The sequence below is a fragment of the Vulpes vulpes genome, chromosome 6, assembly GCF_048418805.1.
Source record: "Vulpes vulpes isolate BD-2025 chromosome 6, VulVul3, whole genome shotgun sequence".
NCBI lineage: Eukaryota > Metazoa > Chordata > Mammalia > Carnivora > Canidae > Vulpes > Vulpes vulpes.
In genome coordinates this window covers 124,175,258-124,247,346 of record NC_132785.1, presented here as the reverse complement: position 1 = coordinate 124,247,346, position 72,089 = coordinate 124,175,258, and positions in this window count along the sequence as shown.

Genomic DNA, 72,089 nt, shown 5'->3' with positions numbered 1-72,089 from the left:
TCTTAAAACTATCATATCTTTGAGACACCTGGGTGGCTCCATGGCTGAGCGTCTGCCTTCGGCTCAGGCCGTGATCCCGGAGTCCTGGGATCGAGTCCCGCATCAAGGTCCCCGCAGGGAACCTGCCTCTCCCTCTGCCTGTGTCTCTGCTCCTCTCCCTGTGTCTCTCATGAATAAATAAATAAAATCTTAAAAAAAAAGACAGAGAAACATTTCAATTAAAAAATAAATAAATAAAAATAAGACTATTGTATCTTTTATGAATCTTCATCAGACACAAGGGAGGAGGCTCCAGGAGTGGCTCAGACACACTGCAAGCAACGGGCAGTGTGGTAGAGGAGAGAGGTGGGCATGTAGGAGGTAAGCCAAGGCAAGGTGCAAACGCGCTCTAAGAATGTGACAAAGTGCTGCAAGACCAGACTTCCAGGCAGCTGTCCCCGGCGGGGACCAATTGCCATGTCCCAGAGGCCTGGAGGTGTGACTAGAGCCGGCTTGCCTGGTTGGGAATCCCTGCTGCTCCACTGAGGACCATGTTGGGGGACGCACAGAACTTCTCCATTCCTTCATCCATCCACAGCATCTGTCCCAGTAGTACGACTGCAGGGCTGAAGATAAAGCAGAAAAGTCTTCACCTGCTTCCTTCCTGGGCTCTCCATTTCTTCATCTATACCATGGCGCTATGAAAACTACAGTCCCATGAGGTGTGTTTGATTTCATGAGGATCAAACAATGAGGTCCCACGGACATGGGACATGGGTATTAGCCAAGGGCAGCCTGACACAAGCTCGATGATTTCATAACGGCCTCTTTTAAGAGTGTTGCCCCGATGATGCCTCGGTGCACCTGTGCCAATAAAGTGAGGCTAGACCTATAGAGTATGCCCCTTGCACGCACAGATGCCAAAAGACTTAGCTTTGGGTTAAAAATCCCAGCCATATATATTTTTTTAAATCTACACTTAGGCTAAGTGTGTTTGAAAAATTAACAAGAACGATATAATAGCCGTGATGGTAATAAAAATCATATAGTTACTCTTCTGAGTTCTTACTCTTTGCTTCACACTGTGCTCAGCATTTTGCACTCCCCTTTGTCTGTAATTGTCAAAATCCCATGCGGTGCATTCTGCGCTTGAATTTTACAGACAGAGAAACGGAATTTCAGAGAAACTCCGTAACGTACTGAAACTGAAACAGTCAGTCAGCAAGCACTGAGATTTAAGATATGTATTCCATGATATCTGGTTTTATTTCATTGTCTCTTTCTGCAGAATTATAATAATTACTAGCATAATAGTCTTTTATATTGATACAGCACCCGTTTTCCGTTTTCAAGATTTTCCAGGAGCCCTCATTCCACCTGGATTCTCCAACAGTCCAAGAGAGCAGATAAAATCCCATTATACAGAAGAGGCAATCAAAGAGCACAGACCAGCCCCGAGGTCTCGCGGCTCAAGCTTTGAAGATCCGAATTCAGGCTTATGGCCACTCAGCCCCCTCTTTCCCTTCACTGCCAGAAACTGATAAACCATGAAAGAAACCGATAGGGTTTTTTTTTTCTAATTAAAATATTAGTGTTTATCTTATCAGTTTATTTTAAAATTAGTTCAAAGAAATTAAAAATTTTAAACAAGCTCACCTCAACTGGGAAAACAATAGAAGAAGATAGATGGTCCCATTTTAATGAAAACCTCACACACGCTTGTGTTATCGGCAGGTGTTGATGAGATGGTTACAAGTATATTTCAAAAAAGACCGCAATGTATTTTCATATTCTCTTCCAGGTTTGCAGATAAAAACATATGCAAATCCAAAATTTAAGCCAAAGGGTAAAACTATGAAAGGCCCTAGTTGGAGAGGAAATCCTGCTGAAGTCGGAGCACTTAGGAGATAAAGGTTGGCACCCGGTCAACAGGTGCGGCCCATCTGACATGGTGACATGATCCACCTAGCTTCCTCATCTCTCTGGAGGCCCTCACCCTCCTTTCAGGGGACATGTGACGATGTCTGAACATTTGACCATTAGATTGGCATCTAGTGGGTCAGGCCAAGGATGCTGCTAAGCCACCAACAAATCACAGAACAGCCTTCCAAACTGTCACAACCTCAGGAAAAAGGAACATTTGAGTACATACTCTCCAGAAACAGGATTTGAGCAAGTAGGGCAGCTTTCTCCTCCTCCCAGGTGCAGGTTTTCCCTCTTGGTTTCGTGGATGACTGTCTGTGATCTTGTGAGCAGTACGAGGTATCCTAAATTGGATTGACACGTTTCCACTGTGGTTGACTGCCTGGCCTCCTCTAACATGGCATTTGGCCTCCTTCAGTGTCCTCTGACCAGTGCTGCTCACTCACCGGAAACCACTTCTCCATGCCTGCCTCTGTCCCCCTGCACCCACGGCTGCCTCAGTTCTCCCTGCATCATGCATACACTGCAAAACCAGAGGGAGACTCTGCTTCCTCCCTGGCCACTCAGCCAATCCCTCCTCCACCAGGACTCTCAGATGGGTCCTTTGCCCCTCCTGCACCAGCTGACTTAGGGTCTCCCCTCGGTGGGACAAATCTCCAGGACATTTACACACTGTCTTTCCCCATCTATGGGTCTGTCTCCCACACCAAACTCTGAGCTCTGTGGGAGCAGCTCTACTCAGCTGCTAGTTAGCAGGAAGCAGGCAATTCGTTATTGGGTAAATCACATACTGAATGACAAGACCATAATAAGGAGCACCAGGATTTTTCCTCCCAGAACTGGAGCACCCCAAACCCCAACCTGTGACATGGAGCCTGCAGATAGGGCGATCGGAGTCAGAGGTCCATGATGTAGCAGATGCTTGGTCCCCAAGAGGCGTGGTGCCTCAAAGCCCTTCTGTTTGAAAGCCGATGACCCAGATCACTTTGTCAAGCAGAGGGACTTTTCATACTATCTGGAACCCTCTTTTCTTCCCTCGTACCCTCACTGCAGGATAGCACCCTGGAGACCCTCACCCCTGCCTTCAATTCATGGTCCTTTCCCCCACCTGGTCTACCTCTCTGCAGTCCTCATGCAACATGCACAGAAGGTACCCCCAGGCCCAGGCCACCCTCCATCTCTGGGCTCACAGAGCCATCTCACCAGGCCCTCCAAGTAGGCTCGAGTTATCTGGAAAGTCAACATTAGCAAGCTTGAAATAGCCTGAATATGCTCTCTTGCTTTCTTGCTTTTTTTTTTTTTTTTTCATTCCACGCCTTCACATTTGCATGGAACAAGCGAAGCTTTTAGTCTCGGTGGTTCGGGCAAATGCATTAAAAAGATGAACATTTTAGTTAATGTTCTAAGAAGATTTCCAAAAGCAGTTTTGATTGTGTACTATTAGCATTAATTAATTTCCAGACTGGGACCAGCCGCTCTATTAGGGGAATGCATATTTTAATCAATTTCTCCGCGCTGCTCTGTGCTGGTTAAAGGTAGTTTGGTGGGCTTTGTCTGCTCCATCCCTTTCATTTAACTCAATACACCATAGTAAACCTCATGACTTGTGAATGCAAAGTGCAGAGGCAAAGCTGATCACCAGCCAAGGAATCACACAGGAAAGCTACTCAGAGCTAAATGACTTTCTTCTGAGATCTAATCACCAGCTTGTACACAGGAGCCTGGATAGAGCATCATAGACATGGCCAGGGACTACATTTCCCCAGCCCATAGGGCACCTTTGTGCAATTTATAAAAACGCCCTTCTCTTGAGTGACCGTCCCATGGCAAGTAAATGGCTTAAAGAACAGAGAATAGGCTTGATCCAGGGCGCTTGCACAGTACACATCCTGTACAGCTGCATGTGGCGGCCTTGGTCAGTTAACATGATTTTCATCCCTGACCTCTGATAAGATACTCACCAGGAAACCTCAATCTACCTATGCCCCATCTATGGCTTTGTGACACTGTTTGCATTGGTTTTAGTGTTTTCCAGGTGACATGTGGATATCTCTTTCCTCTCTCCCCTTGAAAATTGTAAATTCCTTGATATCCAAACCCTGCATCACATGCCACTCAGTACCCAGTACAGTTTCGCAGGCAAATGACAATTCCCCCAAGGACAAAGCCCAAATCGTTCTTCAGATGTGACATTATGTGACCTGTAGACACCATCCACTTTTCCCTTCATTCCGTCCACGTGTGTACGAGGAGGGTATAAACGTGTGTGAGGCTCTATGTATATGGGTGAACACATAATGGATATGCATTTGAGTAAGGCAGATAAGGAGGGATGTCGGAATATATATATGTGCATTTAGGCAGGCCGTGTGTTTCATATACAGGCGTTGCAGGTGCTGGTAAGTGTGCAACGTCTGTGTGCACACATATGTACGTGTGTGTAGGTTTACATGTGCATGTGCGTATAGGTGAGTGAGGACATGTTTGTGGGCTGCATGTAAGTGTGCTTACACAGATAAATGCACACGCATTGTGAATGCGCGTATGCATACATTCAAGAGGCAGTTCACTGTTTCAGGCAACTCATCACTTTCCCAGGGGAAAAGAGGAAGTACAAGGGCAGGAGAGGCACATGCTAGTTGAGTCAACTCACATTAAGAAATAGTCAAAAAAGCCCCACGCAGTAGCATCTGCTCCATCCCCTTGGTCAGAGCCGTAGCACATGACTTGTCGCAGCCAGAAGTGAAACCAGGAAAGACAAAGCAAATTACTGTTCATCTGTTAGGGTGTGAAGCTGGACCCCGTTGCTACCCCCAGATGAAATCAGGCTTCATCACAAAGGAAAAAGAGGAGAAGGGTTTTGAGTAGGCAGTGGGCGGCCCTGTCACACCTACCCTGTGTCCCATCTGATTGGACAAAATCACATGCTATGAAGAAATACACGTACCCAAGGTGCTTCCGGGGGCTCCACATTATCATTTCTCACACTGAGATTTTGATAAAGATTGGCAAGGCAAGAGTGTGAGTTTACATGCTCTGACATGGACTTGGAACACTCTGCGGTAATTTGTTTAGAAAGTGTTGCATTGGTGTCTTTTTGTGGGTGGTGTTTAATCAGTTTGCATAAATGTATTTTCTCCCTCGTACTTCTCAAGAAAAGGCATCGGCGTCCCAAGCTCATCTGCATCACTTGCTCCTTTGCGTCGGGGCCCGGAGCACTAGGAAGGGCAAACCACTCGATGGGTTCTGTGGTGGATTCTGTCCAAACCCCACAAGCCCCAAGGTCAGAGGATGAAGCGGAAAGAGAAAAAAGAGTGGGAGAAGGAGGAGAAATACCCAAAGACACCAAAATCAGGGGGAGATCTCCCTAGTGAATTGTCTCACCATTCCAGCTGCCCACACCCATGTGCTCAGCCTCCACCATCGGAGCCTATCATTCGCTTCACGAGTCCATTAGTGTTCTTAGGAGAGAGGGGGAGACAGAGAAAGTGAAGTGCAACATCTCACAGGCTTTATCTGAAATTATAAGCAAACTTAGTGCTTGGAAAGGTTACCAGATGGGTACCAAGAGACTAAACCCTCTGGCTTATTGGCAAAAAACGAAACAGCAGCAAAGCTATTTACAAAGGCACCTCCCAAAAAACAAAAAACAAAAAACATAAAACAAAAAACAAAAAAACAAAAAACAAAGGCACCTCCCACAACCACCAATGGGGATGCCTTGTGTTTTGGGTAAAACCTTCGTTGAATCTCTGAGCACCTGAATCATGAGGACCTTAGTTCATACCAGTACTGAGGTTGGCCACATGAGCTGGTCACTTACAAAGATACGATAAAGACGTCTTCCCTAGTGTAACGGTTAATGATATTTGTCAACTTGGTCTGCAGCGTCCCAGACACTTGGTCAAATGTTATTTTGGATGTTTTTGTGAGGGTGTTTTGATGAGATTAATATTGAAATTGGTGGACTTTGAGTAAGGCATATTGCTTTTCCTAACATGGGTGGGCCTCATCCAATTAGTTGAAGGCCTGAATAGAACAAGGATTGACCTCCTTAGAGAAAGAAAGAATTTGACCCCCAAATAGCCCTCAGGCTAGAAATAAAACTCTTTCCTGGGTCTCCAGTCTGCCCATCTACTCTGTAGATATTAGATTTATTAAGTCTCCACAGTAAATAATAATAATAATAATAATAATAATAATAATAATAATAAGTCTCCACAGTCACATGAACCAATTTCTTGAGATCTCTCTCTCTTTCTCCTTCTCCATATATATATGTCCTATTGGTATTGTCTTTCTGGAGAACTCCTCTGAATTTTTAATATACCAAAGACCAAAGATAGATTGGAAGCCAACTTTAATTGCCCATGGAGTAGACCATTATTGAATGCCTACCAGATACCTCAGGAAAATACAGATATTAAAGATGCAGATAATGATCTTAAAGAGTCCTCAGTCTATAGGGAAATTAGGGGGAAAAAAACCCTCAAATCTCATTACATGTGATAATGTGATATGAAGGAGGACAACAATACAAATCTACAAAAGCTTAGGAGCAGGGCGCCTGGGTGGCGCAGTCAGTCAAAGGGCCCAGCTCTTGGTTTCGGCTCAGGTCATGATCTCAGGGTCGTGAGACTGAGCCCTGAATTGGGTTCTGTTCTCAGCACAGAGTCTGCTTTAGATTCCCTCTCCTTTGTTTCTCCTCGATTTTTACCAAAACTCATTTTACAAATGAGAAAATCAAAGTTCTGGAAGCTAAAGGAAAGTGTTGGAGATCAGGTTTTAAATGCAACAGTGCCTTAACTGAATGCTTCTTTTCTTCTTCCCATGTCTGTCTCAGCTAAGACCCCACAACGCATAGCTTAAGAGCACCCCAGAAAAGCTGCAGTGGAAAGAGTCCTTGCCTCAGTCCAGAGAACTGATGACAAAACTATGATATATTGAGCACTTTCTATGGCCATATTGTCTTCTCATTATCCTACACACCTTATATCATCCCCCAATTACTCCCTATGACAGCCACCAATCCTACCCTCATCTTACAGATGAGAGAACTGGGATGCATTGGGATTTGGTTCTCATTGGCTCATAAAAGCAAGATGTGAAATCCTCAGAGACTTCATGATTTATTTGTTAAAAGCAACTAAAAATTAAAAATTAAATTATACAGGGGTGCCTGGGTGGCTCATTTCATTAAGCATCTGACTTGATTTCAGCTAGGGTCACGAGATCGAGCCCTGCAAAAGGCTTGACACTCAGCTCTGAGTCTGCTTGAGATTCTCTCCGTCTTCCTTTCCCTCTGCCACTCTCCTTGCTCGTTGTCTCTCCCTCTGTCTCTCTGTAAAATAAATAAGTAAATAAAATATTTTAAAACAAATTAAATTATACAAAGAATAAAATAAATTATATTAAAGACAAAGGCCACAAATACTCTGAACTTGATACTTAACTATTCTATATTTTACTCTTATCTATTCACTCGAGATTATTTATACCCATCGTGTCTAATGGACTGACACCACCCCTCTCCTCCCAACTGCCTCTTCAGTGACATCACATTGGGAACTTGAAACCGGCCCTATTGGGAGTATTTACACCAGAGAAATCCCCAAACATTACAAATCAGAGGATTTTTTTTTGAAAGTCAATCATGAAACAATTAGCATACCATCAAGAGAGTGACCATTCAAAGTAGGGTTCCTGGAAGAAGCATAATAGTGTCAGTAATTCAAGGAATAAAGATACCCACAGGTCACCTTAGTAGAGAGGGATTTGGGGATCCCTGGGTGGTGCAGCGGTTTAGCGCCTGCCTTTGGCCCAGGGCGCGATCCTGGAGACCCAGGATCGAATCCCACATCGGGCTCCCGGTGCATGGAGCCTGCTTCTCCGTCTGCCTATGTCTCTGCCTCTCTCTCTCTCTCTCTCTCTCTCTCTATGACTATCATAAATAAATAAAAATTCAAAAAAACATTAAAAAAAGTAGAGAGGGATTTGTTATGAAGACACACAGCAAAGCACTAATAAAATAAATATTACAGATTAAATAAAATAATAGTCATTATTCTCAATAAAGGAAAAGCATTATTTACGTATTTCAGATTTAGTGTGAACATAACCAAGATGCATTGTTGGAACTTTTTGTTATGTTCAAACCAATTATATTTCTCATTGTAGGCATTTAAAATTTATTGTTCACATCAAAGGGACAGCAATGTCTTCTCTTTTCCTGCAGGCCTTTGACACTGCAGGCCTTTGTCACCAATGAGTCCAGAGGACATAAAGCCATTGACCATACTTCCAAGTCCTTTGAGTGTTCACTGAGCAAGAGAGACACCACTTGAAATGGTGAGACCCCAGTCCTGCACACACTCAGATGGATACCAATCTTTCTACAAAACCATCGCCCCTTGCTTTTTTGGCTGCAGTTGGAATGAGTGTAGTGAGTGTTGTTGCAGTTGTTGTTGGGGTGGTGGTGGTGGTGGTGGTGGTGGTGGTGGTGGTGATGGTGACGGTGTATGAAGGACAGGCTGCACAGGGCAAGGCAGAGTAGACTGGCTCTCCCATTTGCAGGTTTTCATGTGAGGTTCCCACTTGTGGTCAAACCTATATGCTAGGCATGTTAACCTTCAGGAATTCATTTCCTACACCACTTTCCTTAGGAAAGGTTTCTTTTAATGGTTTCATAAAAGCATTTTGGCATGCACACAAGGAATGGCATGGCGCCAGTGTGTCATAGTGGGCAGAGTCTGTAATGAAAATGTCTGAGAACAAGGCTCTGGATGATGGAGCACCAGCCAATCAGCCAAGGCCAGGTCCAAGAAGAGCACATTATCATTCAACTGGATCTAGTGGAGCTACCTCCCTCGGTAATGGATTTAAAGGCAGAGGAATTCTCCTGTGTTTCAAGTTCATGCTCCCTCATCTGCCTCCCTTTCAGGAAACCACAAAAGCAAGGCAGAGGGAGGAAGCATGGAGTAATGGACAGAGCACTAGGCTGGAGTCAGGAGACCTGGCTCCCAGGACTACATTGCAGCTACTTCACTGGCAGGCACTGCCAGTTATTTATACCCATCATGTCTAATGGGGTGTCACAACCCCTCTCCTCCCAACTGCCTCTTCAGTGACATCACATTGGTAACTTGAAACCAGCCCTATTGGGAGTATTTGCACCAGCGATTATATTGACAAACATTGATTACCAGGCAGTATTATACTGCTTTCTTCTGGGCCTCAGTTTCTTCATTTGCTAAACGAGGTGATTGGACTGGAAATTTCTGAGGACATTTTCAACTCTGAAAAACATGCATAAAGGCTCATAAGTGTGCAAAGACTCTTCCTTTCCAAAGTTAAAATGTTGAGCCGAGTTCATAAATGCAAATTTTAGGAAAAGTGAGCCCAGCTCAGAACAAACCCCCTTTTACGGAGAGCGTCCCCATTTCCAATATCTGCAAGGAAGAGCCTTCCAGCATTTTTGTTTTTACCAAGTGACCAGAACCTCCTGACCACCGTTCATTGGCCCAGCCATGAACCCCTGATTTTTTTAAGTATACCGATCAGATTATCACTTCTTAGAACAGGAGTTGGATCATGTGCCCATCTCTACAGCAATCAGGTTAATGGAGGTTAAAGAAACACTCTGATTGGCTCTCACCAGATCTTCAGGCCATCCTTGGAGTCATGGTGATGGAAAATCCAAAGTCAACATCCCCAAACCACCTGGTCTAAGCAAGAGTCTTATAAAATTGGTAAGGAAAGTTATTTATAAGGAAAAACCTGAAATAGGGAGGTGAGCAACAAAACAGGAATTGATGACTTTTCTACATATTTTTATTACAAACTCAGAGCCAGAGAAGAAAGGAGTGCTGGACATTTAAGACATGTATGCAAGGGAGAACATGTAGAGACACAGGCATGAGTCTGCGAGGGAGGAAGGAACATTCATGACAGACACATCTTTGTTACCAAAACAAATGACTTAGAGAAAAGTCACATCAAGAAGGACAAACATTGAATCTCTGTTTGTCAAAGTATATACCACTAATTCACCAAATTGACTTTGTTCCTGAGAGCGGAACTACCATAGACCAACTCTTATGACTTCCACTGCCATCTTAGACATGAACCTTTCTTTGTAAATTTGACAAGACTTCTTTTGTCTCTATTTCTGAAGCATAATAATGTTCATCTTCACACCAGTGTGAATGACAGATGAGATTAAGGCAGAAGATGGAAGACAGCAATTGGCCCGTGAAACTGGAAAGCCAAGCATTGGGGTTGCAGATGGACACGGAAGTTTCCTGAGATATAAGGAATATTGTAAACAAAAGCAAGAGGTCGTAACACTCTGCATAGTCCCAAGGTAAGGGTGAGAAAATGTGGTAAGAAATGAATCCACGGAGATAATGGGTGATCCAAGTTAAGGAGTTAGACCTTACACAGCATGAAGTGACTTTTGGAATTACAAGTTGTTAGAATTGCTCCTTCACAAGATTGGAAACAAACCAAAATCCATCAAAAGGATATTGATTAAATATGTTTTTTTGATACACATACAGTGAAATACACTGCAGCCCTTAAAAATGGGGCAAATTTTATATACCAATGAAAATAGTCTCAAAGGCAGATGACTAGGTAACCAACACAAGAGGAGGAACAGTGAAACCTATGTTGTCGTTGTATTAAAAACCGTCATAACTGTATGATTGTATGTACAATAAACATGATGATTCTTGGAATCAATATAATGAATGACTGGGAGACAGGGATAAGAGAGAATTACTTTTTGCTGTCCGTACCATTTTTTTGTGCTTTTAAAATTTTTGTACCTTATATGCATATAACCATGTCAGCTAATCGCTGTGCTCAATCAATACACTGTGTGTGACTTTGTGTGTGTACGTGCGCATGTGCAAGTGTGTTTAATGCAGGTGCTAAGCCCCATCTCTAAATTCTGCTCTTGTAGGTCTGGAGTAGAGATAAGGAAACTACATTATATGGCACTCTCCCCTATGCCAGGTGATGCTGATACAAAACCACATTTTGGGATCTGCTGCTAACACTTAGGGTCCACTGAGTGTCCTGTTCTAGAGAAATTATTTCAATGGAGTGGAGAAGATAGATTGAGGAAACAAGGGAAGCTAAAGGCAGAGGAGGTAAAGAGGAGGCTGCTTATTTCCTAGCACAGGAATTGAGGGGCAAGACAAGGCCAAGCCAACAAGGTCCAAGTAAGAAGACATTATCAACAACGTTGAGAGTCCATGCAGATGTGAGAAGCCAATGGTGCTTCTGGTCAGGCCCCGTGGGTGTGATGCTCTCTTGTCCAGAAGGAACCAGCTGATGAAGGAGATAGGCTACCATCCCTGCCTCACCTCCCTGCCTCCCCTACTCTTGAGCATTCTACGTTGCAGCTATACTGAACTTAGTGCCCCTGATCCCACTGTTGCATCTCATGCCTCCACGCCCTAAGAATGCTCCATGCCTTCTACCTTCCCCTCTTTCCTGCCTGGGGAACACCTACTTATCCGTCATACCTCAGTTTGGGCACCAGACTTCCAGGAAGCTTTCCCACATCCTCCTGACATTTGGACCCTCCCCACAAGGTAGCCCATTATTACCTGGGTCTGTGTACCTGTCCATCTCTGCCACATGCTTGTAAGTTCCTGAGTGGGAACTGGGTCCTACTCATCTTACTGTCCCTATCGCCCAGCAGCAGAACCCTTGTGCAGAACAACCACTGGTTAGTAACTGCCTACCTGACTGAGTGCCTCCCTTCCCCCACCAAACACACACACACACACACACACACACACACACACACACACAAACCCTGCTGTGTGGGAGAGTGGCAGTTGAGGACATAGAAAGAGACATGTCCTCTCTTCCCTGAGAGCTGATTTTCAATCCAGGTCTCTCCGGAAGGCAGAGAGTCTCAGAGCAGTAAGCCCTCTCCCCAGAACTGGGGGTTGGGGATAGGTCAGATAAATGAAGTTCTATGGGAATCATGCTTATCTGATTGAAGCAAAGCAAAGTTTGCCACGGGATTTGGTTCTGTGTTGTGAGATAGCAGCCTTTGATGGCAAATAAAAGCAACATCAAATGGGTATTTTATAACATCTGGATACCTGGGATTAGTGTTTATATTGTAGTTTGTAGACTGGCCAAAGCGTCACCATGTGTTTTAGAAGAGTCTATTTCCTTAATATAAAATGTGTAATATCTGATTTCCTAAAGAAAATGCATATATCCAATGCACACGTTGGTAAGAAAGAGCGATAGAGAACACACACCTACAGAGTTCAATGAATCGTCATGTAGCTTCTGTCCTCATTTGTAAAGAAGAGAGTTGGGGCAGAGGTTGCATCCGGAAGTAAGGAAAGGCCTAATGAAATTCTGAGCTGCTTTAGAATCAGAGGTAAGTGTGGCTGTATCATGGCCAAAATGATATAAAACATTTAATATCATCTCTGAGCACATCGCAAGAGCTCTGAATAGGATCCCAGAATTTCACAGCTCGCTCTCCGGAAACTTGGGAGTCTGCAGACTTGGCATCCCTGAGATTCCTCCCCTTTGGGAAGAAGGAAGCTGTGGCTTCTGTCATCTGGGCTAGGAAGGAGGAAACTGCCATAGCAGTTTTTCTTCCTGAATTCCACCCCACCTGAATCTTGGAGGAATCATTTCAATGGTTGTGTCAATACAGAAACTCCGCTTCCAAGTCCTGAGGTCCCTGCCCATAAGTGGCTTTCATATCAAAAAGTAAGGGACATCAATTTACCCACTGCCTCCCCTGTTCATGGAGGTCAACTGATGGTTTTCCAAGAGACTCATAAAAATCTCAGTCCCTCTGAGGAGTGGGGAATAACAGTGTCCAGATCTTCAGAATCCTAGACATGGAGCATTTCTTGGTAATAAGATTAGCAATGGGGGAATGGCTAGCATTTGCCCAGTTCTTACTATGGGAGTGCCCTGTTCTGGGATTCCTGTTGACATTAACACATCCAGTCTTCCCATTGACCAGTTGCAGTAGATACTCCATCACCCCTACTCTAATGACGATGAGGCTCAATGACTCGTTGAGCCATTGGGAGTGGAATCATGGAGGTGAAGGGATTATAGAAAACTCAGAAAGGCCAATGAAGATGTTGTCATTACATGATATGCAAGAGATTCTCAGATCTTAGTGGACAACAAGAATTACCTAAAGAGTTTATTACAATCATCATCTCCCCGAGACTGGAAGTAAACTAATATCCAGCAAGAGGATTCTGGCTAAATAAACTTTGGCATAGCCATCCAATGGAACATTCTGTAGCTGTGAAAACGGGGATGCTCTGTTCTAATTGGTGGGGATACTTTCAAGAATGGATGGCTCATTCCTTCCAAGGGAGGAAGAAAGGAAGAAAGGAGGGTGGGAGGGATAGAGAAACAGAGGGAGGGAAAGAAGAGCGACTTAAACTCAGCTATTGGCACCCTAAAATGGACTCAGAAAGCTTTAGAGATTTTTTAAAAACTAAAATTAAGATGTCTCCAAGTTCTGAAGTCACAATATTAAATTACAAGGCAAAGACATTCACACATCCTCATGTCCATGTGTGTTTCATGGTACAAAGCACTGAAAGGGTTTCTTTAAAAAAAAAAAATCATCACTGGAATTTAAAATGTCAAATAGAGGGGTGCCTGGCTGGCTCAGTCAGTAGAGCCTGACTCGAGCTCACAGTTGTGAGTTCAAGCTCCATTCTGGGTGTGGGGATTACTTAAAAATAAAATATTTAAAAAATAAAATGTCAAACAGAAAGGTGAGCTGGTTAGAAGTGACTTAAGAAAGGGGCAGGAAGTGGAGACATGGGTTCTGTGTGACTGGGTGACCTTGAACCACTTGGCCTTTCAGAGTTGGGTTTCCCATCTGCAGAATGGGAAAAATAGTTCTTTTCATCCTCACAGGATTTTGTTGATATGAGAGCATCTCCTAAATGCCAATGGGCTCTCTAAATGCAATAGTAAGTATGTTTTACTCTCCGACTTAGCATTAAAGAGATTGCAAGCACATGGTGGAAAGAACCAGGACATCGTTCTTACCAAAGAACCAGAGCCTAGCCCAAAGTTCTGCACAGAGTGGGGCGTCAGCAAGTGCTTTTTAAAACCAGGTCCGGGGCTCTGTGTATCTCTGCGTGTGTAGACCTCACCAGATGATACAGACATGGGTAGAGATAAAGACAGATACAGACACAGAATTCAGACACAGGATGCTTACTGCCTCTTCACATTCACAGGGGCACAGCCCACTTCCCTGGCAAAGTAAGCAGCCTTAGCAGATTCCAAGCCCCATGACACTGTGATATGGGCCAGGAAATAATTTGGTCTACACACTGCCTCAAGCGATGTTTCATAGACCTAAATATGTCCAGAATTGTCCCTACTGGTCACTGCCATTGTCTGAACTCACACATCCTTGTGTAATGAATATACACAGGGCTTCAGTCAAGCTCGTCTCTAAATTCTAACTTGTGGGAAGGAAGAGTTGTCAGAAAATCCAGGGTCTTTCAAAGCCCCATGTAGACCTTGTACTTGACTCCCTTCCCAAACTGGAGCATGCATATGAACAAAATTGAATTCTGCCCATTAATTTGAAGTCATTCTGTACTGATATAACATTTCGACTCTGCCAAAACGATTTCTATTTCTGAGTAATTCTTTATTCCAAATTCTTGAAATTGGCATTCTCTCATGATACTGGGCTCCAGCCTCTGTAGAGTACTGTAGGATGCATATGTTCCTGAAACATCTTTGCTTTCTTCAGAACTTTGCAAAGAACTCCTCAGGCGCCATTCACGTCCCATTATGCTTAGGAGGTAACATCTTCTGGATCTCTTTACTTCCAATCTGATTCTGGTATTTATCATTCTTGTTTGAAGTTATTTTCATTGCTGAGGGGAAGAGAAATGTCACCTTGACCCATGCCAAGAGAAAAGTCAGAAGAATTGGAAGGCACAGAGCAAAACTCACAATGGAAATAGTGTTCTTGCAAATGTTCCACCCATGCCTTGCCCTGTAAAATAGGTAATGAATAGAGAATGTCTCAACAAAGGGGGGTTCTCACTGATGCCCCTTTGCTGCGCTTCTTTAGAAACTCAGAGAGCGTGGGCCATCTCTGACTATAGGGTAAGGACTGGGTGTGATGAGTCCTCTAGTTATTCCTAAGGGGTAGCATCTCTGGGGCTCTCCAGGACCTGGAATCCCCAGGAAGGAATTGGACAGAGACTTGACATCATGGAGATAGCAGAGTAGGGAAGAACAGAGCTTCCCTTTGGGGAAATCTTCTAAAAGCAGGGAGCCAAGAGGAGTGCTTTGGATCAACTACCTTCAGAATCATTCCTCTGTCGTATTTTCCTGGCATCCCGCTCTCCCTAGATTGGGTCATCCCATTCTTTGCTATCTCCTGAGAGCCAGGAGAACAGAAGCTCACCTCTCTGCAATAAGTCCTTTGGCTCCTCTGGTTTTCTTTTCCCTTCACTTTTCTCAGAATATATGGTTCTCTTACCCCTTCTAAATTCTTCTACTGATGCATGTGCACCAGGCTGAGTAACATGGGACTTTTCATCCAACCAGGATACTTCTGAGAATTAAGTTAGAGGATATTAATAACCATATCATGATAATAGGCATGAAAACAAGACTCTCCCAGACAAATCAGAACATCTGGTTGCCTAATGCTAGAACTTTCTTAGGTACAAGTAGCAAAAACCCAATATAAAGCATATATATATATGTATATATGTATATATACATATATATATATTAGTGATGGATAGATGGATCCAGAATGAGGCTGGATTCAGTCATATCCATATTCCATGCTATCACACCCTTTCTCTATTGTGGTTCTTCTCTCTTCTGCACTGTTGTTCAGGATCCCTCTCTCCTATTAAATGAAAATTTTCTCCATGTGTCGAAGATAGCTGCTCCACGACCCAAAAGACAAGACCTCTTCTCCTCTAGGATGCAAAAGCCTTGGAAGAATACTGATTTACCCATCTTGCATCACATGCTCACCCCTGTGACACATGCTTTAGTCAAAGGAAGGAGGCACCCTAACAGGATATCTGTGATATATTACATGCAATGAAGAATTTCAAAAATTGTACAAAAATAAATATGTGATATGGGCTTAACAAATCGGGTTTAAGGCAAAGTTCCTGAATAATGACTAAGAGAGGTAGATAAGAACTGCCAATCTGCATCCTTCAGATTCAGAAGGAGTTTTATTATCCTAATTTCCTTATTCTGGAAATGAGGACACTAAGGCCAGGAGAAGCTGATGACCTTGTGTGCAATCCCAGATGATAAATGAAGCTTCAGAGCATCAGGTGTGAACCCAAGTCTGTCTTGAAGTGAGGCTCTTACATCCTTCTCTTCCCCTGCCATACACTGCCTTGATGCTGAGACCTCACTCTTCCACACTCAAAGCTGACTTTGTTTACAAACAACAGCAACACCACCAAGACCAGCTGGGCAAAATAGGGGATCTATGGCTCACATACCCCACGTGTGGGCTGCTCAGAGGTACATGCAGAGTGGAAAAGGAGGATGCCATCAGAATCCTCTCTCTCTCCCTCCGATTCTCTCAGTAAGTTGGCTTCATGCTGCTTAGCTCTCTGTTTCCTTGGCTACCAACAACTCCTGGGCTCCAGTGCTCCCAGTTCATAGACCAGAGATCCTTCCTCCTCTTCCAACTTCCCACTTCCCAGCACTGCACCCATCCACACAGAGCTCCATCCTAAGAAATCTGTTAGCAACCATCACATTAGCCCAGCCCCTGACACATGTCCACAGACACCCAACCTGATGGCCAAGCATGAGAAGATCTATGATTGACCCAACGTAAGTCATGTGCCCACCAGTTAGCCAATTGCTGTGGCTCGAGTTAGAGTGACCCTGAAGAAGGTGGAAGCTCTAGGAGACCAACAGGGGAAAATAGAAGGAACTTACAGAGTCCGGTGACTAGTTCCCGTGGTGTTATTCGAGGTGGCTCCCAAATTGGAACGTAAATGTTTTAAAGCCATTTTGTGTATGGTCTCAGCATGTGTTTTCTCTAGATGTGTTTTTGTCCTAATTCTGAATCAATACATATTGTATTAGCTTAAACACAATGACTTCTCTTCAAGCATTCCAAAGCAGGTGGCCTGGGAGGCTGGTGTCCCATGAAGGCAGTAGCTCTAGCCTTGGGTTTTTCCAGGAGTCTTAAATTTTGCAAGAATGAGGACACATGGGTGGCTCAGTGGTTGAGCATCTGCCTTCTACTCAGGGTGTGATCCCAGAGTCCTGGAATCAAGGCCCACATCGGGCTCTCCATAGGGAGCTTGCTTCTCCCTTTGCCTCTCTCTGTGTGTCTCTCATGAATAAATAAATAAAATATATATTTTTTTAATTTTTGTAAGAATGCAAGGCCTTTGAACTTTGTCACCCCATCTGAACTTTGAATATGGTGTGTAGTAATCAAAGGAGTCTCTTGGAAACACTGGGATAGGTATTTGGAATGACAGCTCTGGTGGAAGCCTGTACTGAGCTTTAAGCAATTCATGACAGGATAATATTTCTGAAATGTGGACAACTGTTTCCCTCCCACCTGGAGACTCTCCCTCTCCCCACCCCCGCCCCCTTGGAAAAGCCACACCTTTCTTATATTCATTGCTTTGGAGGTAGAGAACATCAAAGTAGAAATAAAATGCACTGCTGTGTTCCCCCGGCTTTTGTTCATCAGCAACAACAGCAAAGATCCTCAGGGATACAAGAAGATACATAGACAAAGGTGAGTGGAGAAGTTTCAGTTTTACCCTTCTTGGTCTTCTGACCCCAGCCTCAGAGAGAAGAGAGATGTAAGGAAGAGATGAAGGTGTGGACACAGTCATCCAAAGAGCAATGGGGACCATGCCACTCACCTGCACATAGAATGGAGGCTTAGAATAGAGACAGAGGTTAGGACTGCAGACAGTAAAGGGCTTCATGGAATAACTAGGCCTTCACTGGGGGGCCTGGTCAGCCTCACAAACCCCAGCACCCAGCCAGACCACAGAAGGGTCCCCGTGAAGCTGAACGGAGCAGAAAAGGAACCCATGGAACCAAGGATAAACCCAAGGAGCTTATCCAAGACCTGAGACAGAGAAAACGCTGACAAAGGAGGAACTCTGTGCATCATCTGAGATTAACTGTGTTGCCCCAACAAATAGAAATTAACTCAAGCCTTAGGAGGCATTATGGACCGTGTCTCCACAGATCCCATGTGTGGAAATCCTAGCACCCAGCACTTCAGAATGTGACTGTATTTGGAGATGGAGTCTTTGAAGACGTAATTAAGTTTCAATGAGGTCATATGAGTGGGCCTTAATTCAATATGAATGATGTCTTTCTAAGAAGAGGAAATTTGGATTCACCCAGGCACAGAGAGAAAATGTGAGGGTGCAGAGAGAAGAAAGCCATCTTCAAAAGCAAGGAGAGAGGCATTGGAAGAAACTAACCCTGCTGACACCTTGATCTCAGAATTCCAGCCACCCAAATTGTGAAAAAATAAATGGCTGTTGTCCAAGCCACCCCATCTGTGGAACTCTACCATGGTGGCCTTCCCAGACTAATGTAGGAAGGAAAACTATAGGTGTGCTTCATGCCCATCTGGGTTTCAGGATGGAGCTTTGCACTTTCTATAAAAACAATTTTTTAAAAATGGAGGAGCGGGACACCTAGGTGGCTCAGAGGTTGAGTGTCTGCCTTTGGTCGGGAGCATGATCCTGGAGTCCTGGGATCGAGTCCCGCATCGGGCTCTCTGCAAGGAGCCTGCTTCTTTCTCTGCCTGTGTCTCTGCCTCTCTCTCTCTCTCTCTCTCTCTCTCTCATGAATAAATTTTTTAAATTTTAATAAAATTTAATTTTAAATTTTTATTAATTAATTTTAATAAATGGAAGAGCAAGAAGAGAGTAGTAAGAACAGATATCATCCACTGATCACTTAGGCTGCACCGGACCATGTGGAAGCCCTTTATTTTTGATGTCCCCTTGCTGTGAAACAAATTATCACAAACATAGTGACTCGTAACTCCCATTCATATCTCATGGTTTCTATAAATCAGAAATCTATGCACAGTGTAACCATGTTCCCTGCTTAGGGTCTCACAAGCTGAAATGTAGGTGTTGTCTGGGCTGAGGTCTCATCTGAGGCTTGGCATTCTCTTCCAACTCATGTGATGGTTGGCAAAATTTAGTTCCTGGCATCTCTGTGACTGAGGTTCTTCTTACCTTACTTTCTGACAGCTGGGGACCACACTCAGCTCGTAGTCTACTTTCAGATCCTTGCCATGGAATCCCTCCTAGGCTGTCCACAGTGTGACCACTTGCTTTCTTCAAGGCCAACAGAAGAGCATCAGCTGCTACGTAGGGTCACTGATTTCTTCACTTGATCAGGTGTGGCCCACCTAAGATGATCACCCTTTTCATTAGCTCAAAGAGAAGTGATGAGGGAACTCTATTACATTCTGCAAAATCCCTTTTGCCATAGAATGCGATATGCTGAAAGGGGTAGCATCCTCTCATATTCACCAGTCTTGTGCACTCAATAAATGAAACCACGCCCTGAGTGTATACCAGTGGAGGGGGGTGGGCATCTTGGGGACTGTGTTTGATTTCTGCCTGCAGTCAAAATGGGAAAATATGTCCCATTTCATTAATTTTCAGAGTGATTCTATAGTGAACCTTTGTGTCCCAGTTTACAATTTATAAAAATAGAAGCTTATGTTCAAGCCTCAGAAAGACTCGTAGGCCAGTTCAATCTTCTACATATTGTTGGATATCCATTACGGGCCAACCACCATGCTGGACCATGCTGGAACCCTCGACCCCCTGGGGTCTCATAATCTACTGCTGCAGGCAGCTACAAAAGTATGATGGTTAAAGTTAACTAAACAATCTCTACATGTCATGTATTTATTGGACAGAAGCAAAGAAGTTGGCATTCACTCTTTCTACCTTCCATTTTACGTGGGAGTAAACTGAAACTTTAGAGACTTTGAAGCCTGTCCTCAGGTCATCCATATGATCCGTACTCAAGAGAAGAAACCATGAATATGATATGCTGAATCTCAACACGGAACATCTTGCCCCATGTTCAGTAAGAAGTGATAGAAGGGAGGCTGGAATCAGTGCTAAAATGGAGTTGTGAAGACAACTAGAGAGTGGAGGTGGCATGTCACGAGGATCAGTAACTCTCTGAGGTCAGAAGTGGGATTGGCACTGGACCTCGGTGTACCGGTAGGAAGGACATTGACAGGCCAGGATGACAGAGGGCAGCAAGCAGGAAGCTCAGAGCAGGGAGCCCGGCTGGATGGATGGGTGTTTGGGGTGGGGAGCGTGGAGTTGCTTAAATCTGTCTATCTCACTGAGGGACAGGTTCCACTGAGTATCCTGTCCCAGCCCTAGAGCCCAGGTTGAGACCTGCTAGGGCATACCAAGACGTACAACCTGCAAAACAGATGCGTCCCACATCTGAAAATTCTTCCGGAGTAGTCTTCCTCACCATTTTGGTGCCAGCGAACATGAAAACGTCTGGAGACATTTTTTTAATTCTCACAACGGGGAAGGTGATGCCACTGGCATCTAGTGGGTAGAGACCAGGCGTGCTGCTCCGTCTGACAATGGAACACAGGCCACCTCTGCCCCCAACAAAGAAGACCCCGAATGTCAGCGGAGCCAAGGAAGACGTCCCCTGCTCTCATGAACTCATGTGTATATTTGTCAGTTGGCTGGTTCTTTGTAAATGCAAATAGTCTTTGAAAACTTCCATAGTTAAGAGTCGATCCTTGGTCTGTTTGACATAGGACTGCAGGGGTGTCTTGATCTTAAAATCAAACCCAAAATACAGGTGCCAAATCATTCTGCAAATATTCGCTGAGGGCCTGCTACGTGCCCAGCACCGTCCCAGCTGGAAAAGCAGTAAACAGACTGCAAGAGCGAGGCGTACACATGCCTCGGTGTGAGGATAAAGAGATCTGGGTCTGGAGTGACAAACACCCACCAACGTGCCATGGGCAATACGGTTCACCCAGCCTGAGTCATGCTGCCCTTGTGGGGAGGTGGCTGGAAACTAATCCGCCCTCCTGGGGCCTAATCTTTGTGGGCTCAGCGCCCATCTGGGCCCCACCCCAAGCACCCGGAGGCCCGCTGGGCCCAGCCCCACCACGCACACGGGGTGGGGGCAGGCGTGCTCTAGAACAGGCTCTCGGTGCGAGATCTGGTAGGTGCAGATCTCGACCAAACAAGAAGCAGACACGATGGAGCTCTGGACGGTGCCAGCCTGTGTGGGCAAGTCTGACCTGAAAGCTGGCAGAGCTTGCGCCCTCAGGGAGTCAGCCTGAGACAGCAATCATTTCAGGCTCCTCTTCCCCGGGTGCCCAGCCACGTTCCCACAGTCTGAGGAGGCCCCAGGTGGAGGGTGAGAGGTGCACAGGCTCAGCCCACCCCTCTCCCAGGGCTCCTTTGATGTCCCTGGGCCTTGCTCGGGGTACAGGGCTGGGCAGCCACGGGTAGGTCATACAGCCCCCCTCGGTCACTGCAAGGAGTTGGCAGCTGGGCCTCACCTGGTGGGGGAGTGATTGCAGGAGGCTCAGGCAAGCAGCTCACCAATTGTTTGATTCAGGACAAGATTTTATGGAGTCCTATTTTATGTTGGGACAGCGCCAGGTCCTAGAATATGGAGATGAACAAAATAGACACATCTCCTACTCTCATGGGGCTTATGGTCTGAGGTCTATGAGCCAGCACAACAAGCCCACAATCCCATGAAGTATCAGTTACTTGCCAGGCAATCAGTGAGGCTTCAAGGAGGAGGAGGCCTTGTGGACAGAGTGTTAAAGGGTGGTTAAGTCATATACTCCTAGAAGGACCCCAATGGGCCCTAATGCTGGGCCCACGGTAGCGTGATAGTCATGAGACATGGATGATCAGGCCACCTTGCATGCTGTGTCACCTCCCTGGCCCTCAGTAGTCGCATCTGTGAAATGGAGACAAAACACCGACAGCCACAAGGACAGTCTAGCCACCTGCCTCTGCAACCCCGGGTTCATCACGCGAACCAGGGCTACAGCAACGTGCCTTTGCCCAACCTGAAGTCCCAGAAGGATGGACACCGAGATGGGGATGCTGACTATCTACACTGAGGAAGGTGACAGTCAGAGAAGCAAGGACAGATATGTCTCCAGGCTCCCAGGACACAGGATCTTCTGCAGGAATCAGGCCGGTGACAGAGAGTGTCCTTAGGAGCAGACAAGGGCATGGTGCCTCCCGGGTTTGGTACAGACTCGTGGCCCTTGCACAGGGGCGCCAGTTGCCATGCGGGATCCGGGCTTGCTGGCTGGCCCGGCTGGCCCTCTGCCCTCTGCCTACGCCTGCCTCACCCTCCAGCCTTGCCAAACGGATGAGCCTCCCTGCAAGATATCCCAGGGCTGCGAGGGCCCAGGGAGAACAAAGAACTGAGGCCTGTGACCAGGGGAGATGCCTCTGCCTCCATCCGCACCATGGGTCCCTCTGGAACATTCGAGGACCCATAGGTTGACCTGCCCTTAATAATATAAGGATCTTAAGGAATCCACCCAGCCGACCCCCATCTGACCCTGGAAGCATCTCAGTCGCAGAGACTCAGAAATAATATTCATCTCAACATTGTTTGCCTTTGTCTTTAATGTCGATGAGGCCCAGGCCCTAGGGCAGGGGTCACCTAACTGTGGTCCGGCAGCCCAGCTCACTACCTATTTTTACAAATAAAGTTTTATTGAAACAGTCACTCACATATTTGCTTCCATATTACCCAGAGCTGCCTTCGAGGGACAAGGGCAAAGTAGAGACGTTGCCAAGGGGCTTATGGTCTTCAAAGCCCCAAATATCTGGCCCTCCACAGAGGAAGTTGGCCCATCTCTCCCCTAAAGTATATCAGATTTAATTCTTTTGTCATTTATCCATGAATTTATTCATTCAATGAACTGTCACTGCCCTTTTTCCCACCAGACTGTAAGGGATTTGAGAACAGGGACTATGTTTGTATCTTCAATGCCAGACACGCTGTCTGATACCTGATACGTCCTTTAGGAAATACTTTTTGGATGAATGAATGCCTGTGATCCATGCCTGGCCTGTGCCATCAGGGCACCTACAGTCTGGGGGCGGACACCTGCCTGGGAGCCAATCATTAAAATCAAACCTGGAGGGGGTCACGATAGACAGAACAGACTTCTTGGAGGCATGGGCTCCTGACAGAAGGGGCCACAGCTCAAGGAAGCCCATGACATCCAACATGGTCTGGAAGGATATTTAGAGCTGGAGCTTCTGATTCTAAAAATCCATGGATTCCAGAACCAGAAATCAAACAGATCCAAGCCAAGAGGCACCTGAACATTCACAGAGCCATGAGAGGGGAAGCAAATTTACTTCTTGTGCACCCTCTAGGGCACCGGCCCGTGCCAGGCAGCAGGGATGCACCCGAAGGGGCACATCGTCGCTGCTGCCATGAAGCCACATAGCTTTGGGCAGGTCCTCACTTCTCCACCGGTTGGAGGTTGATGGCCCTGCCTCCTGGGTTTGGTACCAGGACTCCGTGAGCTAATGCCTACACTTGGCACATGCAGGCCCTCAGGAGGATTCAGCTCAGAATCAGATACGTGCATTTAATGTTCACGGTTGCACAGTGGCACTCGATGCCCGTGTCTGCCCCCTTCAAACGTCCTGCACGGGCACACCCGTTCACTCCCAGGGGCCTCCTCCTCTTGGCCAGGGAGGTATAAAGGGTCACCCAAGGCACTGCGCCTGGTCGATCACCTTGAAGACGTGCCTGCCGATTGCCCCCCACCCGAAGCCGGGAAAGAAACCATCAAGTACGACAGTGTGAGACGATCTTATCTAGTGGCACCTCCATGCTGCAGATGCCAATGCCCCATGCACCACCCCTCCACCAATCAGCTGGCCTTTCTGCTTGCAAAAGAACCTCTTTTACCATCCCTTGTCTTTCTTTTCCTAAGGGAAGCATACAGGAGCGCCGGTTGCCTTCTGAGGGAAGAAAATTGCACCTGCAGCAGAAGCTGAGGCTGTCGCTCCAATTTTAATGAACAGAGACCTGGTATAAGAATCTCCGAAGCTCTCGTGTCGTCTCTCACCTCTCGTCCCTCCCTTCCCTGCTCTCTCCATTTCCCCTTACTCATTCCTTTTTCCCACCCTGCTCCCCTGCTTCCTCCCCATCTCAGCACAAAAGTTGATGGGGGCGGAGGGGGGAGTAGGAAATACAAAGTGGCAAGTACCGCAACTGCCATGAATATCTAGTGCCATATATCTTGTCAAAAAAATCAGCACGCACGTTAAAAAAGAAGAAAGCGAAGCTCGAGATTCCAAAGAATAGTCAGCTTCCCCCCATATACTCGATCACTTTTTTTTTTCCATCTAAATCTCACTATATTTCTTTTTTTAACCTCTCCTGCAGGTCTTTATATATAGGACAAACACGCACGCACACACACCTCACTTCCTCACTTCTGTCATTTAAAGTACGAAGAAACCAGCAAAGAAAAGTCTATTTTCAGCCAGTTCTCGTTAGAGTGCTTTTTGCCGCTGTGATGAAAGAAGGAGATTTCGAAGAAAGTCAAGTCACTGATGAAGATGAACGAACATTGATGACCAGCCATCTGTTCTGTCAATTAAGTCGTCCATGCATCGCATTATTTGTTCTTACGTAACTAATATTTAGGGACTGAAGAGATATATGCACAGGGTATCTACCGGAAACACTCTTGTATGGTTAAAAAATACAAACAAAGACCCCACCCTGCCCTGGTCCAAGGTCTGGAGATAATCAAACTAGCATGGGAGTGGGGAGAAAGGGGGGTGTTGAACACAAAACAGGATTTAGGCTTCAAAGAACAAAGGTTCCTATCAGACGGCTTTTTCTTCTAATGGTCCTCGTGCAGTAAAAATAAAGTCCAAACACTATAATTTTACTCACAGAAAAGTTACAAATACTGTAGGTATCTTTAGAAACAGCTGCAAAAGTGGTTTCACTTCTGACAAGATTGGTGTTAATTACCAGCAAGGACTTCAGTATAATACTATTTAAATCATTTTAAATTATCCCTCTCAAAAATTAATTTTTCATCAAAGATTACACACAAAAAAAATCATGATATCATCTCTGCAGCTGCGATTTAGTAATAATTTCATCTATTATTACCAATGTCAGTTGGATAAAAGAAAAAATGGCACCCCACCGTGCCGGTTCCAGCACAGGCCATATATAGAAATTTTTAACTATCACTTATAATCGCTTTGATGAGCTTAAACCTCCTCTCAATTAACACCCTAAATGACACCGAGACATCTTAATGGGGAATGTAAGTAAGAGAAAAGACTTTAATCAAAGAAGAAAGAAGAAAGTGCCAGGAAAGAGGAGGACTCGCCGCACACCTCTTCATGTCCCACCCGAGTTGCATCCTTTATCATATCTCAAACCTTTTGTCATTCCAGGATCCAAAGAAAAACTACCAGGCAGCCATCGAATGATGCGTGGCAGGTTGCTGTACTCCCTCTGTAAAAATAAAGACCATTTGAGGGCCCCCAGCCGAACAGCTGGACGAGGGGATGGGAACTTTGGAATGTTATCACTTGAACAAGTTCGATAATGAAGGAAAGACTAGAAAAGGAACACATTGTTCCCTGAAGATCATCTTCTGGGGCATCCCAGGGTAGCAGTTTGGGGGATCTGAGCCACCCACGTGCAGGTACCCCAACCCACCCTCAGCCGGATCAGAGAAAAAGATGGGTCCCTCCAGACACATTTGAGTTATGCAAACTCACACAGCCGTGGGGATGTTGCAGAAGGACATTTCTCAGGTCATTATTTTTTATCGTGAAGCTGCTGTGCCTGGCCTTTGGGAGAATTGAAAATAAAATGAAATAAAACAAAATCCAAATGAAAACTGACCAGCCTGCTCTCCTCTTCTTAAATCATGTTTGCGGTATCCATGGTGATTTTTGTTTCCAATTAAGATGTCCTAATGAACATGTGTTCATGCCCGTGCTTTACTCCCAGGGAACAAACCGGACAATTAATGGCCCTGCAGGAACCCTGATCTCTTGAGCCATAACTGCACACTGGGTCAAAAAAGCAACAGTTTGCAAAGTCTCAGAGAGTGCATCTATAAAATTAGGTGGACGAAACTTGATTTTCAGATCTGGCTTGCCTCCTTCCCCCCTTAAGCCACCTCAGCCTCCACAGACAAAAAGAATGTCTTTTGTTGACTGCCTTCTGCCACAGTCCAGAAGAAAAATATACACAAGGGTAAGTCACATTTTCACCAACAAAAATGATAATGTCCGACCTACAAGTGGTAAGGGGCAACATCCGTGCGGTGTCCAGGGCCACAGTGTGGCAGGTATTATCATCATCCTGGATTTGAAGAGGAGATATCAAGGAACAGAGAGAGACTGAGGAATTTCCTGAGGGTTACGCAGCCATAAAGTAGAGAAGCCAAGATTATGAACTGGGCTTCAGCATGGTGGGCAAGTCAGAAAGAACCAAGATCATTATCTTCCCTCAGAATAAAAACTATTTGGGTTATTTTCACCTTTCTCTGGTTAACCAGACACTTTTCTTAACCCCTTTCCTCATTCCAGCCCTGTTAGTTTTATGCTAGTGTTAGCATTATGCTACATTATGTAGAATCTTAACTCTGTTTATTATGTGGCAGATTATCGTTTTACCTAATTCTTTTAAGATATTGCCTAAATAGACACACTTGCACACATATACCTGCACACACATGTATCCTCATGCACACACATGAGATAAAGTATAACTTATGTACTCACCCTTAGTATCCATATTTCTCCAAGCATCCTCCTACCAATGTTCTTCCTTCAAAAATGTTTTCAAAGAGGCTGTATTTGGGTAGTAAGTCTTCTTTATATGCCCAGACATTAAGAGACACTGCAGCTGGGTATAAAATTATAGATTTAAAGTTATTTTCATTCAACATTTCAAAATTATCCTCTACTATTCAGTGTTGTTGTTGAGAAATTATTACATTATTTCTCAACAAATCTGAATGTAATTTCTGTATAAGTGATCTCTTATTTCTGGAACCTTAATACTCTTATTTATTTATTTATTTATTTATTTATTTATTTTTTACTTTTCGTTGATGTTCTTAAATATAATTATATTATTTAAGTGTGATTTGTCTCATATAATCTGTTGGGCATTCCATATGTGCTTTTAACATGGACATTTTTCTTTCTTTTATTCTGCAATTGTTTTTCAAATATTTTCTCTCCTCTCTTGATTTTGTCTTTCTTTCTATGATTGCCTATAATGTTTACATTGACTTACGTGCTCCCAGTCTCCATTTATGTTAGCTCTTCCTTTATACATTTTAGCTCTTTATGCCTGCTTGCTTCTTTCTCAGAAAAGTCTTCGATCTGATCTGGCTCACTAGCTTGTTCTTAAACTACAATCATTGTGCTTTTTATTCCACCTCTTAAATTCCTTATGTCCAGTATTGTATATTTTATTCCTAGTATTTCCATTTGATTCTGCTTTGTAGCTTCTTGTGCTGCTTCATGATTCCAGTATCCTTGAGTGTTAGGGTTAGAGTTTCTTTTATTGTGGTTGTGCTCCTCATACACTCCTGGGATTAAGAGCTCTGATATCAAAGTCTGGACTTGGTCATCCCATTTGCTTAGCAGCCCCAAAGCTATGGAGCAGCTTTCTGTCCATGTCTCCAGGTGTGCTTTTTCCCAAAGAAGTTTTCTCCCTCCTTCCATCCCTTGAGGATATGGAAGGAAATAAAAATGGAAACACTCCATGTCCAGGCTTTTGACCTGCACTGCTGATACCAGCATCCCAAACTTTTCCTCAGGGGTGATATTTCCTCACTGGTCACCTACACTACTGGGTTAATTTTTCTATTTTTATGCCTCAAAGAGATCATGGAGTTAACAGAGATCCCAAGGGTAATGTGGAGAAAAGGTAAAATACGCAAACTTTCCCTCTTATATCCATCATGCTAAAAATGACACTCAATCACCTCTGGTTGTCATAATTGGCATTGGTCTCCCCAGAGATCTCTTGCAAAATTTACATTCTTTGTTCATATCCATTCATATTGTCTTTAACTTTATGGCCTCTCTGGTGTTGGGTTCATGAGAAAGGGCCAATATTCCTACCCCAACCATAGTGCCAGACTCGCAGGAACAAGATAAAAGTGTAGGATTTTCAAAGGTAGCATGTGCAAAGAACAACCAACCTTACAAATAGAAGAACATGAACAAAACCATCAGGCACAAACCACATGAGGAATGGAATACAGCAGAGGAAGTTTCCTGGTTTTATTGTTTGTTTAAATGAATCTGGAAAGCAATAGGATCCACTGACAAATTAAAGAATTAGGGACAAAAGAAGCATGGCACAACACATGTTCTGGAACAAAGAATGAGGTAAATGAGCAATTTTTAAAAGTAGAGTCAGTTTTTGATAAATAATACCTTGGGTTCATGTCACATAATGGTAAATAACATCTACATAATCTCACCCGTTGAACTATTACATTAGAAAGGGGAACTGCCCTAGCCCGCACTCACATAGTGAATATCAATGCTGAACTTGGCCTATTTTGACCATTTTTATTTAATCTTTATTTTTAGTCTTCTTTCCCTGGGGTTATGTCTTTATCCATGTCCACAGATGGCTGGTCTTTGTGTGGCTGCCACCTTGAGGGAGGGAGGGAGATTTGGTTGAATCATCATCTGAGCAAACCCAGTCATTGCATTTATTTCGTGAAAGGCACTTGTGTAGCCAGCGTTTCATCACCAACTACTGCAACAATACTTTTCTTTGCCTTAGCCTCCTCTCCTCAAAATGGCTTCAGAGCAGTGACACTTGAAGAAGGGATCTCTTGACAGTGTCAGCAAACATACCAACTAGTAGTATGTACCGAGTTCTGTGGGACCTTCTACAGATTAGATCTCATTCATCTTCACAACACGCTGGGGAAGGGGTGTTATTATCTGCTTTCTTTGCAAGAGAAAAATGAGGCCTAAAGAGTCAAGAGACTAGCCCAAGTTCACACAAAAATAAAGGGCAAAGACATAATACTAATTCAAGTCGTAAGATTATAAGTCCAAAAACAGGTTCCTCCTACCTGAGGAGTGGAAAAAAAAGGATCAGTTCCCATCCATGCCTTTAAATTCCATGTATTAAATTTCTACTATCTTTGCGGTTCTTTCCTAAGTCCTGGATTTACACTTAAGTCATGGACAGAGACCCTACCCACTTAGGAAAAACAGGTGAAGGTAACAGCTATGAAACAAAGTGTCTGAAATGGACATGCACTTTCCATAGTACAATGTTTGTAATTCAAAAGGAAGAAGAAAAAAAAGGACATTTTGAGAGAGAAGGTCAGGATCTGGTTTAGAATTTGGGGTCAGGGAAGCCAAGACAAGGAGAATGGACACTTGTTAGGCAGCTATATGACCTCAGCACCTTGGACCGCCATAGGCTCCCCCCCATGCCTCGAGCCCTATACCTCCACTTGTGCCTTCATCTGTTGACAGAACTTTTTTCAATAGTTAATGATCTATATTTATATGCTGCTTGTTCTTTCTGAATGAAGTGACACTGAAACTGATATTGGAGCAATCCAAGGAATATTATTTTTTCAGCAAATGGCACCAATTTCTCATGATTACAAGGAATACTGGACTGAGAGTCAGAAGACTTGGTTCAAGGCCTGGCTCCATTTTTCTTTTCCAAGATCCTATTTTTCCGCACAGTGCCTGCTAGCTGTGAAGAGAGTGTGGTTACTGGAATAAAGAAGACCAGCCCTGGTCCTTAACATCTATAGGAACATGTCTTAATCTCTCTGAGTTTCAGTCTTTGCATCGTATGACTATCATAGCACATTGTTGTGCACGAACAGACCACGTGAGTCGATATACTAGCAACTGGCACAGGGTAGCATTTTAATGACTATTTGTCTTTGTCCTTCCAACAATGGACAAATCAATTCCGCAGGGATTTCATCCTGGTTGGCCTTGTGGAAATAAACCCCACCATCCCTTACCTAATCATGCAATTCTCCTTGGGATCCAGACCTCTGTTCAAAACCAAAGCAAGAATGCTGTGCCAGAGGCCTCAAGGCCTGGAATGAATCCAGCCCAGAGTTACCCACGTGGACACAGATGTTCCAGAGGCCAGTCTGCCTCCAGCCTAGAAGGGGCTCATGAGAGCAGACAGATGCACGCCAGGGCTGTGCTCCACATAGCTGGAGCGCTCTTAACATTATCGGCACAATCGTTGGAGTCTAAAGTGGCCCACAGTGCACGTGCCCAGAACACCCCATTCAATTCTAAAATGAAGGGCTCTTAAAACTGTAAAGTACTGAATTTGGAAAAGATGGAGGATTTGGGCACACACAGTGCAGAACAATTTAATATTATGGGAGCTCTTCAACTATTTTTTTTATATAAGCACTTCATTTTGGAAGTAACTCAAATAATGTTCTATTACTACATTGAACACATGAATGACTTGAAAATGTAATCACCCAACATTAAAAAATAAATCCCCCAAAGCCCCCAAACTGGGAAGAAATATGAAGAAAAGGCAACAGTCGATTCCTCTATACACCTGGAATATCTTCACTTTTTCCGCTCCATCTCTCCAAACACTGCATTTTTCACCCCAAGTTTAAATGCTGCCTCCCTGATGCTATTTGATTCAGATTTGCTGACATGCATTGAATGCCTACTGTCAGGCAGCCAATTGCTCATTTGTTAGGTCCTTTAATCCTTACAACAACTGGGTAATGTAAGTGGTCTTTATCCCCACTGGACCCCAGAGGGAACAGGAACTCAGAACTTCAGAGAACACATGAGCTGCTTCCATATGCATTCAAGAGAGGAAGAATGGGCTTGTGCTAGATGAACCAGAGAAGAATAGACTTTTCCCACCATGGAAGACTTAAACCAACTGAGAATATGACTGGATTAAGATATAGAGCCTATAAAGAGGTGATTAAGTTAAGATGAGGTCACATGAGTAGGCCTCAATCCAATACGACTAGCGTCCTTAGAAGGAGAGATTTGAACACAGAAACAGATACCAGAGCAGTACCCACCCAGAGGGAAGCCCATGAAGGGAGACGGCAACCAGATAGCCATCTGCAACCCAAGGAGATGGGCCTCAGGAAACCAACCCTGCCAAGACCTCGACCTTGAACTTTCAGTCTCCAGAACTGTGAGGGGAAAAGAATGTCAATTGCTAAAGCCACCTAATCTGTGATATTTTGTGATGGCAGCCCTAAGAAACTAATGCAATGCCCCACCCCTCTTTTCCCACAGAGCTACTTCATTCATGGACGCCCAGTTGCCCCTGAAATATGACTCTGCATTTCACAGACATTGCCTGGCGAGGTGGTATCACGGAAGAAGTCTCCTCTCCAGCCTTCTCCGGGTGGGTGCCCTGTTTGGGAAGGTTTTATTGCAATTTTGTCAGCATGCCTTAATTGTTTATTGGCATTGCAGCGTGGGATTTCAGCAGCAGCTAGATAATGCACATCTTGGGGACAAATCTGGCCTAATCTACAGAGATGGCCAGCAGAGGGGCTGATCTGATTTGCAAGAATATTCTTATTCCCAGCATCCAACGTTCAAGCAGGGCATCCTCAGAAATATGAAAAATAGATCAAGAGATTTATTATTTGGGAATCAGGGGAGAGAATGGAGACTTACAAAACATTGAAGATTCCGTTTATACATAGTTTAAAATGTTTGTAAATATTTAACAGAAACATCGAGCAATAAACTCAAATTATTGCCAAGTGCAGGGAGAAAGTAGAGGTAATTTATCAACGAAGAGAGGGGGAATGGATACCGTATTTTACCAGGACACACATATTCAGACATACTAATGGGGACTGTGTCAGTTAAGTGTTGACATGTACCGAATCATGGCCCAGTCTAAATGCCTTAGTCATGGCAGGGAGTTAAAAAAGAGAATATTTGAGAATAATGTGAATTAAAAAGGCAAGTTAGTTTAAATTTCTGTTTGGTAGGCCCCCAGGCCTACAAGTCCAATGGGAATACACTCTAGCTAGAGGCTTGATGAATGGCCTTAATGAAGTTGGACAGCCTAGAATACATGCATAAAATGATTTTAAATATTGATACGATGTCATTGTGTGTCTGAAGATATTGAAATGTTCATTCTCCGAGCAAGACAGGTTCCATCTAATTTATTAAAGGTGGAAATGATTATTTACATTTGAAAATGGAATGTGTGCCCAGATAGAAGCCAGGGCAATAAAATAATTATTGCATTCAGGGAAACAGATACAGTTCATCTTCTGGAAGGAGAAAAATCAAAATATGTCCTCATGCAAATGTCTTGGAGTTTGGGGCGGCTGTGAAGAAGACTGTGGTAATTTCCTTTAGGTTATCATTTCAGGTTCGCATGGTATGGGATGTAAACAAGTCTTCTAAGAGCAATTCAGGATGTTTAATCTGCTTATCTGGGAGAGGAGGCATGATGGAAAGGTTTCCAGCATGCAATGGGGGCCTCCCCACTTTCCCCCCGATGTGTCTATTAGGACATTTCTGTGACACTGCCTGGCGTCTGCAACCTGCTATGTTGCTCACTGATGGAAGGAAGAGGCATGGCGTGATAGTGGAAAGGTAACTTCTGTTGTGATATGAGAGTTTCTACGGAGAATGCCTCCGGGCAGCTGTCTGCCTCATGTGTTCGACACTGGGGCTATGTAGCAAGCTGGCGTAGAAGTGTATTAAAGCTAGCAGGCAGTGCAGAGTCAGCTGGAGGTTCCAAAGTGCTAACTAGGCCGATGAACCAAGGGCGGACCCAGGTATAAAAATAAAATCACCGCAAGCCTATTTCATTTCCTGTCTATGCATTGTGGCTTGGAAAGCTAATTGCACCTTGCTACATGGGAGGCTTTTGCATGTGGAAAGCTACATGAGTGCTCTCTACTCCCTATCCCAGGTTTTCTTATTAATCTCCCATCGTTTTCACTACAGCTGTGCAGGTATGACAGGCAGGTCACACAGAAGCACCCACAACCTCCTTCATCACCATCCCCAGCGCCACTTCCAAATCCAGCCAGACAAACTGCATGGCACCCAAAACTGGTAGGAAAATGTAGAAAGCCACAGTCAGGGTCCACAGATGGAGTCAGGGGCAGGCACTCATCCATCCATTCAATGCTTAGTGAGCACCCGCTATAATCTCAGTATACCTGTGTGAACTTGAGCAAGTTACTTGACTTCTCTGTGTCCCAGTTTCTCCATCCGTGACATGGCAGGATGACACCAAAATTTATTAAGCACCAATCCTGTGCTAAATACTGCTCTAAGATCTTTAAATACATTAACTTCTTAAATTCTTACAACACCTTTATGATGTGGTGTTTATTAGACAGTGCCTTGAGCATCAAAGTAGATAGATAACAGAAAGATAGAGCCCCTGGACTCAAGGATCTCAGAGTCATGTAAAGAAAAATAAAATATATTCAATAGGATGATCATTGTTACCATTACTTGAGCACCAAGAATTAGATTTTGTTCCAGAGCTCTACCTATGCTATGGCACTTGACCTTGTCCATATCCTTTAGGCTAGAGAGGACTGTCTCTTACATAAGGAGGTTAAGCCCCACATATGTCATGTGACAAACCCCCAGCAAATGGCACTTCCTTCTTCCTGGTGCCTCATTAGGTTCAGAAGCCAGGAGATAGGATATGACTTGCCCAAGGTCCAGGCCAGCACAGAGCAGAGATGGCTGCAGACTGCCATGCCGCATACATGCTTACACACTCTGCTACCTCCTTTGGGTCCTGAGATTTGGGGGTCATTGGTGAGCATCTTTAGGGACCATGAAAAGGGACAGGGTGACAGGCTTTTCATCCTGAGAAGAGCTTGGGAAACTGTAATTTTCATCCACTGTGGTTGTGGTAGGCACTCTGGTAGATTGACTTTTAATCACTTAGGCAAGACCAATTAGACAGGGCTTCCTACTCATGGTCATAAGTGCTAATGACAAGCTCACTTCCACTACCTGCATGGTGGCAGAGGGCAACGTCCTCCTTGACTTTAGAGCTCTCTTGACCTAGACATGGAGATTACAGATGCAAATTGCATTGACTGCAGCCACTTCTCCTTCCCCCACTGGCCACGGCCAGCCTCCCACCTCTTGGCTTTAACCAGCCTCAAACAAAAATATTGCAAAAGTATCTCACTGAAATTTCAGAAAATTATCACAGCAGAGTGCAATGGATTCATAATAAATAACTCCCAAATGCATGATTACATCTCTGATGAGGCAGGCTTTCCATACATTGACCCATGTAACCCTCACACAGGCATAAAGTACACATCCACACAAACATATACACCTAGAATTATCCATTTTATAGATGAGGAAACTGAGTCTCACATGCACCTGGGAGGACTCAGTTTTGTCATAGCAGAGATGAGTTTTAATTTAGTCTGTTTGAATCTAGAGAGAGCCCAAGGAACTCCACTTTCTAAGATCCTGGGATTTTAGAGATGAGCTCCAGTCCTACTGCCAAGTGAAAGGATAACTCAGGTGCTAACCCCTCTCTGGACCTCAGTTTCCCCTTATATATTAAGGAGAAGTTCTAACTGTTGCCCAGTAACCCTTCAGACTTGCAAAGTGAGTGACTGTGTGGCTATGTAATCCACACGTGCTAGGAATAGGGCACTGAGGTGAAATGATGCTGAAAGCCAGACAGAACTGAGCTACCAGTCCTGTGCCTTTAGACAAGGTATTTCCCATGCTGAAGCCTTTTTACCACATCTTGAAAATGGAGATAAGAGATTGCCTGTTTCATACGGTCCACAAGTTGGCGTAAGGATTAAATGAAATAGTATGTAATCCTTTACAGCAATGCTGAGAGCAATGAGTTCTCAAGGAATAGATACTATAATAATTAAAGTTATTACAATTAGTTGGTCAAAAATATTTCTGGAGTGATCACTGGAGGTGAGCAGAGCCTCCACGTGAAGTTATTGCTTCCCTGAATAATTAAGCTTATATATCCTTCTCAAAAAAGGGCTACCCTCCTAATAAATAAATGCATTTTGTAGTTGCTTTTATTATTTCTACAATAATTACTCCGAATGTTCATATGTTTATTATGGAATTTATAGTGTTCTACTACTTGGTAACGTGCAAAATGCTTCCATTCAAGAAGTGAAAAGAACTCAACATCTCAGATATGTGACAGAAAATTCTTTACTGGCACTTTTTTGATTTTTGCATGTAGATCCACCTAGAAAGTGGGCTATATATTCACTCTTTCAAAATTCCAAAGAACGGAAATGACAGAAATGAAAAATAAATATTGAATAAAGAAGGAATAGAAGGATAAGGAAAAGGGACACCTGGGTGGCTCAGCGGTTGTGCATCTGCTTTCGGCTCAGGGCATGATCCCGGGATCCAGAATCGAGTCTTGCATTGGGCTCCTTGCAGGGAGCCTGCTTCTCTCTCTGTCTGTGTCTCTGCCTCTCTGTGTGTGTGTATCTCATGAATAAATAAATAAAATCTTTTAAAAAAAAAAAAAGGAAGGAAGGAAAAGAAAGAAAAGAAAAGAAAGAAAGAAAGAAAGAAAGAAAAGAAAAAAGAAAAGAAAAGAAAAAAGAAAAGAAAAGAAAAGAAAAGAAAAGAAAAGAAAAGAAAAGAAAAGAAAAGAAAAGGTTAAGAGACCTTGGATTGTACTGTTTTGGGTAGTTGAGTACACCAAAAGCCACATTTCCCCAAGTGGCATACGAGAACTTGTCCCTGAGGAGGAAAGAAAGAGAGAGAGAAAGAACAACCCTCTGGAGAGCTTTGGCTACAGTTGGTGGTGGAACTTTTGTTCACCTGCTACCACTTATTGGCCATACTTAAATACATATGGCAGATCCAACCTGGTTCTTGAATCAGGAAGCAATTCTTCAAATGGCTCCTTCCTTCAATCATCATCTACTAAGAATCTATTTCATGCCACACACTGTCCTTGGGGTCACTGGGATAAAATGAAGACCAGCCCCTCTGGTTGCACACAACAGAAAGGTATAGAGGAAAGAGTGACTCTGCTTCAACTGGCCTTGCACAGTTCCTAAGCTCTCTAATCTTTCCTACTAAGTGAAAAGTGAAGTTAATGATATCTGTCTTATAAGACTGTTGAGAGGTCAGTGGAAACCCATATGCAAGGATCTTTGAACCTAACAGATGTGCAAAACAGTATATTATTTTTCCCATTCTCCTCGCATCATTTTTGACATTTAAAGCACTCATCACTTTTTCTCTTGTATTCTCATTTAATGGATTCCTTTCTTGTCATTTAGACTAGATTGACTTTGGGGGATCATGTGGTATCCATTAGAGCTGCGTACCAGATATATCCAGCTGTCTACTCCCTCAGCACATTGCAGGATTGCACTTCCTACCCTCCTTGACTTTGAGGGGAGCTGAGTGACGAATTCTGGCCCATAACACAAATAGAAGTTACATGTTTTCCTTTTGATTGCTGGTGCTGAGACACCCAGAACTCGTTCCCATGAAACCAGAAATTTGAGAAACTGGTTACTCTCTCAACCCAGATTCCAGAGTGAGAAGTTATGGCACCACCCCACGTAGAAACAACATCAAATAAGTCTTTGATTTTATAAGTTAGTTGGATTATGGGTGTGTTTGTTACAACACCATTACCTAGCTCATCCTGACTAATACAGGCCACAAAGTACCAGTCATCGTGTCAGGGAGTCTAGATAAGGCATTGCAAAGTTGTAATGATAGATATCTACCTGGCAGATGAGAACACAGTAACTTTAGAATTTAGATCATGAGGACAATAAACTTCCAGATGCATAAATATTGACATTAGATAAGAAAAATTCAGAAATGTCTGGGTGGCTCAGTCAGTTGAGCATCAACTCTTGATTTCGGCTCAGGTCGGGATCTGGAATTGAGCTCCACATCAGGCTCTGCACTCACCGTAGAGTCTGCTTGAGATTCTATTTCTCTCTCTCTCTCTCTCTCTCTCTCTCTCTCTGTCTGTCTCTCTCCTCCTCCTTCTGCTCACACACACTGTCTCTCTAAAACAAATAAATAAAACTTTATAAAAAGGAGAATTCAAACCTGAAAGATGATCCTACTGTGTTCTAGGCACTATGCTGAGTGTCAGGGACACTTTAGGGAGGAAAATCAAGTTGGAAAAAAAAAAAGTCCTAATGGCAAAATAATCACTGGGAACATGCAAGACAATAGAGAAAAAAAATGCATGTGGGGGACAAAAAGAAAATGCATGTCAGTGCAGTATTGGATCTGTTCATCTTGGACTGGCTGTCACTGCTACATGTGACTGCTTTGGGAGAGCAGAAAATCATCTCAACCAAGGGGCAGCTTTCTGAAAGGGTTGTGATGATAGTATACTTGTTAACACACCAGAATGATATCACCGGCCAGTCCATCCGAAAGGTGAGCTTTCAAATGATGTGCCCACGATTAGGGCAGAGGTTGGGTAGGAATCAGTCGGACGATCCAGTTACCAAAGGCATGACTGGACTAAATTCCATTGGTATCATTTACAGAGAAAGCACTTGCATCTACACTCACCCAGGCCTGTGACAACAGCCCTGAAAAAATGAGAAAACAGGGTCTAGGAGGAGGATTGGCTTGCTAGTGATGAGAGTCACCAGCAATCTGGTCTCTAGACCAGAAGATCCAGTCCAAATCTCATACTGATTGTGTGACATTGGGCTAGTTAATTGACTTTTCCATACCACAGATTCCCTATTCGAAAAAATGGATTTTCAAGGGATACAAGAAGAATGTAATAAGTCCGTGGGAGATCCTTAGACAATATTGTTCATGTAGTAAGTGCCCAATATATGTTAGCTGAGGATATTGTTATCGTGTTGATCATCACCATCATTTCTTAAAGTCATTTGGCTAGAAATTGCTAAGATGTTAATGCCCTGTTACCCCGGGGGGCCTTGGAAGACCAGGGTAGGGACAGCCAGTTGTGGCCAGGTATTATGCAAGTGAGGATACCCATGGCCAGAATGAAACCTACATTCTCTGGCCCCCTGGCCACCACATGGAACGAACAGGGCCAACTGCCCATGAGCTCCTGATTTCCCATACCAGGGCATCAAGCTTTGTAACTCTGAGGCAGCTAAGGAATGAGGGTTTCGTTATATCCCAACCAACCTCCTCATTTCCCCCAAACTCACCCAATCCTAATTAGCCCAAGGAGAGTCATCTGGATAAGTTGAATATCAAGCTCATCGAGAAGCTCTCGCTCTGATTGTCGGCTCTAAGAAGCAGCCATTACAGCTCAATTTCCCTTCAGAAACTTCATTGATTATATGAGGTAACTGATGGAATGGCAAGAGATGGGAGGTTTTTTAGGGATGGGATGCTCTCTTTCTCTTCCCTCTATTTACGTGATTGCAAGTAAATGAAAGAAGAACTTTGCTCGATGTCAGACATACCATAGTGTTCCTTCTCTTCTACATGTTAAAGGCTAAGATGCTGCCACTGGAAACCTCACAGATTGGTGAGAGACAAGTGTGAATTTCTGAGGAGGAAGCTGTAAACCTGGAGATTCTGGGCACACCGCTCCAATTTGTAAATTGCAAAAGAATCAAAAGTTTACTGAGAAAAGTTGGAAACTTTCCCCATCGACTTACCTTACACACCATTTTCCTATTGACATCAAAAAAAGGAGTTCTATTGATCACTTCCTAGTGATTTGACCAGAGGATTTATGCCCAGTGCAAACCATTGATTGTAATGGCAATGTCTATTGACTTAAGAGGGATTGGGCCCTGATTGGCATCCCACCAGATGAGCAGGTATCCATTTTCAATCATCTAACAATCAATGCTCAGTTGCCACTCTAAGAAGTTCCATCTAATCACTTGATGACACATTCCAAACTTTTCAAGGAGCTTTTCAAACCATGGTGATAATAAGATGCAAGGTCGGTATTTCCTCCCTTCCTGGTAATTCCTTTCCTGGGATGTTCTTGTACTTTGTCTCCTGGAGAACTACTAATCTCTCAGTCCCAGTTTCTAGAAGCCATGGCGAAATTGGATTTGTTGGAAAATAGGAGCCAGAAGAGACCAAGGTGTTCTCTAGGCATGCTAGACCATGAGCTCTACCGAATGGCTTTAATTCCATTTATCACCCAACAACAATCTATCCTTTCCTTCCCCATCTGCTATGTGCCAGCCGATGTTCTAAGATCTGAAGATACACCTGTAAACACAACAGCTCAGAAATATGGGTTTATATACATTCTAGAGAGGGAGACAGACAACAAAATGGTAAGCAAATAAATGACGAAAATGATCCACATGGTGGTTAAGTGCAATAAAATAATAAAATAACATGGTAGGCCAGAGAAGAATGTGGCACTATTTTAAGCTGGGTCATAGGGAAGCAGAAATTCTGCTGATCTCAGCAATTCTGTGCCTTCCCTGGTCCCTCCTCCTACCACCTCTGCCCTGTGACCCAACTGCTTTGTGCTGAAGGACAGCAAAGATATTCATACCAGATAAAAAAAACTAGATAAATGAGAAGGCAAACTGGTGACTGGGAAAAACAGATCCACTTAAGAAAAAAGAAATTATGGGTTATCCAATGAGCTATCCTTGGTTTGAGATTCCATGCTTCTTTCTTTTTCAACATGAATGCATTTTAATTGGCTACATCACTTTTTTTTTCTCTTATTCTATATCCAAATTATTTTATAAATACCAGTTATTTCGCTATGATAAAGATTTTTCTTTCTTATTACCAAAGATAACCTTCCCCAATAAAAAGAATTGATTAGGCCCCAAATGGCCCACAATGAAGGGTGGAGATGCCATATAAAGTGACTTAACGGATAAGAGTCTTCACCTTCTAGCTTTAGAGCCAAGTACTTTCAAAGGCACTTAACTCAGAGTTAGGAGTTGCTACTTTTAGTCCCAACTATACATCAAACAGTACAATATGGGAAAAAAGAAAAGAAAAATTAACATGAATTTTTGCTTTGGACAGATCTGGATTCAAAGGCTGGCATCCTCCCTTCTGAGTGGCGTTGTGACTTTGGACACTTTATCTCTTAGGCTTTTAGTATTCGTATCTGCCCAAGTAGGTCATTGTGAAGATTAGGGATAATACATGAAGGTACCTGGCATAAAACAGAGCTTTTATGAATAGAAGCTAATATTCTGGGGGCCCAGTGAGTCAATTTATTAATTCATGAACTAATTTTTAATGAGCGCCTTTGGGATGGCAGGTTCTATGGAGGCTTCTAAGGGAATGGGGTGGGATTATTTGATCCCAAAGTCTCCCTCTGAGTAGGAGAGATGGCATCTGTAGAATGATTACTATACAGGAGAAAGTGCCAGCGGTCATGAGAAGGTGGCGGTAATACGTGGGGGAAGTCCACTAAAGATACTCTCCACTATGGTATCACAGAAGCGCTGAGGCATCGGATGTGGATCTCTCTATGGCAAAGAAGGATTTGAAGATGTAAAGAGGAAAAACAGCCTGAAGAGAGGAACAGCTCCTGCAAATGTCAAGAGCTAGGAAAACTTGCAGCTTGAGAGAGGTCCAGTGAAGTAGGAAGAGTGACCTTAAGGCTAAAAGGGCCTACAGGGGTCACATTATAGAGGGCTCCCAATGTCAGCTCTCTGCCATGGAGAGCTGGCTTCATGCAAGTCACAGAAATTCAGGGCCACCTCTCAGCTAATGTCCTCAGGCCTCAGTGTCCTTGTCTCTAAAAGAGGAGTAAGACTAGATCTTATCTCGTAGGCTGAAGTTGAGGATTTAATGAGATAATGCAAGTAAATACCTAGCACAGTGGCTGGCATACTGTCACAAGTGCCAATTTCTGGGACATGTGCTGAGTGGGAGCCCTGGTGAAGCTAACCTAGCAAGATAGAAGGCCCGAGCTGCTGGTTAGCATGTCTCCAACACAAGCCTGGCAGGAGAAAGCAGTGCTCAGAGACAAGAAGATACATTCCAGTGGTCATCACTGGAGCACCTGGTTCCAACCATATGCTGGACAGTCTTAAACTTTTCAGTTTTAAGAGCCACTAAACTCTTTTGCTTAAGCCAATTTAAATTGATTTTCTGGAGACGCCTGGGTGGCTCAGGGATTGAGCATCTGCCTTTGGCTCAGAGCAGGATCCTGGGGTCCTACGATTGAAACCCACATAGGGCTCCCTGCAGGGAGCCTGTTTCTCCCTCTGTCTGTGTCTCTGCCTCTCTGTGTGTGTGTGTGTGTGTGTGTGTGTGTCTTTCATGAATAAACAAACAAATAAATAATTTGATTTTCTGTATCTTGCTGCTGAAAGTGGTAAATAATATAGATACAGAGTCGCTTTTTTCATGTTAGATCTTGAGTCTAGCTTGCTCACAAATAAACTGAACTGATATGGAAGTGATCAATGAGAAATTTGAGCTAGGATTAGAGATTTTGAAGGCAAAGCCGCATCATGACTCCTGTGGGTCTGAAGCATTTTTGCCTTTGGGTCTTCCTCCCCATATAAAAGTATTTTATAATCTGTATCTTAAAACTGGGTTGGTATAAAGACAAATGTAATCCAGGCTGGATTCATTACTATAAATTCGCTATTACTATACTTACGTTTGTCTTCTGATTATCAAGGAAATTAAAAGTTAAACATTCCTGTGGGCCCCTAAATTACCATGTGCCCCCTCCACTGTGTCCATAGTGCTTTAGAAGGACATCAGCTTCTTATCAGGGGCTTCTTATCAGGGGCTTCCCTGAGTCGGCTCTCGAGGACTGGGTTGGTGGGAGCCAGCTACCGATAGCCTCACTTAGTCCTGTAATTTCTCTGTATGATCATGTCTCATTCATCAGGACAAGCATCTTCATTTCACCCCCAGGGTTTGAAGTCTTCCGATCTCCATTCTACAACCCACTGTCAGTCTGGGTTCTCTACCCAGCTCTGCTGCTACTAAACAGTCTGATTATGGCTCTGATGAGCCCCCTCCCCTATCAGAACCTCATTGTTTAAAAAAAAAAAAACGAAGAGAAAGAGCCAAATGATCCCACCACCCCTTTTTCAGTGCCAAACCTTTAGATATCACCATTCCTCCTCATTCCATTTTCACTTTCACCCCTCTTCCCAGTGTATACTGGACCCCATCCCACACACATGCACACAAACATGCTTCTATTCCTCCCTCAGAAATCAGCAAACGACCAGAGAATAAACTAAAAGCAAGGAAAGAAGGAAAGAAGACTATCGGTGGCTTGATCTGGAAAGAGTAAAATTAAAACTTGAAGCCTTCTAATATTTTTTGTCTAATCTTCCTTACACAGCTTCCACCTTGTTTATCGGATGTGGATTGTAATTCCCCTGGGCGAGCAAGCTATCTGCAATTTCCAAAGTGCCTTCTAAATAATCAGTAATCAAGAGATGCCAAGTAATCATGATCTCCAATGTGCGTATTAAGGGTCACTCTGAAATTGGGCATCAGAGCATCTTGTCTTAAAGAGCCACAGGTCCTTGGTTAAATGCTTAAATTGATGTGCCAAGGTTACCATGGAAGCCCGCCCCCTGTACATTACCATTATTATTATTTTGTGTTTCCCTAATACTTTCATTGAAAGATAATCATGTTATGAATATTAACTTTTAGAGGCTGCATTTGTAACTGCTTATGTGTAAAGAAGCAGCACTTTCTGAAATCAAAATGACACTAATAATTTAGTCAATTTACTTTTTCCCATCTCCGTGTTTACAGTCATGTTATTTTGTTACTGCACACACTGAATTTTGATATAGTCATCCCAGTAATAAACCTTCTTTGTTCTTCTTATTTAAAGATACATTTGTCACATAGGAGAGTTGGTTTAAATTCATTCATTCGATAAATATTTATTGAGGGCCTACTAGGTGCCAGGCCCTGCGCAGGTATAAGGGATAGATGCTACCTTCACAGAGCACAGATGCTGGAGAGGCAAATCAATTTAGAAGTCACGAATTAGGGACCCCTAGGTGGCTCAGTGGTTGAGTGTCTGCCTTTGGCTCAGGGCATGATCCCAGCGTCCTAGGATCGAGTCCCACATCGGGCTCTCCACAGGGAGCCTGCTTCTTCTTCTGCCTATGTCTCTGCCTCTCTCTCTGGGTCTCGAATGAATGAATGAATGAATGAATGAATGAATGAATAAATAAAATATTTTTTTAAAAAAATCACGAATTAGAAATGAGGCAACATCTGTAGCAATAGGGAGACACAGGGGGCATTTTCAGTAGTCCCGATGGGGACACTTGATCAATTCTGGAGCTTGAGAATTATTTTATGAATTTGAAATCTCAAAGAAAGTGGAGCAAAGAAAGAAAAAAAGGAATGAAAATGTATATGGTCTATCTGGCATTTTGTCAAGAAGCAGAGAAACTTTATGCCCATTAGGGTGAAGGAAGGAAGGAAGGAGGAAGGAAGGAAGGAAGGAAGAAGGAAGGAAGGAAGGAAGGAAGGAAGGAAGGAAGGAAGGAAGGAAGGAAGGAAAGAAGGAAGGAGAGATAGAAGGAAGGAGGGAGGGAGGGAAAGCAGATAACAAAGGTTGGTGAGGATGTGGGAAAATTGAACCTCTTGGCATTGCTGGTGTAAATACAAACTAGCGCAGCAAGTACTCACATCTGCACACCCATGTTCATAACAGCATTTTTCATGATAGTCAAAGGATGGAAGCAACCCAAAGGTCCATCTTTGTTGAAAGAATGGATGAACAAATTTACTTTCTCCAAACAATGGAATATTGCTCGTCCTTAAAAAGGAAGAACATGCCATCACATTCTACAACATGGATGAAACTTGAGGACACTGTACTAAGTGAAATGAGCCAGTCACAGGAGGACAAATATCACATGATTCTACTTTACCTTAGGTTCCCAGAGTCGTCAAATTCATAGAAACAGAAAGTACAATGGAGGTTGCCAGGGGCTGGGGGAGGGAGAAGAGGGGATTAGTATTTAATGGTTACAGAGTTTCTGGTTTGGGAAGAAGAGAAAGTCCTAGAGAAGGACGATGGTGATGGATGAATGCACTTAATGCTCCAGAATTGTACACTTTAAAAGGGTAAATTTTATGTTATACATTTGTAACTGCAATTTTTAAAAAAATTTTGCAGAGAACTGCTACACCCCCCCCCCCCCCTCATCAAATCTGTGTTGCATTAGGCTGGGGATCCAAGGACAGTCCGCGTCTGCCACCCGTTTTCTAAAATGCCACCTTCCCAGGAGCTGCTGCTGTTGTATGCCAGCTTTATTTGTAAATACAATTAAAAAACCAAGCACAGAACACCATCATCCAAGGGGTAAATGTTCCTGGGCTCTGAAACTGAGTGCTGTCATTCCCATTAACAGTAATGAGAGTCCCATGGCTAAACCTCCGTGCATCATGCTCAAAATTTACCCCCTAGAGTTTGCAGATGGAAAAAAAGAAAGATTATCTTATGCACAAACAGAAAACAGAAAATAAAGCCGGAAATGGCATTCTGACCACGGAGATGCCACAGGACGATTAGCAGGCAATCTGGTGAGGATTGTTTCAGAAAAAATCCTAAAGAGGGCATATGGTAGAAAGACTGTGTCTAATCCTGGTCTCTAGATCCACTGTATGTTTCAGAGCAATCAGGATTACTGGTGGTCCACAGTGAGGAGCCTAAATGGTGACTCTGATGTTACAACCTGTTTTTTTAATATAAATGTCCTCTTGAGATGGATGAAAACAAAGATAGACCTATACCTTGTAGCATCCAAAAGTTCCAAAGTTTGTATTTCAAGCAAATTTCTATGGAGGTTTTTAAGATTCTGGGTGCATTCTCTTAATTAAAGACTTCAAAGTTTTAATTCCCTCTTCACTTTGAATCTCCCCTAGAGCCTTTGTCATGTTCTATGTTGTTAAGAAACATAATCAAATTAACACAAGTAAAGGGATCTATTGGAAGTCAGTTGTGCGTTCTCTCTCTCTCTCTCTCTCTCTCTCATTTCTTAACCTCTCTCTGTTTATCATTCTCCCTCTCTTCTCTATGTATATCTGATTCCTACCTCTATTTCTCCTTCTACCTCTTTATCTCTTTGTCTTTTTTATTCTTTCTTGATTACTATCTCTTTTTCTTTATGTCTCTGTCTCCCTCTCTGTGTTGTGTCTCTGAGTCTTTGTCTCTCTCTCTCTCCATTTATCTATCTTATCTCCATGACACTTCACGGGCTCTCATTCCTACTCTTCACTGCATTGTATCTTTCTCAAGCTTCTACCTACAGATCACACACCAACTTCCTTTACCTTCTTGTCAGCATTTAAGTGGATACAAATGGCTTCCATTCGATATGGCCCCCCATTTCCCATGCCAACTTCTGCCTGACTAGGTATAGCTCCCCATTTGTAATGCCACTGATGCCTAACTAGATACATCTCTGTGATCTATGCAGACTCTCTGGAAAGAGAACCCAATGGTTCAGATGATTTCTAGCCAACTTTTTATCTTTTCTTGAACAAGTTTTGGAGGATTGGAGGGAAGAAAGAAATTATATCGCCTGATATCCCCATTTCAGAAGTTAAGAGCTACAACAATTCTCTGAGAAGGGCAACATAAGAAAACCAACCAACCAATCAACCAAAATGTCTGGCCTTGTGTTAGGGCACCAGTTCACAAAGAGTGAGTTGTGGTCAAGATGCTGTCCTGGTGTCTACAGGGTCAAAATTATTTCTAGTAATTCTAAGATGCTGTTTGCCTTTTTTTTACACTTTTGGCATGTGTATGAATGGTACAAAACTGATGCAGAATAAAACTACTGGTGAGTTAGCATGAACGAAGGCAGTGGCACCAAACCCTCTCAGCAGTCATTGGATTCTTAACCACTACACATGAAACAAAACAAAACAAAACAAAAATGTTTTTTAAAGGCAAGTTTCCCTGAAGAATATCCTTCATGGAGCAGTAAAGATGATGAACTTTATTATATCTTAACTCTGATGAGCACTTCCTTTAGATATTCTGTGAAAAAAAAAAGAAAGAAAGAAAAAGAAAGAAAGAAAGAAAGAAAGAAAGAAAGAAAGAAAGAAAGAAATATATACATAGGGCACATCAGTTGTACCTCAATGTATGATGCTTGTCCTGCTAAAAACACATATGAGTGCTTGAGTTGCCAGCTGAACTAGCCACTTTTTCACGCAGCAACGTTTTTACTTAAAAGAACAACTGACAGAAAAATTATGGTTATTCAGACTTGAGTGTTTCACAGCCATTTTTCTCAAAAATGGATAAAATGAGTCTGTCATTTCAAAGGAAAGAACTGACAGGATCAGGATTAAAATTAAAATATTTGAAATTTAGAAAACTCCCATCTGCTACCATGAGCCTGACAGCTCTTCAATACTTACAACCTTTTCTGATGAGATCACTGATAATATTGTTAATGTGATTTTTAAAAATATCTTATAATTAAAGTATCAAAAATTAGAGGATTTACATAACTCAGTGAACCAGTATTTTCCAAAAAAGCAATATATAATGTTTCAAAATCACACGTGGATTTGCCATCAATTCCATTCAAAGTTCAAGACAGATCATGGATTTTAATAGAACCAAGTATGAAAAACTCATTGATATAGTTTCAGATTTCCCATTACAACTAACTTTTAAGAAATTGCCACTTACTGAGTTTTAGCATAGTATCAAAGAAGGATATCTAAACATGTCTGAAAGGTCTACTAAATGACTTTTAACACATAACATGTGAGAGTTTAGGGGTTTTTTCATATACTTCAAGCCAACCAACATATTTCAGCAGACTGAATGAGGATTGTACATAGCCTGAAATTTACTCATTTGACTGTATGTTTTGAATCATTTCAGGACGTGTAGCTCTAACTTATACATTTCACCACACTATCACATTCCACATAATATATATGAATATGATATTCATAATGTAATACTACATGTAATAAGCATATCAATGTTCATTTTTCTTATTCTGAGAATGAGCATTTAGGTCATCTCCAATATTTTACTGTAACAAATGAGGCTGCCATAAAAATTCTTTGTATCTGTCTCATGAGGTATTTTTTTCATTGATTTTACTTCTGCAAGTAGGATTGCTAGTCTTTGCAGAAAGAATCCCTTTACCTCTGCTAATACTAGTAAGAGCTAACTCTTATTGAGCATTTATGATCTGTCATGATTTTTTACATATCTTTGTAATTTACATATATTTTACGTATATTAATTCATGTTATTTGGGAGGACAACACAACTAGACCATAGTGTTATCCCCACTTCACAGATGAGGAGAATAAGGTGCAGAGAGATTCAATAGCTTGTTCAGGCTCTTTCAACTAAAAGGAGGTAGAATCAAGAGGGAATCTTCACAGGGTTGCTACAAAGCCCATGTTCCTTGGCAGGCTCCAGTTTTGTTTCCTAGATTTCCCTGCACTGCTTACCAATTTACACTCTCACTAGCCAAGTGTGAAACATTCTCCCCAGAACTTGGGATCATCAGATCTTTTAAGTTTTGGCAGTTTGGAGGGTATCAAACAGTGTCCTCCCATTGTATTCATTTGCTTTTTTCCAGTTATCAGCGAGCATCTTTTCAAATGTTTATCAAATGCTCAGAGTTCCTCTTTTGTGAATTGCCCTCATATCTTTTGCCAGCTTGCATTGTTTGCTATTGCCCTTATGAATTCATAGTTTGGGTCTTTTTTTAATGAACTCTCTGCACCAATTATTTTCTGGTTGTCTTTGCTGCCTGTGTCTTCTCTGAGTCTATGGCACATCTCATAGCCTTTAAAATGAGAACACTTACTGATGATACACTATGGAAAAATCTCCAATTCAGCTTGAAGAAGATTTGAACATAGTCAAGGAGATCTCTCTCTCTCTCTCTCTCTCTCTCTCTCAAACTTTGGACTCTGTTATCTGGCTGCTTATCCAAGCTCTTTACTGGGATGTCAGTGCAACTGAATGCCTGGCTTACTCCTCCCCATCAGCCAAGAAAACCTGCTACACCCTCACCTGCCCCTCTCTACCGATGGCCTCTCCATGATGCTAGCAGCTTCACAATCCATCTGGTGGTGAAATGCCATTCCTCTCTTTCCCACTTATGTCCAGAGTTCAACCATTTCACCCTTTGAGTCCTGCTTCTACCTTATTCCCCACCAGCATCCCTTCCCTGAATCACTGCAGTGTTCCCCCACAGCTGGCTTCCTGTTTCCACCCATGAATCATTTTGAATCATTCTTCAAAGGGAAACCAAGGATGTCACTGTTGCTTAAAGCCCAACAGTGGAAGAATGAAGGAACTATGAAATCACCATGAGAACATGATTTTCATGAATGCTGCAAGCCAGACCTACTGATGAATGCTAACTTTAGAGGACAAAACTTCAAGGAGAAATAGCTAGTTTTCATAGTCTCAAAGTAACTCCGCCCCCCCCCCCCCCCCACACACACACACACCAATTTCTTACTTAACTATGGTGGCTTTAACATCTAACTACACATTCTTTGATACCGCCCCCCTCCAGGAAGCAAAGCTTAATGAGCCTCTCCTGAACATAGACTGGACTTAGAGACTTGACTCCAATAAATAGGATATGGAAAACTAAAAAGTGACTTCATAGTGAAGAAATCTGGCAAATACCACCTTAACCAAGTGATCAAGTTTAACATCACCAGATATAAGTCATGTGTCCCCACCACGATGGGACAGGAAGAGCACATAACCTCTGTAGGGCTCTTTCCCCAGATCCCAACACTCAGGCTCTCCATGAGAAAAGATGGGACAGATCCCACTCAAGGCCCAGTCTACCAGATACCTTAGCCCTTTTCAGAAGTGTCAAGGCCAAGAAAACACCAAGAAATGGTCGCCAGTTAGAGGAGGTAGAGGAGACACTGAACAGACTAACCCAAATCCTCCAATAGAAAAATAAATTAAGTGGGAAAATCCAAATAAGTTCTGAAGTTTAGTTAACAGGATCGTACCAAAGTTGATATCTTCATTTTTTAAAAAAAATTTATTTATTTATTCATGAGAGACACAGAGAGAGGCAGAGACAGAAGGAGAAGCAGGCTCCACGCAGGGAGCCCAATGCGGGACTTGATCCCCAGAGCACGGGATCACGCCCTGGGCAGAAGGCAGATGCTCAACAGCTGAGCCACTCAGGTGTCCCGATTTCTTCATTTTAATCAATGTTTCATGCTTATGTAAAATGGGGACATTACAGAAAGCTGAGTGTAACATATAGGGAAACTTGGGCTCTCTTTGCAATTATTCTGTAAATCCAAAATTATTGTTTAAACAATAAATAAACAGCAACAGCCAGCAATGGCTTCCCAGTCCACTCAGAGGAAAAACCAAAGAGCTTCACCAAAGGAGTCCTCATGATCCACCCTTGGCCTCCTCATCCTACTCTCTCTGCAACAAAGCTCCTTCAGATGCCACCCTGATGCCCCTCCCTATCCCCCCACACTGCCCTGCAATCTCACTGTTCTGGAACCTGCTCCCTTCTTAGGCTCATTGCACTTGAAGCTGGCTCTGCCATGTGCTCCTCCTCAGGTATCCTGGTGGCCAACAACCTCCCTTCTTACGAGTCTTTGCTCAGATGTAGCCTCCTCAATGAAGCCTCACTCTGGCATTCTATTTAGATTACAACTGCATGCCCCATAACCATTCTACATCCTTCATACTGGGCTCTTCCTCTCTTTTGCCTTGTCATGCCTCACCTTCCCATATCCCAATGTCATTTCCTTATTGAGTGCAATTATTGTTCGTTGTCTGGATTCCCCTCCAGAATATCAGTTCCACGATGGCAATGGGCTTAAATGTATTTCCGTTTGCATCTGAGAGCCTAGAAGATGGGGCTCAGCAAACTTTGGTGGGTAAATAAGCTTTCCTTCCTAGCATTTAGCCCAACTTATTTATTGTCAGCACATCTATATCCAAAAGCTCACCAAGTGGTGGAAAGGGTAGAGATCTTTCCTGAAGAAGAAACAGGGGTACAGGACTCCAAATAGTCCCTTAGAGCTGGAGGGACAGTGGGCGAGGGCCCCTTCACATCAGTGCAGGAATAGCAGTGAGCTCCTCTGCTCCACAGATGAGTGGAGTGTGCCTAGAAAGGCAAAGATGGAAAAGTAAGAGTGCATCCAAGGCAATATGTAAGCCAAGTTGAAAGTTATAAAAGATTTAGGTAAGCTCTTTTCTAAGCACCTTCGAAATTCCCAAAGGGCTTTTCTTATGTGGTAGGTATTATAATGAAAAAAGACCCAGACATGACAAGAGACACATGGGTGAAGACAGCTATTAAAGCTAGAATGATTGATTCCCTAACATTCCAAGGTAGCACTCTTTAACTCCAGATACAGCCACCTCTCAATGGCGGCTCCCTCATTTGCATAGGTAATTGACAGCTTGTTAACAGCTCATTAAGAACACTGAAAACCATGTGACAACTACAAACGTGTGCGTAAATGGGGATAGAATCTGTGAATTGCAGGATATTGAGAACTCAATCAGATCTCGGATTACAGGTCAGAAGACAAGCTGATTGGCTCCTATGGAGAACAAACAGGCACATCAACCGACTTTTTTTTAGAACTTTATTCAACAGTCCTGTCGTCCACAGGGTAATAAACAAAAACCCGAACATGATGATTTTCAGGGCTCAGCTTTAACAGAAGCGATGATGTGAGTACCAGTCTCACACAAATATGTGACGGCAGCTCGTTTTTGAAAACACCCATTAAATTGCTTATGCAGTTTTAAAATTTGTTCTGAAAATTCACCTTTTTCCTAAACACAAGTCATTTAGACACCACAATCTAATATTCTGCAAGTGAGAAAAATGTAAAATGTAATTTGATTTTAGCCTATAAAAAGGAGATAAGTTTCCTGATTTGCACACAGTTACTAGCGGTAAATTTGGATGCTGCATTTTTTAAAAGAACATTTGAATATAAATAGTGCAAATAATTGTTACATCAGCAAATCTCTTCTGAGTATCAGATGCCCCTGCAGAAGTCTTCTTTTGCGAACTGTCTCCCCCAGATGGAATAAGAGTTTAAAGGCTGTGTGCTCCCTGTGGCCGTGAGCTGGGAGCTGAGTGCTCATTGGTGACCAAGAGTGCACTCTCTTGTACCAGCAGAGCCTGCTGCTGATTCTTTTTTTTTTTTTTTTTTTTTTTCCTTTCTGCCTAGGTCTACTCAAAGCACACAAGTAGTGAGTATAGACTGAGGGGTCCAGGAAATGCTACTCACACTCAGTCCCTGGGATTCGGAAACCATCCTCCGGATTGCAGGCCAGCCCAGTCTGGCATGTTTCCTAGCCCTCACCAGTATGGCCAGCCCCACTCCACACTTGCTCCTTCTCCCCACACGTCTCTGTACTTTCTTACCTGACTTGTTCTCACATTCTCTGCCCTCTTTGCACAGCCACCCTGAGGCCTGGCTTTGCCAATCCCTAGCAAAATGGTTCATCCAGGGTTAGATATTTAACCTCCAAGGGTCTCATTTTCCTTACCTATAAAGTAGGAGTAGTACTTTCTACTTCAAAAGCTTGGTGCTGTCAGCTAATTGGGATAAAGCCATGTATGTACAGGATAGACAAGATTAGGAGTGAGAATGGATTCGCATCACCTGGTCCTGGTATTAAGGCCATACTAGAGACAGTAGTCTGCTGGGACAGAGTAGCCACTTGACCTACGAAAAGCCAATCCAGAGACTGAACAGAGACATCTATTGTGATCCAACAAGAACAGATGAACTAGACAAGGCAGGTTCTCATCTTTGGGTCTGAACTGGAAGATTAAGATGATGGATTTGGGCAGCGTTGGGAGTGAGGCTGAAAGTCCACATGGATGTGGAGCTCGGAGGGAGCACCCACAATATATCCTCTGCAAGCACAAGTTCCAAGGAAACAGTATCATACTGAGCAGAAGCCATGAAGTGGAAAGAAGCCAGATTAGAGGAACAGAGGCTCGCACATAGAGGGCAGTAAGTGGAATAGACAGGGAGCTAGCAATGGATATGCCATTCCTTCTACCCAGTGGCATGCTGGTTGGCTAATCTAGATGGGGCTTCAAGAAACATCTTGTCCCAAGGCCCAGAGAGCAAATAACTTAAGCTCCGCATTCCATAAGATCTCTGGTGCAACTATTGGACTCTACCATTTATGGCACGAAAGCAGCCACCGACAAAACAATAAGTCAACCCACAAGCAAGGCTGTCTTCCAACACAACTAATGCCAACAGCAGGTAGGAGGCTGCTGACCTCAGGTTGATCCACCCCATGACATGGTGGCTACGCTCCTTTAGAGCTCCCACCAGGCTATCACAGGACTCTACTCAGTGTCTTCTGATCAGTCTAAGGGCCCATTTCCAGCAATTCTCTGCCCTCCACCCAATAAGTACCCAGAGCTCCAGGAGGTAAGTGCTCATTTAGATACTGCCAGGAAGTTTTGGTTTTGAGATTGTTGAGAATGTCAAAATTTATGGGCACACACACACATCCTGAGATATCTTTGAACTTTGTTCTGTCAATGTCCCTCTTTGGCCATTGGCTATTTTCCTGTCTTTCAACTAGCCCATCCACAAGCAACACTGGAAAGCAGTATCACACTTCATGACATAGTAATAGCCACAACAAAAGGCCAAAGATATCTTTATTACCAGTCCACATCAAAGGTAAACCGAGAAATATCTGTCCTACTTGGCCATCAGTTGGATTATGCTTGGTGCACTGAGATGCTGTATTAAAGATATTTTAAAATTACTTATAGGTTAAAAAAATTACTTATAGGTGTCTAAAAACTGGAAGATGCCCCCCCTAGACCATTCTATTGTCTCTCAGAATACTAGAAGATGAAGCTCCCTGAGCTGTTTCGTCACGTGGTGACAATTTGCTGCAGGTGGAGATGCCCCATCACAGCACCTGCTCCCCAACATTACCTGACTAGGTATTGTGAGCAGCCGGATTTGGGAACTTCCACAAACCAGGCATTTTAGAACAATTCTCTCTAATTCTCTCCTATCTTATGAAGTCAGTGTCTGTGTAACTACTATATAAAAGAGAAAACTGAGGCTTAAGGAGTTCGGGTAATTTCCCAAGGATCATGCCGTCAATAACTTGCTGAATGAAGGTGAAGCTGCTGGCAGCAAAAATGGTACCTTCGAAAGTGCTAGAATAATTGTTCTCTTCCTCCACTCCTCTCCCTACTAGTCCTGGCCTGCCATGTTCTTCTCTTCTCTAGATTTCTTTATTTATTCAGAAAATAGCTCTCAATATGAAACAGGTATATAGACTGCCTTTGTTTTCTTTCTATTTAAATATAATTTTCTTATCTCAGATGCAACAAATTTCTTTAATATAAGTGTTACTTTTGGTTTCCTTCATTTCTCCCAGAGAGCCTGTCAGAGACAGAGCAAATACAGTCAATTGTGGGGGTGCAGAGGGATGGTCTTTTAGCTTTACTTCTGAGCAAAACCTACTACTGGTCAGGAAAAGTTAAACCCAGGGAACCAGCTCCTGGAGTGAGACATCTGAGAACAGAACGAAGAGAACACATTGCACAGTAGCCAGAGAAAGTGCATTAAATCCATGCAAGCCCTACACAGTGGGCAGGATAATCCAGGAGGTGAGACACATCCATTCAATGCTTAGGTCTTCTGGAACAGGGTGTTGCTCCCTAAAATGTAGTCAGATGCCCAGCAGCCTGAACATCCCTCAGGACCTTGTTAGAAATGCTCATTCTTGGGTCACAACCCAGATGTAAGAATGAGAAGCCCCAGAGGGATTAGTATTTTAATGATGTTTTCAGGTGATTCTTAAATATGCCAAAGTTTGAGAATAACTGGCTGCATACTGATATCCCCAGGGAGCGTTAAGAAAATAGTAACGCCTGAGTTAGGATTGCCAGATTTAGCAAACAAAAATGCAGGACACTAGGTTAAATTTGATTTGAATAATTTTTTAGCCTATGACCCAAATGTTTTATTTAACCCAGCACCCCCACTTGGTTCCACTCTCTCAGGGATTCCCATTTCTCTGGTCTGAGCATGGCCCCAGTGTTGGAATGTTCTAAAGCTGATATGTGCAGCCAGGGTTGAGAGGTGGACCCTTTCCCCCTTGAAAGCTTTCTTGCTTCCCCTGGATTCTAGTTCTGGGTTTGGTGGAAAGAGTGGCAGTGGAGAACATCAATCTTCCTTAAGTAGGTCAAAGATTGTAGCTTTTGGAAATGGGACAGAAACAACAAATAGGAAATCAAGTGTGGAAAGTGAAGGTATGTCATGATTCCTCTATTCTGCAGTTATATACAACTGCCACCCTTTGCTCCAGGATAGAAAAGAAATCCCTGCCAATGCACTATCTGAAAAATTGAAGGTTGCCAAATAAAGAGTTGCATGGCCTCTAGGGAGTAAGGGGTGCACACCAGCAGGCAGGATGTGGGTTAGCATGAATAGTGCTACAGTGTGGCTTTTTGGCTTCAGTTTGTAAGAGTTCCTTACGGCACTTGGGCTCATGACTTGAGTCAGAGATAGTCAGTGAACAAAAAGACTGGACACATCCCCAAAGGTAGAGATGACTGCTTCATCTGGGCCTCTGCTTCATGGCTCCTTTAATGACCACCATTTAGCTCAAGTTGAGAACCCCTTTCCCTGGGTCGGGAACTTGCCACACTTTTTAATTGGTTAAGGAGCGCTGAAAGACATTCTCTTGTTAGGAAAGAGAATTTTCTTCCTTTGCTCAGCAATCTGCACTGTACAGGAATATAGAATAAAATTCCAGCCTTAAACAATCAGAGGAGGGTTTTAACAACTATGTTCTAAAAGACTGATCATACCTACAGATCTTTCTATGCAGGATTCTATTTTTATCTCAGTTTGATCTAAAAGTTAATCTGTTATTTTTAAATGTGTCCTATTCTTTTTCCATCCTCTGCTTTAATTCCTTTATTATTTTTTTTATTTATTCATGTGAGACACAGAGACAGAGGCAGAGACTCAGGCAGAGGGAGAAGCAGCCTTCTCATGGGGATCCTGATGTGGGTCTCGATCCCAGGACCCTGGGATACAACCTGAGCCAAAGGCAAATGCTCAACCACTGAGCCACCCATGTGCCCCTAATCCCTTTAAATACATCCATATACCTATACTGATGATAGTTCATCTTTTCAGAGTTCTACTATTATCCTGTTCTATTATTTCTACTTCTTGAGGAGCCCATTATTTAGCTCAGTATATCTGCTTATTTTCTTTTCCAATGTCTTCTTTCCTAGTAGACTTCTGAAAATTTTCATTGAGTTTATCTTCAGCATTGGTCTCATTTGGTTTTGCTGTTTTTAAATCTATGGGAGATGCATGTGGCCCAAGTGTTGGAATTTTTTTTTTAATGTGTTTCTAAAGAACTGTTTTACATTTCCTTCTACAGGAACCCTAGACCCATACTTACATTTATAGACTTGAGATTTCCACATCACAAGTGCAACATGAAGTTGGACCCTACTGCCACACATCGTATACGTTTGTAGCTTTGATTTGTCATGAAAGACATTTTCCCCCCTTATTCAGAAGCCAAGGGAGAAGGCAAGCTTTCTTGCTGTTTCTCCTGATCTAGCAGATCTTTTGTATGTGTATGTTTTATGCTGGGAGCCCAGTTCTCGCTTGACCACATATAGAGCCAAGCTAACTCTCCTGTTCCAATGTGGGCAAAAAATTGTCAGTCCCATTTCTAGAGTTAATACCCCCTGTAGAATATAGAGTATCATCAAATTGAACTCTCCTTTCAAGCAGCTAGGTATTCCCTTTCTTTTGAGCTCTTGTATATGTTTTTTAAATACTATCATGTGTCTCCCATATTTCCACATATTTGCACCATGGAGAGATGGTCATTGGCCCAGTCTGCCACGTTGTCAGAACCAGATGTCTGAACGTCACTCTTGCAACCAAAGAGCCAGAGACAATGAATTCTTTCCAACCCATTCAGGATCGGTTGGCAGCAAAACAAAGGCTATGAATGAAGAGTCTATGTTTAGATCAATAAGATGTAAAGAGCTGTGGCCATGATTTTGCAGAGATATTCAAAAGTGATTTGGAGAAAGCAAAGCATGGAGGAGACAATTCTCTGTTGGCCCTGGCACTTTATAATTATAATGAATTATTCATGGCAATTGATCAATATCTATTTCTGCTTAACAAACTATCCCAAAACTCTGTGGCTTAAAACAATAATCATAACTCATGATTTTGTGGTCAGGCATTTGGATAGGGCTCAGCTGGGTGATTCTTCTGCTCCAGTGGTGTTGACAGAGCTCATTCAATGGCATTTGCCTGGTGGAGGGGCTGGTCTAGAAGATCAAAGATGACTTCCCTCACAAGTTTGACACACTACCTAGGTAGCTGAACTGTTGACCAGGATGGCCTCGCTAGGGTGGCAGTCACAGAAGAGCCAGACTTATCACATAGCTTAGGCCTTCAGGAGAATGTTCCAAAGGCCAGGAAGTGGATGGTGCCAGACTTCAGTCCTGAGAATCACTTTTTCCATGTTCTTGTCATCAGAGTAGTCACAGAACCCAAGCAGAGTTCAAGGAAAGGGGACTTTTGGTGAGAGGAATGTCTAAGATGCTGTGGCCATCTTTCATCTGCCATAGCGAAGCCAAGCACGTGGTCCCGGATGCCAGGCAGAAGACAAAGAAACTGAAGCTTTCTCAAGTTCCTTCTGATTTGCTGACTCAGATATTCTTCTGAGCTTTTGTTTTCCCCATTGGAAAAGGGGAAGTATTAATACAAAACCAGCTCGAAGTACTTACAACTTTAAGTAATGGGAAAAACATTATATATACTTTAGCAAAGAGGGCTTTATTCTTCTCATATAAGAAGACTAGAGGTAGGAAGTCCCCGGGCTGATGCGGGAGCTTAACCATGCCACACAAAGCCAGCTGCCTTCTCTCCTTCCTCATGACCACCCTGGGCACATCAGTTTATCATTTAATAGCTTCAAGGTGGGTAGAGACCTTCCAGAATCTTCCTTCCAGGAAAAAGGCAAAAGGTAGGGACAGAGCCGCCAGGTTGTTCCTTTCTTATCAGAAATGCAAAAGCTTTTTTTCAGAAATTTCTGGCAGACTTTTGCATCTCCTTGGGTAAAACCTTGCTCTGTGGCCATTCCAGTAGCAGAAGGGAACCTGAGAAATGAGTCCTAAGCTAGGTATTTGGATGCCATTGAAAAACAGGCTTCTACTGGCAAGAAGAAAGGGGGTGGGGTAGCAAGATAATGGAGAGGCAATAAATGGTATCTACCTCAAAGACATACCAGGAACCAAATATGTATACAAAGCCTAACATGATAATACCTGGCCTGTGGCATGAACTCAAGATCTAGAGAGACTGTAGGAGGAGGAAAAGGAGGAGGCAGCAGAGGAGGAGAAAGAGGAGTTTGGATCTCAACTTGGTCAACAAAGATCAGGAGGTAGTTTGGGATGGGAATGCTTCAAATGAAATAATGGCAACTTTAAATACATGAATCACAACAGAGAGCATGAGAAGAAGGCAATCTCCTCCATAAATATTTGAGGAGGAAAGTATGTAAACTCTGAATTCAATGACCGCAGATTGAGAATATTCTGCTCTTACTAGCAGAGACCTTGCTGCAAGACAAAATGGCCATCCGAGCATAGCTTGGTGTACACTATACAAACCAACAACAACAACAAAAAGTACAACAGTGAAGACCAGCAGAACATGGATGCGGAGGGGAGAAACATCGGAGTTGCACCAGAACTGCAGAGAATATGCCCTTAGATAACAACTCTGCGAGATAATACTAGAAGTGAAGGTTAAAATCTCACTGCATGTGATTTATGATTTGAGACAGAATTATGCTTAAATTAAGTGTATGATAAATTCCAAACAGAACCCATACTGTGGATTCAATTACTAGCGTCTAATTGTTTTGTGATGCTCTGTACAACCCTTATGCATGAAGCACCTACCACACAGCCCACGACACGTGAGCTTTCTGTACGTTTCCATCCTAGCCAGACTGCTGTGGGCAGGGTCATCGTGGCATTTTAAAGTAGGGACATTAAGCCTTGGAGATGCTGAGGCTCACACGTCCACTGGTGCAGGCTTTGCTTGGACACAGGACAGACTGTCACCCAAGGGCATCCTGTCCGAGCCCTCACCAGGCTGGGTCATTCCCAGCTTCTCTCTGCTCTGAAGGACTCATCACAGAGTCCAGGATGGAGAGACAGTTCCTCAGGAAGTGTCTGCAGAAATGAGGCAATGACAGAAACATCAAAAATGTCCTCGTCATAGAAATCGGCAGATCCCCTGCCTCCAAATGGAGTTGGGGTAGAGGTGGTGGGAAAACAAGATAAAGTGCAAAGTTCTCACCACCAAGCACGTGGTCGCTACGTATTGAGACTCTGTTACACTGACCGCCTTACTCTCAAATGTTCTGGGGTCTGGGTTTGTTGGTTTTTCGGCTTTTTAAAATTTTTTTTTGTTTTTGAGATTTTTAAAAATAATGGGTTTCTCATGGTCGAACCAGTATGTTGTATTTTACATTTACGGCTAACAGCCTACCTGTCATCACTTCCTAGACGAAAGTTAATCGTTCTAGACTTTGACAAACAAAATTCATTTTTCACACACATTCTGGGATTGGGTTTCCAATGTGCAGACCGAACACCTGCTCAGGGCCCAGGCACACGGGAGCCACCTCTCCCTAAAGGCAGAAGCAATTTTTGGAAGAATTTGGTATTGAAAGAACACATCGGGTCTTCTAGGTCCGATGCTCTTGCCTTTCTGATTACGTGTTAATTTTAGTTTGAAAGACACACGAAAAGGAGTGGGGTTTACTTTCAGTGCTTGAGGTTTGGAAATAGCCTGGGGACCTCTGGGCCCTGGGGATGAAGGGTCACCACCAGCCCTGGAAGGTCACCACCAGCCCCAGATGTCCCAGGAGCAGAGGCAGAGAAGTGGAAGCTGAGACTCTCCCCTCCCGGGCAGCCTCCGGCCCTTCTGCTCTGCCCACATCCTAAGCCAGGGCCACTCTGTCCCCCTGGGGAACCCGATCATGGCAAGAAACCACCCAGGGGCCTCCTGCACGCCAAGGCCAGTGGCCTCCCAGGCCTGGTGGCCACCGCTCCAGCAAAGGCGGGCCACTGCCAGCACATGTCCCCTGCCCACAGCGTCCCCAGGATGAGTAAGGAGAACCAAGGCCTGGCCCGAAAGGTGCATGTGTGAGTGTGCATGCACGCGCGCACACACACACACACACACACACGCACACACTCAGGACAGCCTGCAATCCGGCCCCCCTTTTCGCAAACACCCTGACCGGCCTGCTCATTCTTCTTCCTCTCTCTCTCTCTCTCTCTCTGCCACCTGTCCCCCCCGCCCCCGGGGCCCGGACGACACCCTGTGTTATTAGGAGCCGCTTTTCCCATCGGTGGCACATGGAGTCCCCCTTCCTGCTCCCAAGGATCGCGACGGAGGCGCTCTCCCGCGTGACATCTGTCTTGGTGGCAGCCTCCTCAGGCGGTTCCCTTGGCAGCCTCCTCGCTGCCACCAGGCCTGTCGGGTGGCGCGGCGGCTGACGGGCTGTCACCAGCGCCTCATCTTGCAGCCTGCCATTTTCTTTTGATTTACCTTTTGATTTGGAGGCATTTGCATGCTTTCATCAGGCGGTGGACAAAGTCCTGGGCGGTAGAGGTGGCGGGTCCCCCCCCCCAGCTCCCTGGTGTGCAGGGAGATCCCTCTGTGGCTGGGCTTTGAGGTGCAAATGGGGGGCCCGGTGGCAGGGCCTGGCCACAGCAGCAGGTGTAGACAGTCCAAAGAGGCTGTGCTGCCCAGGGCTGCGCAGCCCATGACAAGTGTCCCTCTGTGTCCATTAATTTCTTAATCACCCAGCGAGACCCCTGGGTAACCTGGCACTGTCGGGGTTGGGATGCACCAGCGCTGCCCCCCCCCCCCCCCGGCTGGCAGCCGGCTCAGTAGGTGCCTCCCCTCCTCTCCAGGAAACTCGTTCTCTGCCTCGCGCAGCATCCCAACGAAACCACTGGAAGCTGCACCCCGCCGTCCCCGGCGGGCGGACCGAAGCGATGACAGGGTTAAATTGCTAATCAAGGTTTCGTGAGGTCTGCCAGAGACCGGTCTCCAACACTTACATCTGTTCAACAATTATTACAGCATTTTTGTCATAAAAAATTCAACACCCTGAGTGTCGTGCTAGCAAAACCTGAAAATTTATGCAGTGAATAGAATAGCTAATTTCTCTGAGGAAATGCAGGGGGGGGGGGGTGGAAATTACAGATTTTACTTAAATTCCAAACACCAGAGCGCACACATCTGACACCCTCCTTGGGTTTTGTCACCCTGCCGGACCAGAGGAGGACTTTTCACCCATCGAGGGGCAGGGGTGGCTCTCAAGGAGGGGTCCCACCTGGGAAGGAGCCACACCTTGGAGCTGCACACTCATCTGTGCACCCACTAGGCCCCCCCCAACCCCATCCCGGGAGCCTGTAACAGACCAACCCCCCCCCCCCCCCCCAGTGAAACAGACACCTCATAGGGACCCAGGCGGGTTCTGGAGCGAGGGCATGGCTGCTTATACCACCCAATTTGTCCCACACCATTAAAACCACTCCCTTGGAAGCAACGGGATGGAGAAGGACCCCAACAGCTTGGAGAGTCTTTAATCTCCTTAATTCATTCTAATGCTGTTTGATGCTTGCAACCGAGTCACTGGAGTTTGCCTCTCTGCTCCATAAAGGTCTGGAATATGGATTTTATGCTAAAACTAAAGCTGTCTAGTTAGGATGCCAGTGGAGTGGAACAATATGCTACAGGCGATCGCCGACTATTCTCCAGGGCCGGAGCCTCACTTCCCCGACTGGGAGTTGCTACCGTAATAATCATTGCAACTGGGCTGGACAGGAATTTCTTGCAGTGGCACCATCGACATTAGCCAGATTTTCAGGAACCTGGCTGCAGAGGGGGGGATGTGTACTCCTCTCTTCTAAAGACTGGAGCAGGCTCTCTGATTTCTGGATCCTGGACCATGTTGCTCATGCATCACTGCCCTTGGCCCAAACATCCCCGCTTCACGAACGCTTTGGGTCAGGCGCAGTCAGTGTTTTGGCTGCAGGAGCATACATCTCTTTACCCCACTCCGAGGTCGGGGAGTACCAGCCAGAGGGACACACAGTGGCCTGGAGAAGCCAAGAGAAGAATCCACCACTGCCATTTATGTGTTAATGAAAAGGATGCACAGTTCTGGAGTAAAGTAAGCACCAACCCTTTCCCTTTCAGTGTTTTCTTCTCTTCTTCCTCTGCTTCATCCCTTCCTCGGAGGTGTAATATGCCTTCAGAAGAGTCCAGGGAAGCTGCAATTTGGAGGTGCCCTGATTAGTTCTTGGGTGGATATGCAGACACGGCGGACCAGGCCCACGGGACAGGCGGTGACAGTGTGCTAGGCCCTCCGCTGCCGCCGGGCTGCGCCTGGGGCACAGAGCGCCCACCGGGAGGAGGGCTGGCCCCACCTGCTCCCGACTGGAACGTCCCCAGGCACTGGTGTCAGCCTGGGCACTGCCTCTGGCTCTGTCACACAGCGAGGCCTCCCGATGGGTCCTCCTGCCTGACATCCCCCGTGAGCCTGTTCCTGGGCTGGAGAGCGCCAGGCTGGGAGGTTGGGACATCAGTGCTTGTCAGGCAGAGGAGGACCCGAGCAACCCCATGTGCACCTGCCCTGCATGGACACAATCAGAAAAATAATAGCAACTGCATTGTTATCGATAACCAAACAATTACTGGCTCCCAGGATCTCATGCTAAACCCTTCACCTCGTTTAATTTTCAAAACAACCTATGAAGTATGTGTTGCCATCCCCTTTTGCCAGCTGAGGACCGGGCTGCCTAAAGATTGAGTAGACTCCCTAGGATTGCACAGTGTGGAACCATAAGAACCAGGACCAGATCCCAGACTGGTCATCCCCCAAGCCTGTAGCCATCTCCTTGCCACACCTCCCCTGACACCACTTCCCAGTTGAGAAGCAAGGTTAGCAGGTGATTTACAATGAAAATGGTAAAGGGCCGAGTTCCAGAGTCAGGTGTGTGTCCATGTGTGGGCAGACGGCAGCTGGCCAGTCTGTCATTCAGAGGACGGGGACAAACCAAAAGACTTGGGAAATGGACAGGAGATTAGCCTGACTTGAGAGAATGAAAGTCTCAGAGGTGAAATTTCCAACAAGGGGTTCTACTGTTCTCTTTCCTCCTCCAGGGCTGTGATTTTCCAACCATGTGTCCCAGAGAGGTATCGTTTCAGGGTCCGTCCTGCTGTAAATGGGGTTGCAAAGCTCTGAGATCCCCACATGGGTCACATTTATCTGCTTTTCTTGGCTTTGCACCCCAAATGCTGAAATCCAAGCGCCGGGAACTTCCACTCAGCAAGACCCCTCTTTTTCAGTTACTGCCAGCTGTTTGCCTGACCAGTCTCTGCTGACAGAAGGTCTCAAGGCCACTCTGTATCCTGGCTGCCTCAATACAAAAGGCTCCTGACCTCACATCAGCTCAGAGGATTGTTTTATTTTTCCCCATCAGATACTTTGTCACTTCTATCTGCCTAAGAAATTACCCAACTCTCAACTCCATAAGCAAATCCGTGAACCTGCTCCTTGCAAGACAATCTAGGTTCAGGGGAACCCGGGGCTCTGGACTTTCAAATGAATCATGTTATTTTATTCATTTACTAAACAACCTTCTAGACACAGAAATAAACATAACTTACTTATGTTAGTGAGTCGTACAACATTACCATTGTTAGCGGTCAAAATATCAAATAGTAGCAGTTCGGTATAGCTTAACCTAATATGATTTTATGAATGTTCTCATCTAAACAAATGATCCTTACAAATGAGTAAATGAGCCTTTCATATTATAAATGATCCTTATAGACACCATAACTTCTGTAGACCTAAAAGAAACAAAATATCTCTCTGTCTTAGAAACTAGCATATGACAAAAGAAATAGCCAAAGTGACAGGATTTAATGAGTATCTCTGCTTAGGTCCTTTCACACATAATATTTTATTCAGTCTTTACAATAACTCTTGGGTAGAAAGTGTCATTCAACCTTTAATACTTGAGAAGACTAAAACTCAGAGAGATAAAATGATTTCCCCAAAGCCACACAGCAAGATGACAGGGTCAGCATCTTAACCTATATCTATTTGATTCCAAAGCTCATGTTCTTTCTATTAGACTTTGTGGGTTTTTTTAAAAAAGATTTTATTTATTTGTTTATTCATAAGAGAGAGGCAGAGACGTAGGCAGAGGGAGGAGCAGGCTCCATGCAGGGAGCCCAATGTGGGACTCAATCCCAGGACTCCAGGATCATGCCCTGAGCTGAAGGCAGATGCTCAACTGCTGAGCTCCCTACGTGTCCCTAGATTTTGTGTTTTACCAAGAATCACATTCTAGAAATTTCCTAATGGTCAGAGTACTCTTCCCAATTAAGTCTGGCCCTACCCACTTTGATATATTCACCAAAAAACAAAAACAAAAACAAAAACAACAACAACAACAACAAAGAAACACTCAAGGCCACAATAACACTAAAAACAAACTCGCCTTATAGACAAATCGTCCATTCTCTACTTTAAAGGTGAATAAGAAAAGATTGGTCAGTGACTCATGTCTTCACTCTGAAAAAAACAACATGGCCAACAAGAAGGTACAGGGAAAAATATCCAACTAAATAATCCATTAGTCCCTTCTTGAGCATCTTGGAGGCTGCACAATTGAATGTGAGACCTGGTGATAATCCCTACACTTTTGAGCACTTCCTGACATACTCAGAAACCACACTATTCACTTCATTTCTGTTCATTTATACTTTCCTCTTCTGTAGTCACTTGGAAGACTAAAAACCCCCCAGCACCAATTATTGCACAGGAATAAGAATCAAAGGTAAGAACATAGTGTTTGCTGAGGTATGAAGTAAGCAGAAGCTCCAGGAAACTCATGACAAGCATAGAGAGTGAAGGACTTTAAAAAGTATAATTCAGGGCATCTGAGTGGCTTAGTTCATTGAGCATCTGACTCTTGGTTTCAGCTTCAGTCATGATCTCAGGGTCCTGAGATCAAGCCCCACATCAGGCTCCATGCTCAGCAGGGGGTCTGTTTGAAGATTCTCTCCCTCAGTCCCTCCCTCTACTCACATGCACTCTGTCTCTCTCAAATAAATTAATTAATAATTTTTCAAAGTATACTTCAGTATACATCAAAATAAGAAGAATCATAGATACCGCAAATAATCTCTGAGTAAAAATTTATCTGTAGGGGCAGATAGATAAATGGGTGGCTCAATGGTTGAGTATTTGCCTTCGGCTCAGGTTGTGATCCTGGAGTCATGGGACTGAGTCCTGCATCAGGCTCCCTGCAAGGAGCCTGCTCCTCCCTCTGTCTATGTCTCTGCCTCTCTCTGTGTGTCTCTCATGAATAAATAAATAAATAAAATCTTTTGAAAAGAAAAAGAAATAGCATAGCAGGTTAAGAGGTAGCCTGAGATCTACAAAGATCTGAAATAAATTTTGGAACAATCAATAATAGCTAATATTTACTAAGAGTTTACAAGGCCCCAAACATAGTTCTATGCTCTTTATACCTATTAGCTCAGTCAGTTCTTGTAACACCTTCCCAAGTGCCCTTTTCTATCTCATTCCCCTGACAGACAAGAAGACGGAGGCACACATAGCAGTTAAATCTCTTGTCCAACTCAAGTAACTAATTAAGTGGAAGAGCTGAGATTTAAACCCATCTGCCTAAGCCTACACACTTGGCCATCAGACCATACTTCACTGGTAGAATCAAAGAACAGAATCTACACAGCAGAGAAATAATTTCATAAATAGAAAGCAAACCAAAGAATCCTTCCAGGGATTTAGAGTGGAGGGCAGAAAACTACGGCCCATGGGCCAAATCTGGTGCTTTACCTGCTTTGATAAACAAAGTTTTATCAGAACCTCAGTCATACTCAGTAGTTGATGCATTTCTATGGTGGTTCTTGGTGCATCAAAGGCAGAATTGAGTAGCTGATCCCAAGAGTGCATGGCCCATGGAGCTGAAAATACTTAGCCCATTAGCCTTAATTTCACCTTCTACAGAGAAAGTTTATTGTTCTCTTGTTTAGGGAAAGATGACAAAGAGACACAAGTTGTATGAAATGAGGTGAAGTTGTGGAAAATATAGAGCAAAGATCTGCTGTGCAAAAAGTCAGCATTTGAGAGGACATGACCAGGCCAGGGGAGCTGAAAAGCAAATCAAATATGTACAGAAGAATTTAGAGCTGGAGACAGCTTTTTTTTTTACCTCAAAAAAAAAAAAAAAATCCCACATTATTCCAAACAATCACACTCTAAAGAAACTCATATTTTAGAGGAATTTTGAATCTCTGAGGAAAATTTTTCCTGCAGACTTGGGGAGTTGATCAGAGAGTTAGCAGGTAACCTAAAAAAAGAAAATTCACATGTGGCTTATCTCACACTTCAAAAGTGTCTCTATCAAGAGGCAAGTAGAACAAAGTCAAATAATCTTTGAGAAGAAAATGGCATGATTCAAGAATTTTATACCCAGCCCAGGGGTCATGCATAAAAGAAAAAAGAAGACATTCAGCTATGCAAGAGAGTATACCACCACTATGCTCATCCTGGAGAATACCACCTGAAGAGATGCTGGAAATGACAGAGTAATTAATCAGAATATATAATTTGAAGACAGAAAAACTATGATTCAGAATAGTGCTTTGAGTGTAGATCACAGAGAGTTAATTACAAATCATTTCAGGAATTACAGTAGGAAAAATTAGCATTCAAAAATGAAGAAGTCATGTTGAACAAAGTATGTAATTTAAAAATAATAAACCATCTCAAGAAGAGCAAAACAAATCTAAGGACAAAAGAAGCTAAGGAATAAATGCAATCAAGTTAAATATTCATTAATTATACACTGATATAATAGCATTAATAAATGATTGTAAGAGCTGATTTTCAGGGAAAAAAAAATGTCACTACTAAGTCCAAATTAAGAAACAAATAAACAAAATTGGATATGAGAAATTACATAGTTTCAGGCAAGGCTTAAAAATTATAAAAATATAGAATATGTAGTCCTGTACAAAGACATTTGAAAATGTAATGAAATAGGTGATTCTATGGGAGAGTGAAAATAACAAAAATTAATCCAAGAAGGATTAGAAAACTTTATAAAACCTATAGCCATGGGAAAAACATGGGAAAAGAACTTTCAACATAATTAACTCCTCCAAAGACCCATAGGCCAAGTAATTTTGCTAGTCCTTTATAACTTCAAGGAATAGATAATTATTATTACATACAATTTGATCCAGAGCATACATAATAATGGAAAAATCTTTCATTCATGCTATAATGATACTCCATACCCAGGTCAAAAGCTGGCAAAGAATGGCACAAAAAGAAAACTCGATATCTGAATTACTCATTAGAACAGTCAGTATTCCAAATCATATACTAGCTAAATTAATTCAAATACACAATGAAAGAATTCCAGATACTAGGAATATAAGGAAATCTTAATATTAACAATTTATTCATTTAATTTATCACATTACATTAAGATGCCAAAGTTGGAAGAAATTATATGCATAACATGATCTTTATAGAAGCCAAAATAAATTTCATAAATTCAACTCTCATTCCTTTAAAAAAAAAAATCATTTGGGCACCTGGGTGGCTCAGTTGGTTAAGCATCTGCCTTCAGCTCAGGTCATGATCCCAGAGTCCTGGGATCGAGCCCTACTTCGGGCTCCCTGCTCAGCAGGGAGTCTGCTTCTCCCTCTCCCTCTGCAGCTCTCTTTCCCTCCATCAAATAAATAAATAAAAATCTTTATAAAAAATAAAATTATTTTTTTAAATCTTTGAAGCATTCAAAGACCAGAAGAACCTTTCCTTAATATTTAAAGACTATATTTCTTAAACAGTAGTCAATAAAATATATAATGCTCACATCCTACATCCAGCCCATTCAAGTCAAGGCTAGTACAAAGAGAGCAGCCCTGACCATTCATAACTGGGCATTATTCTCTATGTTCCAGACAGTGCTATGAAATGGGAGAAAAAAACACAGTTATGCAAATCATAAAGAAGAAGCATACTCATTAATCATTCATAATCATTAACTTCATAAACCACTAGATAATATATATGGAATATCTTACATAATTAACAGAACGAAAATACTCAGAGCTTTAAGCCAGTTCAATCAACTAACCAGATATAAGACAAGCAACCTGGACAAAGCTGGGTGCAAGCATAAGCCATCTTAGCAGAAGCCACTCTCAAAGGAAACACAAATACAACATCCAAAAAGAATTTGGAAGTAAATCTATCTTTACTGTTATGCCTTAAAAAATTGTCAAGGCAGTTTTATATTGCATTACAAAAAAGAAGAACTTCTTTAGAATCCTCTTTAGGCATCTCTTACCCCAGTTTCCTATTTATTTATCCCACATAGTTCTGCCTCCAATCCCTTGTTGAAATTCCTCAACACTACCTCAGAATTTACTTAAAATTTCTACTCCCAGGATGCCTGAGTGGCTGGCTCAGTGGTTGGGCATCTGCCTTTGGCTCAGGGTGTGATCCCAGGGTCCTGGGATCGAGTCCCACGTCAGGCTCCCTTCATGGAGCCTGCTTCTCCCTCTGCCTATGTCTCTGCCTCTCTCTCCATGTCTCTCATGAATAAATAAATAAAACCTTTAAAAAAATTTCTACTCTCCCCACCAAAAAAAAATTCTGGTCCAGACTGCTTTTTAGCCAGAAAAAATAGATCAGCCTATTATTCTCAAATTAATATTTATTTTGAACACAATTCTAGCCAAATCTCCATTTTGGTGGGGGGCAAGGAGGAGTAATAAGAGGTGGGAGTGGATGGATGATTTTAAATTTTATTTGGAAGATTTAGACAAACATGCAAAAGAAAATTTTGAAAAAGTAATGTGAAGGGAAGATGCCCTACTTTAAATTGACTTTATTATAAAACCATAATAATAGCAATTGAAATAATGTGATCTTGCCCATAATAGATTAGAATAGCTAATTCTGAAGCAGACTTGTGTCTGAGGGCATGTGTGTACAAACTTAATATATGAGAAAAGAGTAATCAAAATCCAGTTGTAAAGAGATTGATGATCCAACAGATGAAATTATAAAAGTGACACTATTTTTTAAAGATTTTATTTATTTATTTATTTATTTATTTATTTATTTATTTAATTTAGCACACATGTGCAAACAGTGGGGAGGAGCAGGGGGAGAGGGAGAGAGATAATCCCAAGCAGACTCCCCTTGAGCACAGAGCCCTACACGGGACTTGATCTCATCACCCTGAGAACATGACCTGAGCCAAAAACAAGAGTCAACCAATGAGCCACCTAGGCATCCCAAAAAGGTGACATATTTTTAAAAGAAAAGTTCAATCTCAGTTCCACTCAGGTAGCTTATATTTAAAGTAAAGTTAAAAAACAAATAAATAAAAAAGAAGTTCTTCTGAAAAACATAAACCTGTGCTGAAATTCCGGATGGATAAAAAGACTCCCTAAGGATAAAATTCATGGCAAAACCCTCAGCATTCTCAGTACACCTGACCACAGAAAACTTTAAAACTTTCCCTATCAAATATCATCAGAAACAAAATTAAAATGCAATGCAAAAGAAAGTTTGCTACAAATATATCAGAAACAATATTAATAGACTTTATTGTTTTTAATTTTTTTATTAATAATAGATTTATTTTTTATTGGTGTTCAATTTGCCAACATACAGAATAATACCCAGTGCTCATCCCATCAAGTGCCCCCCTCAATGCCCGTCACCCATTCACCCCCACCCCCCGCCTTCCTCCACTTCGACCACCCGTAGTTCGTTTCCCAGAGTTAGGAGTCTTTATGTTCTGTCTCCCTTTCTGATATTTCCTACCCATTTCTTCTCCCTTCCCTTCTATTCCCTTTCACTATTATTTATATTCCCCAAATTAATAGACTTTAGATGCAAAGATATCCAATTACTTAAATCCGTACACAGAGACACCTCAAAAGGAAAAAAATAGGCAAAATCTATCCATAAAAAACTCAAAGTAAAAAAGTATGGATAAGTGGCCAAATAAATAAAAAAACAATCATTGTGATTAGTAATTTAAAACAGAAAAAGCAATATGGATTTGGAATTTTGTCCTTGATAACTTTGGAGATGTGTGGCAGGACCGGGACCTTCATTTACCACTTGGGAGGCTCACCAGAGTCTGTACCCCAAGAAGAGGCCACTGGCCGCCAGCCCACAGTCTCCGTGTGCTACAGCAGTCAGGAGCGATATTTGTTAAATGAAAAAGTATAATTAAACTTCCAGAGGTAATATGTTCAAGAAGCTTAAAATATTTATCCATATTTTTTATTTCACTCCTACAGAAGAGGCATCTCCAGAAATAATCAAATGCTCAGATGAAGATATATTTACAGGGATGTTAACCGCAGCATTACTCTAATGTAAACAAATGACAATCGTGAAAATCTCTAATAATTAGAGTAAAATTACCTTCATTTCATTACATTTTAAGTTTTCTTTTTTTTATATATAAAATGGTATTTGCTCCCCCCCCCAAAAGAAAGATTTGATGTATAAGAAAAATGATGAGCTGGAAAGAAAAGATAATATGGTATATACAAACCAACTTTCATAAAATAAATATATGTACACACACACACGAAACAAAATATAAAATAAAATAAAATAAAATAAAATAAAATAAAATAAAATAATAAAATAAAATAAAATAAAATAAAATAAAAACATGTTGGTTTGCTCCCCTTCTGGCCCAGGCCAGCCAAGTCCTCTAAGGGGCCCTCTGACTTTAACTGCTCAATTTCTTTATTCCTGGACCTCTTTGTAGCAATATGAGCCAAAAAGACGTCAAAGTCAGCTTGTTTGACTTACACTGTAGGGTGGCTACCCTTCACAAATACAAATACAGGATGTCAGGGTAACTTTGATACACAATGAATAATTTTTAGTATAAATCTATCTTAAATGTTCGTGAGGCATACTTATACTAAAAGCTTATTCATTAACTGAGATTCAAATTTAACTGGGAATCCTGTGTTTTAATCTGGCAACCCTGATAGGGAATGACTGTTTAAAGGAGGGGGAAAAGCAAATGAGTAAAACTGAGGAGAATCTGAAGGACCTGAGTCTCTGATCCCGTTTGGGGAAGTTGGATGAGGGAGACCAGGGGATGGGGCCGAGGGCAGCAGAGGTCTGGTGTAAGGCATGGGCAGCAGGACCTTGCAACAGACAGAGCCCGAGCATTTGAAAGTCTTCACTGTACATTTTCTGGATCTCAGACAGGTGCTCCTTCCGAAAGTGACATCATGCTGAGCCAGGCCACAAAATGGCCCAGCTAAATATAAATGACCTAGAAAAGCAAAAAAGATTGACAGGGTCAGTATGGACATGCTGAGGGGAAGGCCAGAGTGTGCTGTCTACATCTATCTATGTTCTGTGTTCTTCTCTACATGTGTCTACATGTAAGATTTACAGATTTTCTGCAATGGGCACAATTTATTTAGCAAAGAGGACAAACATGGTACTTACTTTTAAAATCTGGGGATCCCTGGGTGGCTCAGTGGTTTAGCCCTGCCGTCAGCCCAGGTCGTGATCCTGGAGTCCAGGGATGAGTCCTGCATCAGGCTCCCTGCATGGAGCCTGCTTCTCCCTCTGCCTGTCTCTCTCTGTCTCTCTGTCTCTGTCTCTCTGTCTCCCATGAATAAATAAAATTAAAAAAAAAAATCTAACCTTGCAGGTGCCAAAAGACAGTCATCTTTAGCAGGGGCATCCCAAATGTGAGGGCATCCTGGATCATGGTGTCAATACCAGAATTCCCCTGCTGGCCCCAAAGGCATATCCCAAGAAACTTGCCTTTCTGCTCCATCAGGGTCTGAAACCCATCCCAGGCTTGTAGGTATGAAGAAAGGAGCCCCCCTACCATCCTGAATAGGTGTCTACACATCATTGTAGGGTCCCTGAAGCTGTTCTTTGTAGACGGGCCATGCCCTGTTTCAGACCCTTGATGATGAGGAGAAGGAGACCCAAGAGCCTCTCCTGGTCAGGCCCAGAGTCACCCCCATCTCCACCTGTCTCCTGGCCCCACCTTGCTGCTGTCTCTCATACATCTGGCCTCACCTCTGCTCCATCTAATGCTCTTATAACCTTGTCTGGTAAAGGGACAGCTTTAAGAGCTCCAGACCCTACATCAGGAGCTTCACCTACATCACCTCATTGCATCTTCACAACAACACATCAGCAAGTAGCAAAACCATCTTTTAGAGTCGAAGCTAAATTACTGACCCCCGTCAGCCAGCTAATTAGGTTCTGGAGCTGGGATTCAAATCCCACCTCGATCGGTACCAAGCAGGGTACAGTCCACTGAATTAACTGCTCTGATAGGTCCCCAAAAAGTCATTTTTGAATGAAACAATGAAATCAGTGTGTCCGGACAAGAGATGGACCTCAGCCCAGTCACAAGCCTCATATGGCTTACGGATATATTTGGTGTACCTTGCACGGTGTCTTCAACATTTTTAATTTAGATTTCTCCCCTTAGGCCTTTGGAGATGTTGCATCATGGGCCACATTTCTAGCTTCCTTTGAAAAAAATCAGGTCGGACCATCATAGGTAACCGCCCTCTAGCGCTTGAAATGTCACTACTTGCCCCAGTGGCCTGTCTGTGGTCTTCACGTGCAGTACTTGCCAGTACCCTATGGCAACAACTTCTTCACACTTACCCGAATGATTTTAATTTTATTTTCATTATCTCCCCAAGAAATGCATCCTACCCATGGTCTCCCACAGCCTAATTATCTCTTGCCTCCAGTCAATCTCATCCCTCCCTGGCTCCCCCATGTAAAGGAGCCATTTTCTCCCCTGGTATATACCTCTAAGACATTCTCAAAATAACTGTGTTCAGTTGAGGGCCTACTGTGTGACAGTCACT